The sequence below is a fragment of the Mustela nivalis genome, assembly GCF_964662115.1.
Source record: "Mustela nivalis genome assembly, chromosome: 5".
NCBI classification, from domain to species: Eukaryota; Metazoa; Chordata; class Mammalia; order Carnivora; family Mustelidae; genus Mustela; species Mustela nivalis.
In genome coordinates, this window is record NC_139024.1 from 36628432 (window position 1) to 36700520 (window position 72089).

The following is a 72089-nucleotide window of genomic DNA, read 5'->3' on the forward strand; positions in this document are numbered from 1 at the left end:
GGCTCCCCGCTGAGCAGAGAGCCCGATGTGGGGCTCGATCCCAGGACCCCGGGATCATGACCTGAGCCGAAGGCAGAAGCTTTAACCCACTGAGCCACCCAGGCGCCCTGATAATTCTCTTTTTTTTTTAACAGAGTAAAATCATTCAGAGAAAGAAAAAATATCCAAAATCGAATGAGTGAGTAAATCAATGCTAATGCAAGGAAGAATAGCTTGAGAGGTAATATAACACCAACAATAAAAAAGAAGGATATCTAAAATATATGATTGAGGAAATGAAATCACGAAATTGTTGCTGGGCCACCTTTAAAATAAAATCCCTGCACGACGAGCTAACGATAGCTAAAGGACAATCAAATTCAGTCCCTAGTGAAAGGGGAATACAGAAGAAAGCTGGTGAAAAGTTATTTATTTTCACAATTAGCACACTGAATGCCTTTTACGGAAAGGATATAATGGTAAAGAGCTCAAAAGAACCTATCTAAGAAGTAAAAGAAAGTAGAGGGCAAATCTGGAAATGAAAAGGATAAGACAAGTATGTTTGGGACAGAAGCAAAGGAATACATGCATTCAACATTAAACAAAAAGGAATTACATTAAGGTATTGGATAATACCTTTGCCATTTAATAAGAACATGATCCTGAACAGGTTACTTAACCTATTAGAGACTGTTTTCTTTTCTGTATAGTGGATATAGAAATGACATTTTCCACGTATGCTTTTCATGGAGAACAAATGAGTTTTTTATTGATCAGTACAATGCTTGACACAGGCAATATTAAATAAATATATACAAGGTTATATATATATTTTTTTCAGTTATAAAGCAATATGTATTTTTTGTATGGTAACTTAACATTTCTCATCCAAACACCATAAGAGTTACGTGTCTTGTTTTCTGGAGGCAAGACCCTACATCATCTATCTCCCTCTGTAATGTCTATGAATGATTTCCTGCTGGTCTCCATGCCATACAGCTTCTTGTTTAATACAGGGCATTCCCTCTGTAGAGTCTTTGCACTGGCTATACCCTTTCCTCTGAAAGGTTCATGTAGTCTTTCTTCCCTTATTCAGTTCTGACACCTCCTCAATAATATTTACCCAACGTTGCATAGTCAGAATTGTAGTGTGGTCCACATCCAGAACTCACAAATCTCTTATCCTGCCCCACTTTTTAAGGAAATCACTTTTTAACATAGGAATAACTTATTTGTTATGTCGATTATTCACTCACTATCTCCCCTCTTTAAAATGTAAATTCTGTAAGTAATGAAATAATTATCTATTTTGTTCCTGGTATATTCCAAGAACCCAGAAAATTACTAGGCTCTTGGTAAGCACCCAATACATTTTTTAAGTTGAATTGAATATATAAATTATCCTTAACTTATTAAAAATAAACATAAACATTATTAATTCTAAGGCCTAGATAGATTTAGAACACAAGAATTACTTGGTCAATTGTTTATATCTAGTAGGTAGCTGAGCTAAAATTTAAATCCCAATGTGTGTGAGCCTTTAGTTTTTGTTTTTTTTTTACTATATGACTTTTCTATCTAGTAAGGAAGCAAAAGAGGGGATTTTCCTTTATTGTCCGAAAGGAAATCATTCAAACAATAGATCTTATATTTTGGCATAAAACATTCCATACTGTAATCTTTTCCCCTTTGCTTCAACTGTTTACACTGTGATAATATTAGTAGTGAATAAATTAAAAAGAGGAGTTTGTGATGGAACATGGAAAAGAATAGATCAAATTGGGGGGAAAAAGGAAGGATGAGACAGGATAAAAAATGTTTACTATAGAAGAACAAATGAAGAAAAGCCAGAATGTCTATGAAAAGAAGTAATCCCCCAAAATGTGTATGTTCTAATCTTTGTAAGACTTGGGATAGTTCCCATTCATGAGTTGTCCATGTATTATTTTTTTCTTATTATGTCTATGCTATTATCAATCTTCCATTTTGTCGTGGTCCAGAAAATGTAGAGATATGATTATATAGAACTTGTTTGCTCCTTTCCCCATAAAAATTGGAGGGGAAATTCTATTGGCTTATGAATGATGGTTGACATAAATGGTACCTGGTGTACAAGGTTTACCAATATTAAACAGTTTTGTGTATCAGTAATATTCTTAATTAATAAAATCAATTTAGTCATAAAATTTTGTCATTCCAGACCACTTTAGTATCTAGGTTTGCTTTCTCTCAACCCATAAACAGAGACTTTTTTTTTAAGATTTTATTTATTCATTTGACAGACAGAGATCACAAATAGGCAGAGAGGCAGGCAGAGAAAGAGAGAGAGAGAGGAGGAAGTTTCCCACTGAGCAGAAAGCTGGATGTGGGGCTCAATCCCAGGACCCTGGGATGATGACTGGAGCCTAAGGCAGAGGCTTTAACCCACTGAGCCACCCAGGTGACCTGAGACTATTTTTCATAGTAACTAAGAAGATACATTGGTCAGAAAATAAACCAACGTTTCAGTGCTGTCTCTGTCATGTCCTGAATGTGGGACCTACGGATGATGTTCTATGTTTTCTAAGAGGTTCTGTTTCCCCAATTGAAAAATGAGTTTAATTTGTGCTTCTGCCTCAAAGAGATACTATGAAAATCAAAAAGAGATAATATTTCTAAAGTAGGTGGTGAACACTCAATAAATACTAGTGTTCATTTTTCTTATATTAAAATACTTGATGTATCTTCATGTATTCTCTTCTCTCTCTCTCTCTCTCAAGTATATCACAGCATAAGCTTAGGTCTTTACAAATGTAAGTTTAACATCATTATTGACAGTGGTGGTCCTGTCAATGTTGGGTAGTTGGGTATTTTTCCCAGATAGTCATAAAGTACTTGACAGAGTTAAAGAACTTTAAAATGGACTTTACAAAAAGAAGCAGGAAAAATAATTAGTGGACAAATATTTGCTAGGGAATTTTTTTGAAAGAGAGATATCTCATTTTTATGACTCTCAGGAGTCATCCTAAATGGATTACATCCAGGCCGACATTAATTTGTAAGATTCCTCTGCTGAAAAGGGAATATAGCAGATGGACTATTATTATTCATATCCTTTACAAACAATACCTGATAAATGCCATTGGCATTACAAGTTCTTTGGGAGTACATAAATTTATATAGTGTAAACTCAAATAAACCACTAGGGCTTCTAAGTATCCAAAGTATTACTGAGAATTGGCCCCTATTCCTCACTGATATGGTAAAAGAAAAAAAGAGATGAATGACATTGAGATAGAAGTTATCCCCATTCTAACTTTGGATAAAAGAAAACTCATCATTGAAAAATGCCATTATTTTCTTATTACTTTTTTAAAAAATTTGATGTCAGGTCTACCATTTCAGTTCATACTGATTTCCATTTATTTCTCCATTTAATATTCCACAACTAATATCTTTCTTTATTTCAAATAAATTCAGATTCTCTCTAAATACAAATAAAAGATTCTCAAGTTATTCTGACATATGTAATTAATTGATATATTACTATATAAACTCATTTTTGTTTAATTGAGTTGGATTCTATTGTTCTTACTATCTTCTTTAATTAACAGTATCTCAAAAGACATGTAAAGTAAGGATTCAAATATGATTTAGAGACACATCTACAAAGAGAAGATCCCACTCAGATTTTAGAGTAGAAGAAGAAAAGCATCAACCAGTCAGCAGTATTCACCAATGAGCACTGTGTAGAGGTCCCAAGCAGTAGAAGGATGTTAGCAAATTAAATAAAAGGTAATGACTGGGGTGTCTATGTGGCTCAGTCAGTTGAGTGTCCAACTCTTGATTTGGGATGCCTCATGATCTCTCATGAGATTGAGCCCCAAGTTGGCCTCTATGCTCAGCAGAGAGTCTGTTTCAGATTCTCTCCTTTTTTTGTTGCCTCCCCTGCTCCCCTGCTCCTATACTTTCTGTCTCTCTAAAATAAATAAATAAATCTTAAAAAAAAAAAAAAGTAATGATCATATATTTCAGGTATGAAGGATTGGTTATGAGAAATTAATTATAAAGGCTTATTTATGAAAAATTAGTTATCAAAGATTTAAGAAGCTTAATTAGAAGCAAAAAGTTTAACTATGAAGAGTTAATTTTTCAGGTAACAACCACCTTAAAAAAAACAAAGTAGTTATTCCCATTCTTTCTTCAAAACTTAAGATCAGCCTATGGAAGAATGAAGTATATTATCTTTCCACTGAATATTTAAATAAGCTGATATTATGTGCTACAAAATCAAACTCTATTCTTCTCAAGTCTTCATCTCTAGGGAAATCAGTAGGAAGTTCTTATTCTTGTTTAGTTTAAAAAGAATGTAGGGGCAGCTAGGTGGCTCAGTTGGTTAAGCATCTGATTTAGTCTCAGGTCATGATCTTGGGGTCCTGGGATTGAGCCCCACGTTTATGTTGGACTCTGCAGTCAGCTGGGAGTCTGTTTCTCCCTTTGCCCCTCCCTTCATTCCTCACTCATGTCCTCTCTGTTTCTTTCAAATAAATAAATAAAATCTCAAAAAGTTAATTGTAAATAACATTATATGTAGAATCTTGTCACTTTTGACTATCTAAAAATTATTATTGATTAAGTTTTGAGGTAAAAGTATTAATAACAACACAAGCTACACATTACTAGTTATTGTAAGTTAGGTTCCCTTGTTTTAGTTCAGGCATTATTATTATTATTATTATTATTTTTTTTAATTCTTGAGTGATACTAAAAGTGCCTTAAAACAAAATAAGTTGTAAGATCTATAAAGACTATATGCATCTTGTTTTCCGGAACTTTCCAGAGTCAATATTTAATAAATTTTATTTTTTTAATTAGAAGAAGGGCAGATACCTGGTGATTCACAGACCTGTACCCCTGGGGATAAAAATATATGTTTATAAAAAATAAAAAATTAATTTAAAAAAAAGAGTCAGATGAGAAGAAGGGCAGATAAATTAATGTTGAGTCTTTTTTAATATGGAGACATGGTTAAAAGTAATCTGGAAAGATTCTACCAATAACCTGTGATAAAGTGAAGATTCCACCAATAACCTGTGATAAAGCCAATAATAGAATCAGATGCCCCCATCTAATTGGTCTTCCATGGCACCTTGTGTTTAAATCACTTGTGCTATTCAGAAGAGAGAGTTATTCTGAGATTGAATTCAGCTTTATTGCTGAATCAGCTACTTCCTTAATGTTCTTCCTTTGTTATGTCTGCATCTTTTAAGTCATTTTTATCTCTCATGTGTATTTTCTGATCCTTGAGTTCACGGATGAGGCAGTAAGTCAACAATTGATGTAGAAATTGAATTTAATTTTTTAATAAAATATCTGCAAATATTTTGTGAAAACATTACATATGTTAAATAAAAAAATAATAAAATTGGGCTTTGCCTTGATGAAGAGAAGTTTGGTACCATTTATGTTTGAGAGAACAGTGAAGGTATTTCAACACATAGATGCAGGACAAGGCTTGTAGTTACTACCGCTCTACAGAGGAGCTAGTGAGCCAGCTGGTCATTTCATCAAGATTAGTCAGTCTCATGCCACTGCTGTTTAACATGGTAGCTTATGTTCCAATAGCATCATGGTGAAGGCTATTCTCAGAATGCAGCCTTAAAAATAAGTTTGTGGGTTGAGGAGTGGGAGGAAGGTTCACACTGTTATTACAACGCAGTCTGAGTCTGTGCTCCAAGGACATGAGGTTGTTCTAAACCTGTGGTGGAAAAACCTGTGTGTTTTCTACAACAGATGGGGAGTAGGAGGGGAAAACTTTTTTTTTTTCCTTGTGTGCTCCCTATAACCAATATTATTTAGATATGTGTAACGAACAAGTGTTTGAGAGTGGAATGGCATTGTACCACCCACATGAATGATTGAGGATGAGAATCGATGCCAAGTCTGTTTTCTATGTTGCTATTTTAGTTGAGTGAGAGAAGGTGTTGTCTTCAACCACTCCAGGGCAATATGCTTTAGGTGAGTTCTCTGCTTCTTTAGGAGATGAAGTTCAATTTGAATAGAGAGTACAAACAGGGTTAAGGAGTTTCTCACTCCAGAGCTTGCCATTACCCCTCTAAAAGTAAGACAACAGTCTGTGTCCAAACACCAGAAAGTAGTGAATGTATTGTAAAGAAATTACTAGTATTCATCATATGACTCGATATTAGTAGTAGTATTTGGGATGCAAACTCTCTCTGCTGCCTAGCTCACTGCACTCTATAATTAGAGCTTCTCATTGTTAGAGCGATAAAGTCGGATTCAAATAAACAACTCGGGATTTTGACATTTGTGGGAAATAGTACTGAAAAATCATTACAAGAAAATGAATATTAAATACCTATAAGTGCAATATGATCAACTCAGTCACCTACTGAAGAAAATAAATAATTGCATTTGTAAAAGCAAATTACAATGGTGGAGGGGCAGCCAGTTAAAATACAGATAAATCACTTTTTATCCCATTGTTGTGGCACTCAGCTTTGGGACCTGATCATTTCAGAAATTGGAGTCTCCTGAGAAGAATTTCTTGCCAAGAGAGGGTTAGCATGTTAAAGCAGACAGTGTTTTGGATTACTCTACATATCTCTACTATAAATAGGAGACTTCCAAAATGCTGTTTTGAGCTCTTCAAGTGAGCTAGTGATCAGATGTGGCAGACTTCACAATAATGATGGACTGACATATGAATAGGGGAGAGCCTCATCATTGCAGATGGACAAGTCTTCATGCATTCAAACTATAACCTGTAATCTTTAAACTAGCTACCTAGCCGATAAGGGTAATGATTTATGATGCGGCTTACTCGTTTATTGCTAATCAACAGGATTCACATATTTGAAATCCCTAGCATTCAGGAACCTGTAAGAGGATTCATGCACGTGTTCTACTTTATGCTACTGATTTGCAAAACAATGAGGCTGGTAATGATGTGAAAGATTTAACTGGCTCTCCTTGTGTCTCCTCTATCTGAACTGATTGTTATTTGTAAAGAGAAATCTTCGGAAGCCTGTGGTTCCCACAGGATGCTAAGCAGCCAGGCACTGGGTTGAGGATGACATCCTGTGTCAGGGATCAGAAATCAGCCAGTTAATAGCTTTGCACTTAAAATTGTCTAATATTTTTTCTCGTTAAAGGCCAATTTTCTAACATATAAAGTCATTTTCACACCCTTGATATATTATAGACTGAAAGATTATTTGAAAATAGCACTACTTTAGATGATTTCTTTCCAAAGCACAATAACTTGCTAAATATTTTATGCATCAAATCATTTTATAATTTAGATTTATGTAATCCAGACCCAAGAAACAAAATAATTTTTTGCCAGAATTTATATTAGAGATTCAGGCTTTGCTGTTATTTTGCCAACGGTATGTTGTAACACGATTTTGCTTTAGTAAAATAAGGGTGGAGCAATTTCTCTCCCATTGTTAAAAAGCTAAATTTGTGCTATTTCCACTGAATTCAAGTTATTTTAATTATTCCAAGAAAGAGTTGATGTAGTCACTATTTTCATTTTTTTCTAGTTCTATATAAGAACATTTGAATTAAATATCAAGTACTAAGATAAAAATGTATTATAAGCTGATGTGGTCTCATAAGTTTTGAGAATTTAAATTATTTTATCTAAGTAAAGAAAAACATACATTTCTGACAAAAAAAAAAAAACAGGGAAAGGTTTAAAATATGCAAAGACACAGTTTAGCACATGTTACTTTAATGGCACCCTTACACACACACACACACACACACACACACGAACATATATTCACACTGAAACATTCTCTTCCTTTCAGAAATATTTAGCTAAAAGTTGTTTCAGTGATTATAAACTTTGAAAAAGGAAGGAAGGAGTAGGAGATGGAGGGAAAGAAAATGGGAGGGACAGAGTGGGGAAAAAAGAAAAAAAGACAAATAGGTGGAAAATGATGACACTTTCCTTATTTCAGAATTTAAAGTAGTATCTTTCTACCTTCTAGTCAGAGATGGGTCTTTAAACATCATCTTTTAAAAAGCATGGCTAAGATGCTCGAATCATTAGTCTTTTATCAGGACCCAGTACCGCTAAGGAAAAACAAAACAAAACAAATTTACATCTGCCACTTTCTCCTACTTCTCATTTCTTTTTCCTCCCCTTCCTACACAGCTTCTGTGTTCGTGTTTCAATTTCACAATCTGTCCATTGTGAACTAAGAACATGTTGTTGGCAGTTCTCCTTACCTACAGGGGGCATGATACATTGGCCTCTGTGACATTGAGTCCGACCGGCTCTGTTACTATGATTGCTAGTAAAGACCATCACTCTCCTGGCAAGCGGGAGTGCAAAATCAGGAACTACATATAGCAGGTGCTGCATCTGTCGGTAGAGAACAAAGTTAAGAAGTGTCGATGACTCAGTGACAGTTCTATTGATCTTATTATTTTTTCCCCCCTTTTGGTGAGGATATGATGCAAAATAAATGCCTCAGCAGTGGAGGCCTTATGGCAATGAAATTTACACATTGCTATTATTTTTAGCTTGTTTTGTGAAATGTGATGCTACAATTACTAATAATGTTACAGAATTCATTTATAGTCTGTTAGCTGAGAGCCCAGTAGCTGCCACCTGATTAAATGTGGGAGCCAGGCCTTGCAATTATTTTCCAATTTGGTTTGTAGTGTATTTCTCAAATGACTTGAGCAAAAACAAAATAATGTTTTTGAATATGCTTATATTTATTTCAGCAAAACATGTACTATTCTCTAAAGCTGTTAGCCCATTTTAGCCAGGTAAGTGTCTTTGATTATGCCAAGTAAATGCCTAAAACAAGTAACAGTATTTTTTACTTGGAGGTGATCAGAGTATTACACCGTATTGACTCTTAATTTAAAAAAATAAATTTACAAGGTTACAGTTGTCTGTTTTGATCTGAAATGTCCCTATCTCTGGTGTAATTAATAGGAAATTCACTAGACAAATCTTGCTTTCTCTCAGGGATTTTTTTGTTTGTTCCTTTGACTGCTTGGTTGTCTTAAAGGAAATACCTGAGCCAAAAAACGCCTCCATGGTAACTTCCCCAACAATATTTTGCCATGACAAGAAGGTAGTTTTTAGCAAATTAACAAAGCCAACATATTTCATTAATAAGAAAAAAAAAAACCCTTCCTTTTAAAGAATCACATTTCTAAAAAAAGTAAGCTATTTTTATAATTTTGATCACCTCCGTTGCGGAGTTCTGTCATATTTTCTGAGTTTGTTTTCACTTCTTTCATGGTTCTCACTATCACCTGACCAAGTGAGTAGGTGACCAACTAGAAAATCATTCATGTACACTTTACCAAGATTACTGCTTTGTGTTTCCCATTGAATTAGCAAACACTTTTCTCTTCTCCTAGAGGTAAAGATATCTGGAAAGAGAAAACAGTGTATATTTTTGGAAATACGTCCATTTTATGTATGTCTCCCAAAAAGATATTTTAAAAAGTTGTTCCAAATTTCCATTATGGTGAATTTATATTCACACCGTCAACAAATATTTATTGAACAATGGCTAGATACCTGGTGCTCTATCATATTACCGGGGACAAAAGGATTTCAATTTATTTACCCTTAAACACTATTCAGTGCAGTTAGAGAAATATCACATAAACAGAAAGCCTAGAAGAAGAATTCACGTATCTCAGGCCCTTCACCTGAGCTGGACACACTCTTCCAGGGGCTTTACACATGTCATCTAAACAACACTCTTGTGAATTCACACTTAATGGTCCCATTTTAAGGATGAAGAGCTTGGGGTTCAGATAGCATAATTTAGCTCCTTCAGATCATAGCTAATAAGGAAGGGGATTGAGAATCAAATTCGTGTGTTACCGATGTGGACACCAGGATTTTCTTATGGTCAAAGTGCCTTGGAAGTTTTGAGACATCATGTGTGTTCTGGACTATCAAGGATGGCTTTAACAGTATCTTGACAGATAGATCATAGTGAGTAGGTCATCATAACCAAGGCAAAAGAGCAATATTGCCAAACCAAGAAAGAGAAATTTGTTTTTTGTTTGTTTGCTTGCTTTTTTGTTTTGTTTTGTTCTTTGTTTTTTGTTTTTTGAGAGAGAGAGAGAACACGCACAGTAGGGAGGAATAGAGGGCGAGGAAGAAAGTGAATCCCAAGCAGTCTCCATACAGAGCCTGAGATGATGATCCCAGATCTCAGGAGTCAGATGTTTAACCAACTGAGCTATCTAGGTGTCCTGAGAAATCTGTATTTAAGTACAAGTTCTTCTTAATTGGAATCAATAGGCAAATTTAGATGGATATATACATAGATACACACTGATGAGAGAAAGAATCTTAAAAATGTATATTCAAAGCAAAGAAACCATGGAATGCCATAAAAGTCATATTGCATATTATAAAAGGATTCAGAAAAACAAATGCAGAAATATGTTTTTTTTAATATATGGATTATATAAGAAAACCCTTTCATAACTTATTTTTTCTTCAGTAATTTAGTTTGGCCACTTTCTCCACATCAGAAATCATTCACACACTTTATAGATTAACTAATTTAACCTATAAGTCTGTTTTAGCTATTTGGTTTCTTCCATTTTCTGTCTCTTTCTTTTATCTTTAAAACCAATACTAAAATGAGTTTCTATAATCATGTACTCTTTTTGTTGTTGTTGTTGTTGTTTTTTAAAGCAAGCAAGTTCTATGCCCAACATGGGGCTTCAACCCATGACCAAGAGTCACATGGTCTACTGACTGAGCCAGACAGGCACCTCTATACTCACATACATTTTTTGTTTTTAAGATTTTATTTATTTATTTGGAAGAGAGAGAGAGAGAACATGTGCGCACAAGCAGGGGGAGTAGCAGGCAGAGGGAGAGAGAAAAGCAGGCTCCCCACAGAGCAGAGGGAGCCTGATGTGCATCTCCATCCCAGGACCCCAGGATCATGAACTAACCCGAAGGTAGTTGCTTAACCAACTGAGTCACCCAGGCACCCCTCATACACTCATATATCTTCAGTTATCTCAAGATAAATTTTTAAATATGGATGACCAGATAAATACTAAACATTCACATAAAGGGGTTTTAATATGTTTTATCAGGTCATTTGGTACAAAGTTTCTACTAATTTGTATTCCTACTTTGCCAAATTAATCTTCCCTGAAAAGCACTTTCAATATATTACTTACATAATTTTTGAAAAATGTTCCCCTCTTTTTCAAACCTCAGTAGCTAAAGATGCCTTCCGTACTCTCAGCTCCACATGCTGAATGTTAATATAGCACCCTGCTCTTCCTATCTATTTTTCAGATTTCCTTCATTCAAGGACCAGATGTGATTTTTCGTGAAATCCAGAAACCTTTCTTGAACTATTCCTATATGTATGTATGTATTTATTCATTCATTCATTGACTCATTCACTCACCCATTCATTCAACAATATCAAATAGGGGGACCTAGAGTGTATTGGAATTATATATATAATTGGAATTATATATTATATATATATATATATATATATATATATATATTCATTGGCCATAATGTTTAAACCACTCTTTGATTATTTTTGTTGAAAAGGTTATGTGAAAATTATCCAAAGAAATTTTTAAAGACACAAGTTCCAATGTCTTTCATAACTTTTTTCATTTTATCTTTCACACCTTATCTATGTGTGTATCTGACAATATTGAATTTGCATTACAAAAACATTCATGTGTTTGAAATTTTTTAATTTAATATCTTAATCCAACACTTGATTTCCACTCATATTGTAAGTTATGTTTTACTACATGTTAAATCTTCACTTTCCAGTTTTAAACTCTTGATATTGAATAGAATTAAATAGATGTGAATAAAATGTGTAAGATACAAAGAAATGAATAGATGTATGAAATCTCTTTTTTCTCTCTCTTTCAAACTGAAAATATATCTGGACATGTGGGTAAGAGTTACACTATAAATGACCTAGTAATCTTGGGGATAACGAGAGTCAAAACATGAAGAATAAAAAACTGTATATGTTCAGAGATGGAATGATCTAGAATTAAGTAAAAAATAACATATGTATTTCTCTTGAGTGCTTTGTCCAACTTAAATGCTAAAAAAGAGTGATTCAGTTATCACGTATTTTGGAAAGTAATATTTGCATTCTAGCTGACTCTGGGTTTTGCATTTCCAAAAGCTACCTGGGAGGGTTGCTCCCAACCCCCGATCGAGCATACTACCTGCTGCAGATGGGAAAAGTAATTAAAAGGCTATGAACTTGGGCCAAATGTTAGAGAAGATAAGAATCTCAAAGATAACAAAAATGTGAAGACATTCCATTGGTGAAAATTATCCTACAAGGCTTTGGTTTAATGATTTCTGGGGACCACATATCTTCACACAATGTCAAACAATCAAAGACGTGTTTTCACATCTTTGAGGGAGGAACGAACAAAATCTTTCCCTGAATTCCCACAACACTGCTTGTCCAGTTTAGAAGCATGATCTTCCTGGCTTCCTCTACGATTAGGCCCGGCTCCAATCTGAAGAGGGTTTTTGCAGGTGGTGTGGCTCCTGACCCAAAAGTCCTTTAAAAGCTGCCTTCCTCCTTTGGAGTTACATCAAGGTTCAGATTCAGTTTGGAAGTGAAACAGTCACGATAGTACATCAATAAATATAGTACATCTGTAAACAAAGAACATTTTTAAGGCAGCCCTGTATTCACATGACAATCTATAGAGGTCCGTCCTAGGGTCTCTGCAAATACCATCTGATGAGGAGTTGCAGTCCACGGTTTGCTCTGCACAGCCAACAACTCACTTGTAAGGATGTGGGTAATTCCTGATAAGTGTCCAATTGTCATCTTGAAATAGGGGACATTTGGAGCTGTACGGGCTCCTATAGTAAATGATTAATGTGTGTTTTTCTGATCCTGACAGATTCCCAAAGAAGAGCAGATTGCTACCCATAAAACCAAGCAACGTCAACGTGGAATTACTGGAAGAATCCGAAAGTCTTTGCAGAAATGCTGTGCTTACTCCAATGTTTCTCAAAAACCAGCTACTTTAAAGGGACCAGGGTCAATATAAATGAAATAAATGGAGGCTAAGATAAAATATGTCAGAAAATTCGCCGAAAGGTTATTTTAAGGTGGCATGTTAAAAACAATAATGGGCCATTAGTCTGTCTTGTTAAAGGCATTAAAGTCACAGGCACAGTGCATGAGTCACATGGGCAAGATTTTCCACTTTATATATAAGAACTTCAATATTAAATTTCTGATAAAAGTAAAATGTTACCATTTCTGCATATATTATTATAAATACTTAAATTAAATTGTAGGCAGCAGAATAAGCAAAGCATTCATGCCTCTAGAAATATCCTATCAAAATGCTACACATTATAATTAACATCACAATACAGAGTTTAATGTAATTTTTCTTTATAATTAAGTATGCATTAAAAAAAAATCTTCTGGCTGATCATTTTCCATGCAGGCCTACTTCTTTTTACAAGCAAGCATCCCATTCTCAAAGGCAATAGTAGTTAATTTACTTTTAAAACAAAATTTGAGCAGTTCCAATGACTAAGGTAATGTTCTAGGTAATTTAGTGATCTATAAGAAATGGTTACATCACCTTTTAATGTAGAATTGGAAACAGATGCTTGATATGAAGTATGTGCCCTATGAGCATGGCTTCATCTATTTTGTGCACTGCTCAAGCTCCAGAACCCACAGTAAATTCTATCACATAGAAGAAACTCAAGCAGTATTTGTTAAAAGAAGGAATTATTAATACATTCTTACTATTTGAAAAATTATTTGAATAATAAATTCTTACCACCCTTTTCTGACTGTTAGGCATGATTTTGAAGGCTATGCCTTAACTTACTAATTAACTTGTTTTATTTAACTGGGCAATAATTAACCTTGACGAAACCTTACTCCTATTAACTGTTCATGGGCAGTTGATAATAAAGAACAAGTGCTTTTAAGGGACATGGAACACTTTGTGGTGAATGTGTTGCCCAAATTTGCCTTTGCATTTTTGAATGTATTTATTTGCTTTGTTTATCTGTTTGTTTACTTATTTTGAGTTTTAGATTATTAAGGGCAGAGCATCAACAATAACAAAGACTCCATGGAGATAAAGATACAGATACGGATAACTTCCATTTAGGTCTGGTTGTCATGATATCTGGTTAAACCATGTACTTCTTCCTCATGGAAGCTCGGGATCTTTAAGTTGGTTTTGGTCATTTTAGTTAAATATCTTACATCAGATACGCCATATGGGAATTTTTTTGCTTACAATTTTTATACTGTCACACAATATGTAATTACTTTCTGAATGTCGTGCATTGTCATATTTATAAAACTTAAAAGTTAATCGGAAAAAAAAAAAATCTTCATTTTCCATCCAGCAGCGCTCAGTTGTTCAGGAGGAGCGGACTCGTGAGTCCTGTGCAGGGATGAGGCAGAGTCCCAGCGGGCAAGCCGTCCGGTGCGTGCTTTGGAGGTCCATGACACAAATTCATGTCTTGGATGGGGTGAGGGGAGGGAGCGTTTGGAGAGTAAAAGGAAAGAAACAGAGTATGGCAGAAGAGGGAGCGTTTGGAGAGTAGAAAGAAAGAAACAGAGTATTGCAGAAGACTCCAGATGCTGGAGCTTACAGATGCTTCCATTACAGGAAACTCCTATAAATGATGACGGTTCACAGAATAGACGTGGAAAGCAGAAAAGGATACCAATCATGAGATATGCATCTGTACTCAGAACATCACGGGTGAGATTACCGAAAACAACTGTTGGGAGTTTTGTGATTTAATCCCATTGACTGGGTCAGTGAGCAGGACATTTTTCACTTCCAGTTTTCATGTTTTGGCTGACCTAGGAAATCTCATGGTTTTGCTTTGTGACACATGCTTTTCGGAAAAGCTGTTATTTCTGCTGCTCTGCACGGCCCTGTTTCTACTGAACTCTGTTTCGGCAGGATTTAGAGTTTCAGCGCAGCCAGCAAACACGGGGAAATAATCCAGCGCTGGAGAGCAGGAGCACTGGGGATGACAGTCTGTTCTGGTGTTGGTGGCTGGAAGGGAGAGGGACTGCCACCCAGTGTTTCCACAGTGCCTATTTCAGACAGCCTCTAAACCAGCAAAGGCGAGTGAGAGTGGGACAGGGAAGAAACAAGAAAAAAAAAAAAAAAAAAAAAGGATTCTATTTCCTTGAGGGGGTAAAAATAATTCAAAAGTATCTGAGAAAGCTTAGGTATGGTAATTGCCTATTCCAAACATACATAAGTCACAGGCAACCTTATTCTTTGGTTTCTAGGCACTTTTTTGAGTTTAGCACAATAGGGAGAAGAAAACTGGAGGTTAGTGAATCCAGTGGGGCAAAAGGTGAAGAGTACTAAATTTCAGTCAAGACAACAAGGAAAGTACAAAGAATGCAGTTTCTCTTTCATGTGCTTTGATCGTCTCTCCTGTTTTACCCTTAATGAATACTTTCTCAAAACTAAAAATAAAACACTGCATTCTATTAAGTTATGCTCTTCCTCCTAGGGAATTCTGAATGAGTAAGTGTGTGTTTCTCATCTACGAATTCGACTATATATTTTCATATATAGAGCTCATGCACACATGCTTGCTCCTGTGTATTTTCTTTTGCTGAGGATCAGGCAATGGTCAGGAGTCCATACTGAAGACCAAAAGCAAATGTTAGTTTCCTCAGATGGCGCTTGTAAGTCTAGTGGCTGGCCCCAACTGAACTCAGTCCGGTGTTTCAGAAGATGGACCGTCGTCGCATAAGACCACACATGGGCTGCGTGAAGCCAGGAAGAGTAGGGCAGGTAGACCTTCCCAATTATCCACCTGAAACTCCAGGGAAAGCTCTTTTGCCGCCCCACGTAGCAGCTCCTCGCAGGTAATGGGCTGAGAAAGACACTTATTGGACAAGAGAGACACATTTTTTGTCAGCAATTAAGGTGCACCATGTGTGAACATGCAGGGTGTGATTTGCTGTTTTATATTAGATAACGTGCCCAAAGCTCTCATATTATTCTAATTGGGGAGTAATGAAATAAGAGATGTTATCCCAGATGCCTTTGATTTGATTTTACCGGTTTGCTTGTGCCTTACACAAAGGCCACACTTGTATGCTCTCTTAGTGCAGGAGCACACATTCCTCAGAGCTCTATTACCAATCCTTGATGCTAGTCACAGCTTGCTTACTTGCGGATAGGACCTTTGCCATTGTGGAAAGATGCTAATAAATACATGGTCAGCAACTGTCCTCATTACAAATAAGATCTCTCCAACTTAATGATTTAAATAATCATATTAATAAATACATGATACCCGTACGTACAAGTCACCTTTTCTCCCCTACTGATGGCTTTGATTACTTTGACAGACTAAGATACGCTAATGATACAAATTAGGAGCAAGAAGAATTAAAAGGGTGTTTAACTCTGATGCCAGGCTGTCAATTTCCTATAGTGCTACCAACTTACAGATAGATGATTAAAATTGTTTCGTTTAGGAATTTTGAATATTTTAAAAATTGAATGGGTTTCTGGGGGAGGAAAAAGAAAGAAAAATCTATGCTTAGCTAATTAGACGTCCTATTTGATTTAACAATAGAACAGGATTATTCTTTGAGCATTAAGCTCATCCTGCATCACTATAAGAGCCTACATTCTGCTAATACAGAATGTATTTGCAAATTTTACTCCGTGTATTTGGCTCATTCTGTATATTTGATATTATTCATATACTTTCTTTAATCACAAATTTAGGCAAAGAAAAGGTCCTATACTCCTTAATTTGTTTCTAAAGTAATTTTTTTCCAAAACATGATCATAGATAATGTGGATAAGTCCCAGATACATGAAATATAGTTTCTTTCTCTGAGGGGCTAAAAATCTAGCAGGAAAAATGGCACAGGCACACAAACAAGCATATAGTGTAGAATCTTCTGAGTGACATAGTAGTATCCACAAAGTACTTGGATTGCAAGGAAGTAGTATGGAACTTGAATTTTTCAGTCAGACAGTGTAGTTTTAAGCCCTCATTTTGTCACTCTGTAATTATCACCACCTTAAGAAATTTACTTAATTTATTTGGGCCCCTATTGTATTGTCTGTATGATGAAGTAAATATTACCTCTCAAATATCTGTGAATATTAATTGAGCCAATACCTGTGAACTATTTAGAACAGAGACCAGTATGTAGTACACCCAATGGTTATGCCTAAGATCAAATGTATCCTTGTGTTTTTATCATGTCCTTCTTGGCACTATACACTAGACTATAAACCTCTTGAGGTCAAAGACTTTATCTTATTCATTGTTATATCCCTACTGATCCCATAGGAGTTGAATAAACATTTATTAAATGAATAAACAAATAAAGAGATGGATGGATGTTTGATAAGCTGTTGGTTAAATAATATTTGGTTATTTAGAGGGTCTAGCAAGGTCTGTATCCTCATCTCTATGGAATGGTCATCTTTGTCTGAGGATACAATATTAGAAAGGATCGTAGGAGTATAAGAGAAAGCAGAACCCCTATTTATATTGTCAAAGAAGTTGAACCAGTTCTGAGGGTCACTGGAGTGACACACTACTCTCATATTCTATATGTAGGTTATAATAAATGTTCAGAAAATAAAAACACTGGGATAAAAGTTAGTAAAACAAAACAAAATACAACAGCAACAACAAACAGAGGTTGCCTAAAAAAATTAGCACTCTTCAGTGGGTATAGGTAAGTGAGGATAGAGTAATGCAAAGAGCTCCATGCAGGAAGTCAGTCTTCATAGTCAATCCCATCTGAGAGTTTCATGACCCTGGACAAGTTACTTTATGCTTCTGAGCTTTATTTCCATCATGTGTAGATAGAAAATGGAGGGCTAGTCATCTCTGATTTTTCTTCTAAGTGTAAAATTCCAAGTAATTTTACTTACTTTTCTTATTTATTTGAGTTTTAGAGGAATGGGTTTGCTCAAAAGATTGTTAACGTCTGTGTGATAGACTTGAAGACAGAAAGAGTTGCTGACATTTGCAGCCCAAGTGCAATTTTTGTTTTTTCGTGATTTTCTTTTTTTTATTAACTATAAGGCTAGTTCATTCAGCAATTAAGAAAAAATAGTTGAGATATTCTGAACCACCATATTTCCCTAGAAAATGTAATAGAATTAGAACTAAAATTTTGTTCTTTACCTGGACAAGTTATAGAGCTGTGTTTTTTAACACAAAGAATTATTCTGTGATTCAATTAACTAACAATTATTTAATAAACCCTTAAATTACATAAAATAAAGAATATTTTTATCCTTTTCCATTTACCAGGCACATGTATGCACATAATTTTATTATTTCTCACAAGTATATAGAAAGATCAGCGTGTTTTCAATACCTTTGTTGTACCTCCAGATCTGCCTTGCACCCCTCCCACTCCCCTGCTCTACTCCTCCAGACCAGCCTCTACAGACCATAAAAATAGAATGCTCTTCCATGTCAAAAGATTGGTGGAAGAAAGGAAGGAGAGTGGAGTCAGATTCCTTCTTTCCATAATTCCCCCTTATAAGGTTGCCTCCAGTGGGCTGGGGCTCTACTCTACAGACTTTTTCTCCTTCCAGGTTCTTCAAGCCTAAGGATGGAGACAACCCCCAGATTTCTACACTATTCCCTGCTGTTCTTATTCACCGCACACATTTTTGTGATCACTGTGTTTTAAAATAAACTGGGACCAAGTTATTCAACTTTGATTTGCACATTTTTACTGGTTTATGAACTAAGAAAGTGCATTTCAACCTTGCTTAAAGCTATTACTTGAAAGCATCCACAGAAGATAGGACTAGATCATTCCAACATATAGCCTCTGTACATGCTTCTGCTTTCCCATCTTATCAGTTAAGCATAATTTTTTATAGTCACTTTGTGTATTCTGAGAAATACATTGGACATTCTGAAAAGTATAAAGAAATCAAGAAAAAGTACCTGCTTTCATATATCTGCCAATCTAGTACAAGAATATACACATGCAGCAACAATATTTATATTAGAGATGAGCCCAAAATACCAGATTTGAAATGTAAAGACCTATCTGAGTGGAAATCTGGGGTCTGTCACTTACTAGACGAGTGACCTTGAATAAGTGACTTAATGCTCTGAAATTTAGACTTTTCTCAATGGCAAAATAAAATGACTTGCTCTAACTATGTTATAAGAGGTTGGTATTATAAAAGAATTCCCAAGTACTCTGTGTGTATGTATGTGTATACATATTAATTATATTGTGAGTTTTTTGGGTTAGAAGATGCTGTCACCATGAGAATATGTTGTGATCAAAAACTTTAACAAAAGCAAGTCTAACACACATTAAACAACAACTAATACTGTCAGATTCTATGTGATAAATAGCTACAAATGTCAGGTGTGAGCATTAACATTTCAGTGGGTAAAAAATGATTAAAAACAGTTTTCTAAAGTAGAGGTGAATTTAAGATCAGTCTTACAGAGTAGGAATAAAATTTAATTAAGTCTTCAGAACCAAATGTATTTTACAGAATTCCTAAATTCTACCTTTCCAGAAACTGAAAAATTGGGTAATTTATTTCAGCTACCTGAGTCTACCAAGTCAGAATTAAAAATATTCTGTTTCAATATCAAAGGCATCCTTTAAGTTCTTTGTGTTGCTACTGGCAAAGCCCTCATTAGATAGAATTTTAAATGACTTCTGATGAGGACAGTCTCTAGAGAGTTTCTGATTTAGGACAAATAAGTCCAAATATTCTTCTCAGACATACTTATCCAATTGAAACAGATTTTTTGATGTGATTAAGGACCATCTTACACTGTAAAACAGATTATAAAGATGGCAACCCTCAGGATATATATAAATAAGCCACTTTGAGACCTGATGATGATGGTGATGAAGATGAGGAGGAGGAGGATGTTGAATTAGGAGAAGAGGGTAATAGTAATAAAAATACTATTTAATAGCCAGTGAGTGCTTATTTTTAGCAGAAAGCATGATGACTCTCTTAATATGTAACTTTTATCTAATCATCTTAGTAACACACAATAAAACAATGTTATGTATATTGTAAATTACCATAATTCTTAAAATGAGGAAACAGAGGCACAGAAAATTATATTTAAGTTATGTAACCTAATAGAAATTGGTGCCAGATTTCAAATCCAGAGTTTTTTCTCAAGGATTATCCATAGACATTTTAGACATCATAGTTATTTTAGTTTCCTATGGTAAATTCTATCCCTTCAAGTCTTATAGAGAAATGAACTTCAGGATTGCCCCAAAACCAATCATTAAATATCATTTTTTTTTCTAGTCAGAGATGTATAATCAGTCCTTTATTCAACAATGTTTAAAGGTTAACTAACCATTTACTAAAAGTCAGGCTTGATTTTAGGGGCTGAAGATATGGTAGTGAATGAAGTAGGAAAAAAAAAAAAAAATCCCTGCCTTAGGACATTCTCACATAGTAAGAGATTGACCTGTAAACCAAAAAAAAAAAAAAAAAAAAAAAAAGGTATAACAATAATGTAGTGGTTATGATCATGAACTTTAAAATTCAAAGAAAAAAATTGAAATGCCATATGATCCAATAATTCCACTACTAGATATTTATAAAAAAATGAAAACACTAATTCATAAAGATATATGCACCCCTATGTTTATTGCAGCATTATTTACAACAGCCAAACTATGGAAACAACCTAAATACCCACCAATAGATGAGTGGATAAGGAAGATGTGGTATATGTATATATGTATATACACAGACAACTTTTGTGCATGCATGCACAATGAAATATTACTCAGCCACAAGAAAGGATGAGCTCTTGCCATTTGCAGCAACATGGATGGACTTGAATGGTATTATGCTAAGTGAAATAAGTCAGACTGAGAAAGATAATACCATTTGATTTCACTCAAAGTTGGAATTTAAAAACAAAACAAATGAATACACAAAGAAACAAAAAATAGTCAGACCTATAAATATAGAGCTCAAGCTGATGGTCGCTAGGGGGGAGCAGGTGGAATATGGGTAAATGGGTGAAGGGGAGTGGGAGATACAGGTTCCCAGTTATGGGATGAAGTCATAGGAATAAAAAGTACAACATAAGGACTAGAGGTCAATGGTATTGCAATAGCATTTTATGCTAACAGATGGTAGCTACACTTGTGGTGAACATTGCATAATGTAGAGAGATGCTGAATCACTATTTCCTACATCTGAAACTAATGTAACATTATGTGTCAACTATACTCAAAAAAAAAAAATTTAAGGAAGATATGAATTCAAATGATCCTCCATCACTTTTTATCAATGATCTTGGAAAAGTTATTTAATCTCTCTGAAACCCAGTCTCTTCATCTGCAAAATAAAGATAATAATATTTAATTCTAAGTAGGGTGACTATATGGTATGAATAATATTTATAAAGAGCTTAGCATACTGCTTACAATAATGCTTGATAGGGAAGCTGTTTTTAAGTGCATCACACATGCTTACACACAGGTATTGAAGTAGTGAGTAAACACACACTCCTCTCCCAATTCATCACACTTATTTCCTGTATTTCTGGTCTCTCTTAAAATTATAATTTCTTTCAGGTAAACTTTTCAACTTCCACAAAAATTTCCTCACCACATTCATCAACACATTAATCTTTAACTCATGAGCCTTAAAATTCTCTTCATTTTGTTTTGTGTTTGGTATTTGGATTATCCCACCAAGCTTTTTATATTGGCTGAGGAAAGAACCTCTGACTAGACTCGGACAATTGAGCTCTCTGCGGATTCTAGGAAGTTAGCCTGGTTTCTCACTCCTGATTGCGAGGCGGATGAGCGCCAGACGTAAATCCTTGGCAATCATTTTGCCGCTTGGAGAGAAGCTGGTCCGAAGATGTGGCTGCCCCTGAACAAGGCGCGCAGAGTGGCAATGCCCTGAGCAGCTAAATCGAGTCAATCCTGACTGATGCCCAACCCTGGATCCTCTAGTGATAAAAGTCAGAACAAACAAGCAAAACCCACCCCCTATTACGTATCCTTTAAGCCAGTTTGAGTTACTTTCTTTTTAACCAAAACATTAAAAGCCCTAACACACACACAAACTGCTCCATTATAATAGCGAAGAGAAATCTAGGGGAGAATAATCAAGAGGAGAATTTATTTTGCATGCATTTTATGCAGCCAGGTGGCACAATAAAAGACCAAGTAGAAGCCAATACGTGTGCTCCAACCTGCACCCTGAGCCAACCTCAGGCTTATGGCACGAACACCAACCCACAGAAGCTCATGGAATGAGAATGCGAAGTCCTCAATTACAAGGCTGCTGGAGTCTCTAAACAGTGTTTGCTAATATTTAGACAATCAGATACTGTAATTTAAAGTCTCAATCTTGAGGGTATTTTTTTTACCATTTGCAAAAAAAAAAAAAAAAAAAAAAAAAAAATGCAATGAAAAAGCAGCAAGGTAGCCAAGAAATTGTTTGCAACAACTGCAGGAAGTTTAGCCACGTCTGATTTCTTTACAACTTTTTCTTTTTGTATGAGATTCTTTGTTCCTCCTTTCTTCAACAGGAATCTATTCGTAACGTTATGGAACTGACATCCTAGTCCTTATCTCTGAGAAACGTGTGTTTGCGGAAGGGTCTTTGCTGCAGTTTGCGAATCACAATGAAATGGAATTCTGGTGCAGGTTGTAAAAGTTCTCGTATGAATTTTTGTTCTAGTTAAATACATCAGGAAAGAAATATGCAACAAATAATAAAATGGATGCAAACACTCATCAATCAAGAGCTTCCTGCCACTCAGTGCTCCTAGAAGTGTCCTCGGAGTGACAGCCCAAATGCATGTTGGCAGGCCAATCAAAGCTTTAGAAATAAAACAAAATGTTTCATACTGGCCTCTCGACACTCTAAGGCTCTGACAGTCGGGTTGCAATTTCATTTTTTGTGTGTTAGTTTAGAATTTCTTTATTAAATCATGTTCATTCTGCCCCCTTTGCTGTCACATACCTGCCAATACTGTCGATGGCTATAAAAAGAGTGTAGCCGTAATCTCTGGAGAACGGTGTTCTTTAGATATATTTGTGATTTATTTTAAAGCTCGATGATAATATCGGCATTTTTTTATTCTTTCAGATGGAAAGTTATGTAATCACAACCTAAAAAAAGTACTTTAACACCGAAGAAAGGGATAAGAAAAAAAGAATTTTTGATTAATTTCACCCCTATTCTTTTGCCTATAAGCTGCAATTCTTTTTTTAAAGTATATAAATATAAAGAGGTATAATGGAACAGAAATGCTACAAATAACATCCACACTGCTCTTAATGTGCCTTAGTTTTGGCTTAAGAAGCTAAAATGTTCATGCCGTATTTATTTACAATGGGGTTACTTTCTTTTATTGGTTCAGTCATAGATTGTCATTTTAATAACAAAGGCTTCAGCATGATTTGTAAAGTTTTAGATGTGCCATTGGTCTAGTTTAGGACATATGAAGCATGGCAGTGAAAGGAAGGGATCTTGTTAATGCATAAGGATGAATAGAAATTTCCATTTCGATTTTCATTTCAAGCTGGGAAAGCAGATGTATTCTAAGAGACAGTGCTGCTGAACTAAATTCTTCCTTGCACCCAGCATTTCTCTCTTGAGGCAAATACCCTTTTCCTTTTTTTCCTAAATAATTCACAAATTGCTTCTGCACAGAGGCCAAAGAGGGTCAGAACAAAATTCAATTACCTCATATCACTATATTCGCCTCTTACAGGGGAATGCTGTGGTATGAGGTTTGCTATCTTAATCACATATGAAGGTTAAATGCCAAACAGATGATTATAAAATTTGGGGGTCAGGGGAAGACCATCTAATATTCTGCATGTTTTATTTTATTAAAAAAAAAGGTATGCTCATTCTTACCTTTTATTTATCTGTCATACGATTCTTCATTAAATCCTTCTCAAACTACTCGTTTCCAGGATTTTCCTAATTATCTATGCCAACACAGACCACAAACCATGCTCTGTGTCACGATGGGTCTCATCAACATGTCACATCGTGTCCTGTCACTTTATAGAGCACAGTGTGACAGATGAGTTTCCAGAGCGAGGATTGCATTATCTCTTGGCAAAATGAAACATGAAAAGAAATAGATTTCTCATCTGATTTTTTTCTTTCTATTTGCACTTATACATACCATATGGATTTTTCCATAGGATTTTCAAAGCTCATTAGAGTTAAATAGTACTAAATACATGTTCTTCTAAATGTTGACTTTTCTTATTTCCTTTTTTTTTTTTTCTTTTTACACCAAGGGCAGTGGTCCTACTGATGGTCTAGTCTCAATGATGAGAATAAGAAATAGGCATTAAATTCTTAAAATACTATGTTTAATATGAATTAATTCTTTTGATGCTTACATCAGTTCAGCAGGTTAGGTATGGTAATATGTATTATTCCTGTTTTAAGATAAAAATACAGATGCACAGAGAAGTTAATGACGGATCTGAAGTGATAGACTGTCTAAGCAAAGACGACAAGAGGCTCTTCTGCTTCTGTAAGTGGTCAGATAACAAGTGCAGGGCATGCTTCTTGTGCATGAATGTTGAAAATGTTGAAACTAACTAGCTCTATGTTAATCTGTGTCATCTTTAAAATTGTTACATTGCATATATGTGCGATAGGCAGATCTTTGACCCCCATGGTTTTGTCCCCTTATGTAACACCTGTGAATTTTTTGTGTTACATGAGAAAGAGACATTATAAATATAATTAAAGTGACAGATCTGTTGACCTCAAGATAGTGAGATTATTCTGAATTATCTGGAGGGCCCAGTGCAATCACCTGGGCCCTTTAAAGCACAGGAGGACATCAGAGAGATTTGACAGAGTGAGAGAGATTTAAAGGACTAGAAATACTTGAAGCAGTGTTTCTGCCTTGAAGATGGTGGGGGCATCATGTCAAAGAAAGGAGACATCAGTACCATAACCACAAAGAACCAAATTATACCATAAAACCTAAATAAACTTGTAAATGGATCTTAGAGTCATTAGCTAAGCACTCAGCAGACTTTCACCTTGGTTTATGCCCTGTTCGATCCCATGCTGAGTACCTAGCTGGGCCTACCTGGATTTCCAACCTGGAGAAACTATAAGATAGTAAATGATAACAATTAAAAAAGAAAATAGGTACCGTTTTTAAAACACTAAATATGGAGTAATTTGTAAAGACAGTAAGAGAAAATTAATGAAATAGGATGCTTGTCTATCATTGCCATAATGTCAGTGAGTTCCGTATGTAAAGTTTGAGTTTTGTCACGTGGAAAAATGGGGCAAATACAATCTTTTGTTGATGTTTCTGCTGACTCTAATTAAGCCCATGGTCGAATTCCTCATGGCCTAATCTGTTCTACTCTCCAGGCATTTCAGCTGTAGAAGGCAACCATTGACTTCAGAAAAGCTGGAAGTCTGTGGCCTTGGAGCTCTGTCTGGGTTGACCAGACTTCAGCCTTGTGGTCAGTCTTTTGCTTCTCTTGGATCCTCTTGTACAGGCAATGACCCAGGAAGGTGGGTCGACTCCACAAGAGAGAGGAGAGTAAGCTATAAAAAACTGACAGAATAACCTTTTGTGATATCAGATCATGCACTTGTATTCTTTTTTTTTACTGTAATTCCCTTATTAATCTGTGGACTCTCTCCTTAAATTAGATGTGAGCAGATTCATCTGGGGCTGTAGGAAAAGGTGGTCATATTAGAAAAGAAAACAAAAAATTCCCAGCCTTGAAATTAAAGTTAGGTCTTTGGACCTCTTGGTCCCAACAATAAATTGAAGATGATATTCATGAGTCTTAAAAGCTAAAGCTCATCATGTTGGAGGACTCTTCACATTTATGTTATAAACCAAAGACTAACAAGAATGGTAAATGACAGGGGTGTCTGTGAGGCTCAGTCAGTTAAGCATCTGCCTTCAGCTCAGGTCGTGATTCTAGGGTCTTGGGATAGAGTCCTGCATGGGGCTCCCTGCTCAGCGTGGAGTCTGCTTCTTCCTCTTCTTCTACTTGTGTGCTCAGTCTCTCTCTCTTTCTCTTTCTCTCTCAAATGAATAAATAAAATCTTGGGACCCCTGGGTGGCTCAGTCATGATCTTGGGGTTCTGGAATCGAGCCCCGCATCAGACTCTCTGCTCAACTGGAGCCTGTCTCCCCCACCTTTCTCCCTGCCTGCCTCTCTGTCTACTTGTGATCTCTGTCTGTCAAATAAATAAATAAAATCTTAAAAAAAAAAAAATCCGTCCTTTTAAAAAAATGAATAAATAGAATCTTTAAAAAACGTTAAATGACAAAAAACAAAACAAAACAAAACAAAAACAACAACAACAAAAAAAAAACAGAAACAAAAGCCAGTTCAAAGATATATGGGCCTCTGATAAGATTGGGGGAGGGTGACAATTCCTGGAAGTGGAGGCATTTCTTGTCCTCCTCACATTCCTCCACTCTTCTCCTTACTTTCACTCTTGGGAGCTACACAGCATATTAGCATGGGGTAAGAGTATGGGAGAAAAAATGAAGGCATGGACTTCTGAACTGATCGAAGCAGCTACACAGATTCTCTCTAACCCAGCCCTTAACAGTTTGCCTGGGACTGAACTATGGATCTGGTATATATACACACCACATTTTTTTTAAAAGTAGGCTGTATATGGGGCTTGAACTCACAACCTTGATACCAAAACCTGAGAGACCAGGAGTCAGACATGTAACTGACTGAGCCAACCAGGCATTCCAGGATATATATATATATATATATATATATATATATATATATATATATATAGCATTTTGCACCTGTAAGCAGTCCTACATGGCTCTAGCAGCCAGGAAAGGCAGGCAGGGAATTCAGGTCAAAATGGAGTTTCAGAGAGCCATCCTCATCTGATAACTTTATCAGATATTTATTTTTTTGCCTTTCACTCCAATTTTAGAAATTTCAGATTTCATTTCCATTTTTTAGGATCTCAGATGTGCATTCAAGATATCTTGATTAATTATTTTGTTTCAAAGATTTTTAGCTATTTATGGCAGAAGGATTTTATATGTTGTTCCTCTGTCATCTTAATAAAACTGAATGTTATATTCAAAATTCATAGACATCACATAAGTGATCACCTAAAACAAAGTCTCCAAACCTCTGTTATGACCCACTTAGAAAGTAATAATAGAAGTAGACTGCACAAGTCTTCTTTTGGCTTGTGGAAACCAACCTAGGCACCTGGCCACCCCAGCCTCCACTCAGCTCCAAGGAAAACTAAGATCATAAATCAGTACCTCTCTAGCCTATTTTTAAGGATACTATTTTCCTCAGCACACAGTAAACTGAGAAATAAGAATAATGTTTGCTATCTCCATTTTTTATCATTTTAACAATATAATCTTAGCACACTTGTTACAACTAGTCTTTGTCTCTAATTGCTTTTATTGTAAAAAAAAAAAAAATTACATTCTCCCTTCTACACTTCCTATATTTTCTTTAAAATTACCAGTTCATTTTATAACATTATGAAAAAAAAAAAAAAAAAAAACAAGAAATAAATTTAAGAGTAATCCAAGCATCAAAAGACAAAAATTATTTGTAACCCCAGGACCTAAAAGACATGGCTAATAGAGAGTATGTGCTCGATAATATTTTTAAGTGAATGAATTAAAGAATTCTATTTTTGTACATTTAAAAATATTGTATTATTTTAGGTTGTTGTTATCCTTTTACATATAAATTCAGTTCTATTTCCAGTTTTTTAATCCTAACACTCTAATGTGATTATATCAAGACATATTTCTATCCAATTGATAGAAAAGCAATTCAAACTGGGTTGGGGGAGAAAGCTATTGTTGAAAAGATAGTAGCTTACATTAAAAAAAAAAAAAATTGAAGGGAATTTTAACCTTCCAGTTCTGAAAGGAGGGGTGTTCTTGCTCAGCCTCAAAAACTACTAGGTACTCAAAATCATTCCAGGAAACTTTCTGCCATTTTTACTAACTCTTCCCTGTATATTGGCTTTTCTCCCCATCCATTGCATTCCTCCAGATGGTGGGAAATACATTGAAGACCCCAAACATCCCATATTATAGATTAGGAAGAAAGAACTAAAACTGTCTTTGTTTGCAGATGACATAATCACCTATTTAGGAAATTCGAAAGATTAGACAAAAATTCCTGGATACAAGGTTAATATGTAAAAAGTTAATTGTTTTCCTACAAATTAGCAATAAAGCAGTAGAATTTAAAATTATGTATAACTATAACTATATCTAGATCACAATACCATTTACAGTTGCACTCAAAACCCTGAAATATACTGAGATATAAATCTCAGAAAATGTGTACAAGACCTACTATATGAGGGAAGCTACAAAACCTTAATAAATGAAATCAAAGAAGAATTAAATATATGAAGAGATATTCCATATTCGTGGACAAAAGACTCAATATTATAAAAATAACAGTTCTTCCTAATGATCTATAGATTCAACACAATCCTAATCAAAATCCCAGTTAAGTTATTTTGTGAATATAAACAACCTGATTTTAAAGTATGTATGGATAAGCCAAAAACTCAGAATAGTCATCTCAATAGTGAAGAACAGAGTACTGATACTATACAACTTCAAGATTTACCATAAAGTAGTAATAGACATTGTGGTTTTGGTGAAAGAACAGACAAATACATCAATGGAACAGAACTGAGAGGCCAGAAATTGATCCCCATTAATATGACTTTTGAGAGGAACAGACAATGAGACAGAGAAAAGATAGTCTTTTTAACAAAATGATGTGGGAACAATTTAACATCCACATGAAAAAAGTTAATCTCTTTACAAAAATTAACTCAAAATGGATTATAAACCTAACTGTAGAATGCAAAGCTACAAAACTCCTAGTACATAACATAGAAGAAACCATAAACTATCTTGGCTATGGTGATGTCTTTTTGGTTTCAACACCAAAGACATGATCAGTGTAAGAAATAATTGATAATCTGGACTCATAAAAATTAAAAACTTCTGCACTGAGAAAGACTCTTCCAATAAAATTAGAAGAAAAGCCTCTTACCAGGAAAAAATATTTGTAAAAGACATCTGATGAAAGACGGTTACCCAAAATATGCAAAGAATTCTTAAAACTCAGCAACAACAACAAAACCCCAGTTTAAAAATGAACCAAAGATCTTAACAGACACCTCAGCAAAGAATATAAACAGATGGTAAATAACCATATGAAAAAATGTTCAACATCATATATCATTAGGGAATTGCAAATTAAGACAACAATGAGATACCATTACACACCTATCAGAATAGCCAAAATCCAAAATACTAAAAAAAGGCTGGGTGGAATGTGCAGCAACAGCAACAGGAATTCCCATTCATTACTGGTGGGAATGCAAAATGGGGCAGCCAGTTCAGAAGGCAGTTTGTCAGTTCTTAGAAACTAAAAGTACTTTTACCATATGATCCTGCTATCTTACTCTTTGGCAATTACCCAAATGAACTGAAAACATACCCACACAAAAACTGCAAGTTTATTTATAATTGAAAAAACTTGGAAGTAACCAAGTTACTTTTCCTTCTTTCTCAGTAGGTGAATGGATAACTAAACTGTAGTATATCCAGACAATAGAATATTATACACTGCTAAAAAGAAATGGGCTATCAAGCTTTGAAAGGACAAGGGGTAGGGAATACTTAAATGCATATTACTAAGGCAATCTGAAGCAGCGATAGACTACAGGAATAATCAGTGGTTGCCACAGGTTGGGGAGAAGGAGAGATGAATAGAAGTACAGAGATTTTCAGGCAGTGAAACTGTTTTGTATGATACTATAATGGTGAATGAATACCATTATACATTTGTCCAAATCAAAAAATGTATAACACCAGGTCTGAACCTTAATGCTCTAGACTGAAAGTTTATGTCCCCTCAAAATTCATATGTTGAACTTCCTAATGTAGTAACATTTGGAGATAGGCCCTATAGAGGTTGATTAAATCATAACTGTGGTACCCTCATGAATGGAATTAGCTCCTTTATAAAAAGGGCCTAGAGAGATCCTTCATCCCTTCCACTTTATGAGAATACAACAAGAAGACAGCCATCTATGAACCAGGAAGCTGGCTCTCACCAGCCACTGAATTTTCCAGAACTTTTTCTTGGATTTTGCAAACTACAGAAGTAGGAGAAATGAATTTCTGTTGTTTATAAGCCCCTCAGTTTATGCCATTCTATTATAGAAGCCTAAAGGGACCATGTCACCTAATGTAAACTATGAGTGATAATCATGTGTCAATGTAGGTCCATCAGTTGTAACAAATGTGCTACTGTGGGAATATTGATAGTGGGGAAGGTTGTGCATGTGTTGGAAGTGAGGGTAGATGGGAACTCTCTGTACTTCGCACTCAATTTTGCTGTGAACCTAAAACTGCTCTAAAAATACAATTTAAGAAATTTGTAAAAAGGAAGAAAAGAAAAACTAAAAGCATGGTAAATAGAAAGTATAAAATATAATAGCAGAAATAAATCCAAATATATCAGTAATCACAATAAATTGACATGTCGATATCCTTAGTTGACAGAAATTCTTAAAATGTATTTAAAAAGAAATCTCTTATGTTATGTGCACAAGTAGCACACATAAAACAAAATAACAGAAAAAGATGGCATATGAAAAGATATGAAATGACATAGGCAAATACTAAGGAGAGCTAAGCTGATATAATGATATTAATCAGATAGGTTTGAATTTAAGGCAGAATGCTTATTGGAGATAAAGTCATTACTCTACACAATGATTGAAGTAATAATTTGACAAGAAGCTATAATTCAAAATGGGTATGAGCTTAAAAAATTAAATTAAATTAAATTAAAAATTAAAAAATATTTTCAAAATAAATATTCAAAATATGTCCATATTGTGAGAAAAACTGGACATATCTTCAGTTAATGTGGTGTACAATAATACCTCCTCCCTCCCACCCAGAAACTAATCAATCAATCAGGACAAGTGTAAGAATATAAATGATTTAAACAAAACAAGTATTAATCTCTATACATTGATATGTACCTTAAACTCTTTAACCCTTACAATTAATCATTATATTCTTTTTTTTTAAGATTTTATTTTTATTTATTTGACAGAGAGAGGGAACACAAGCTGGGAGAGTGGGAGAGTGAGAAGTAGGCTCCCCACTGAGCAAGGAGCCTGATGTGGGGCTCTATCCCAAGACTCTGAGATCGCGACCCGAGTGGAAGGCAGACGTTTAAGGACTGAACCACCCAGGCGTCCCTAATCATTATATTCTTTTCAAGCAAAAATTAAGCATGTATTAAACAATAAAACAACAAATACCAAAGATCATATAATGTAGACTGCACCTAGCATATTCAGCATTTTATTTTTATTTTTTAAAGACATTTATTTGTTTGAGAAAAAGAGAATGACAGAGAGAGCACAAGTGAGGTGGAGGGGACTGAGGGAGAGGGAAAACCAGACTTTCTGCTGAGCAGGGAGCCTGCTGTGGGGCTCCATCTCAGAAGAGACATTTAACCAACTGAGCCACCCAGGAACCCTGCATAGTCAATATTTTACAGAGTGAACTGAAGACACAGCCACACCAGACAATAATAGTAATGACAACAACAGTAATAAGTTAGAGTATCTATAGTATCTATAGAATAGATATATACACTTACCTGTTATTCTTTTAAAAATTATGAAGAGTTGGTACTTGAAATTTTGTTACTGTGTTCTAATACAGTAAATTATTTTATTTTTTACTTTTATTGGTCATTAAATTATATAAAATATGCTGTGTTTAAAATTTATAAATGTAATACCTTTTAAATAAAGAGGACTAATTAACATATCTTACTTATATGACATAATAATGACATGTTTCCTTCAGTAGTGTGTTTTTAATCCTTCAGTTTATTTTTCCAATAATTCTTCCCTGAACTGCCTTTAGGACTTTATCCTTTTCTTTTATTTAGAGGTAAAACTGAATAAATGCAAGTTGGTACAGCCACTTGGGAAAACAGTGTGGAAGTTCTTAAAAAAATTAAAAATAGAGCTACGCTATGACCTAGCAATTACACTTGAGTATTTTCCCAAAGATAGAGATGTAGTGAAAAGAAGGACTACATGCACCCCAATGTTCATTGGGTGCAATGTCTACAATACCCAAACTGTGGAAAAAGCAGAGATGCCCTTCAACAGATGATGAATATATAAGATGTGGTCCATATATACAATGGAATATTACACCTCCACCAGAAAGGATGAATACCCAGCTTTTGCATCAACATGGAAGACATTGGAGAAGATTATGCTAAATAAATCAAGCAGAGAAAGTCAATTACCAGACATTTTCACTTATTTGTGGAACGTAAGGAATAGCGTAGAGGACATTAGGAGAAGGGAGGGAAAAATGAAGGAATAATGAAGGGAAAAATGAATTTTTAACATATATTATATATATCTCACATCTTCTTTATCCATTCATCTGTTGATGGACAACTTGGGTCTTTCCAAAATTTGGTTATTGTGGACATTGCTGCTATAAACATTCAGGTGCATGTGCCCGTTCTGATCATTACATTTGTATCTTTAGGGTAAATACCAAGTAGTGCAATTTCTGAGTCATAGGGTAACTCAACTTTTTGAGGAACCTCCATACTGTTTTCCAAAGTGGCTGCACCAGCTTGCATTCCCACCAACAGTGAAGGAGGGTTCTTCTTTCTCCACATCCTTGCCAACAACTGCCATTTCCTGACTTGTTAATTTTGTCATCCTGACTAGTAAGAGGTGGTATCTCACTGTGGTTTTGATTTGTATTTCCCTGATGCCTCAATGTGAAACAGGAATCCATGAAAATCCTTGAGGAGAACACAGGCAGAAACCACACACCCCCCAACCCCATTCCGACCTCAGCCCTCAGCCACAGCAACTTCTTCCTAGCAACATTGCCAAACGAAAGAAGCAAGGGCAAAAACGAACTAATGGGTTTTCATCAAGATCAAAAGCTTTTGCACAGCAAAGGAAACAGTTAACAAAACCAAAGACAACCAACAGAATGGAGAAGATAATTGCAAATGACCTATCAGATAAAGGACTAGTGTCCAAAATCTATAAAGAACTTATCAAACTCAACACCCAATGAACAAATAATCCAATCAAGAAATGGGCAGAAGACATGAAAGGACATCTCTACAAAGATGACATCCAAATGGCCAACAGACACATGAAGAAGTGCTCAACATCACTCGGCATCAGGAAAATAAAAATTTTTGGGGGGGGGAGGCAATAATGATATATATTTTATTTTATTTTATGTATTTTTTAAAAGATTTTATTTATTTATTTGACAAACAGAGATCATAAGTAGGCAGAGAGGCAGGCAGAGAGAGAGGGGGAAGCAGGCTCCCTGCTGAGCAGAGAGTCTGATGCGAGGCTGGACCCCAGGACCCTGGGATCATGACCTGAGCTCAAGGTAAAGGCTTTAACCCACTCAGCCACCCAGGCACCCCTATTTTATAAAGGCTTCTACAAGTCAGAGATTTCATTATATTATGTACTTTTGATGAAATGAAAAGTGACAAAATCTCATTATAACAGCATCAATATCTTAGGTAAACAAATTATACCTCTTTTTAGTATACAAGATATGCAGGATATTTTAGAAAATTAGAGTTGTTCATTTTCTTGACAAGAAATTTATAAAAGAATAGAATTTGCCAAATTTTATATTTACACTTTCTGCTGAATATGGAGATAGGTGAGTATGAACTGGTTTGTATTTAGACGATATATCAGCAATTTATTCTTTTGTAGTTCCTATGATTTTATTACAATTTTCATAAAATTAACTATAGTATTTGAATCTCATTTCAGAAATTAAAGAATGTAGAAGCTAAGGGGAACACGTTTTGTCGTTATTGTTTTTGTTGCGGTGATTTGACCTATTCACTTGATACATTATAAAAAATCATGATAATTAGTAAGATCTGACAGAAGCAGCTCTACAGGATAAGGAAAAAGCAGTAGACATTTTATTATTTGTTTTAAACACAACATGGTTTAGTTATAATCTTTATATCAGGAAATGTAACATTACTCATTGTCATTGAGCAGTTAAGGGATAGATATGGTCATAATGTTTATGCATGTGATCTGTTCAAACTAATTTGGCAACCATAATTTTTGACTGAGTAGTGATATTTTGGGAAATGAAAAAGAAAGTCATGATTGACTTAGAAGTGTGTAGCTGGTTTTGACTTATGGATTCAGTTTTCATATGGACTTACTCCCCCATGCCCACCCTCAAATTATTTTCTTCATATCTTATGGTCTGATTTGTTTGGTTACATAGCTCCTGAGTCTTTTTTTATTGTCATTAAAATTATACAGTTGTTTAATCTTCTTTTCCATTGAGTTCTAGATAATGCTGATGTTAATATTGTATTTTTTTCATTTTCATCATCTATACCCTTGGAAAAGCTGGTCACAATATTCACAATGCTTGAAACTAAACTAGTGGTATCTTGATAAAAGGACAATAGTTAATGCACAGGCAAAAGGTAAATTGTTAACATTCACAAACACAGCACATTTAAGTTACACAATTACCTTGTGTCAATGAAGTGATGGCAACATTGAATGATCCATTATCAGGAAATACAAATCATGACTGCCAACATCAGCGGTCAGGGAAAACTAGCAACACAGTCGATGGAAGGCAACCCATCCTTGCTGTGTCCATTTAATACTAAAAATGATTTGCTTCCAGTACATATTTTTGGTTGCTACATGACTTTTGTACTTTTCTCCCAAACTTCCACATGCATCAGTGAAAAACGGGACTGCATGAGTTCCAGAGAGTAGTTTCCAAGGATGGAGGACTTTTGGTACTAAATTAAGATAGCCCCAGGAAAACTGGGATGGTGTTTAAGCTGCCCATGATGAAAAACTGTGCCCAGCAGTAGAAACAAAGAAAAACTAGCTTCTGATTTCCATGCATTTGGAAGATTTAAGAATTATTTCCAGACTTCCAGATTTATCTCCTCAATTTAGGTATTGAATATTAGATAATCTATTAATATGAGTCACCATATTAACAGATTAAAGGAGAAAACCAGAGATAATTTCACTAAATTTAGAAAAAACGTAACATCCATTTGTAAAGAAAACTCACAGCAAACTACTAGAATAAACTTTTTAACCTGGCATTTGTAACTAAAAATAAAATATAGAAAATATTCTTACTGTTTTTCTGGAGGCATTAACTTTAAAATCAGAAGAAAGGAAAGAAGGTTCATGATCTTTGTATCTATACACATTGCACTAGAGATCCTATTCAGTGCAAGACAAGAATAAAAAAACTGAAAGTGAATGAGAAAAAAAGCTATAATTATTCATAATTGATAGACTATATAGTTAATTATGCTTGATGGATCCGAGAACAATTTCTGAAATCAATAGCAGTACTTTGCCACAATAAAATAATTAAGAAATGCAGCTTAATAAATATAACATTCATGAAATCAACCCAAATCATAAGATTTCTGGGAAATAATCCAACCAAAGATTAGTGCAAATTCTCTATGGAAAAAAATATAAAACTTTATTAGAGGGCATAAAAGAGGGCAAATAAATGGAGAGATTATAACATATTCAGGATCAGAAGACTCAAAATTATAAAGATGTCATATGCCCAAGTTAAATATGAAATTAAATATGAAGCAATTTCAATTAAAATCCCAACATGATATTTTATGAACTTGTAAAGCTGTGCTAAAATGTCTATGTGAGACTTATGGTCCAAGAACAACCCAGTTAACTTTGAAGAGTTATCCAACTACATATAAAACTCATAATAAAATTAGACTAACTTTAAGAATGTTATTAAAAAAAACTGAGGCAATGTAACAAATGAGAGAATCTGGAAACAGACAAATATATGTATTTATATGGGAAATGACATAGCAAACCCTGGAGAAAGAATAGAATAACTGGCAATCTATATGGAAACATTGAAATTGGATCCTAGTTCATACCTATACATTATATTCCAAATGTGTTAAAGATGTAAATATGAATATTATTAAAATATAATGAAGATATCTTTATGACATCAGATACAGTCACTAAATTTGAAAACATTGACATTTAAATTTTTAATTTAATAAACAATCTTAAAAAAAAAACAACCATCAACCAAATGAAAAACAAGGAAAAGTCTTGCAGAAAATATTTGCAACACACCTAAATAATGAAAGTTCAAAATTTAGGAAATAAGAAACTCTCATATATCTATTAAGTGAGAAAGAAAAACACTCCCCATCAAAAAAAATTAGCAAAGTTATAAAAAGGAAATTTAGGAAACAGGAAAATTAAATTGACAATACTAAGCATATCGTCAATTTAATTTCACTAAAAACCAGAAAAAGTAAATGAAAATTATAAGATGTTATTAAATCATATGATCACAAATAGGAAATTGAAAACACTAAGTGTTGATGAAACTATGGGGAAATAGAATTTCTCTTGCTTAACTATCAGAAGGACAATGAGATACAATTCATTTGGAAAACAATCTGAAAATATGTAATAGAATTATAAATTTTTATATCCTTTATTATTTAATAATTTACACTCATAGGTTCATAGGTAACATTGCACAAGAAGACATATTCAAGCATGTTAATTGCACAACTGCATGTCATAAGGCAAAGGTGGAAGCAACATAACTATTCCCGACACATTCCAAGGAAATGTACAAATGAAATGATTTTAATATACACATTTAACAAAAAGCTGAATAATAAAAGCTAATTAAGATAGATGAACAAATCCTGCACTATTCAGCATGGATAAATCTTTAACAAAAGGAAATTATGAGGTTCTATATACATTACACTATTCTGTATTTTTAAACCATAGAAAACAATAACACAATGGTTATAAATGCATTTGTATCTGCCAAGTGACCAAAACATATATTGGAATGAAATATACCGATTTTAGGTGAGTCTTTCCCTGAGTAGATTGAGAAAGTGAGTAGGGGTGGTGAAGATGGACTTTAATAAACCTGTCAATTTTATTTCTTTTTATGAAGCAATAATGACCAATGTTAACATCTATTTTATTATGGTTTGGAGTATTTTGGTAAAAAAGTTTCCTGGACCTGATTTCAGTGTGTGTGTGCTTGTAATCTTCCCACACCAACAGACAATTTTCAAACACCAGCAGGGTGTCTGAGAATTCAACTTAATTCCGGCACTGTTTCCCAGAGATAGCATCAGATTCCACTGGTTAAAGGTTCAGTCCCACAAGATTCACACACACACATTCAGATGCCAGTCACAAACTCAGGTGTTACCTGTACTTCTGACGAAGTGGCTATAGATCGGAGGTTCCCAGGACCTCCTCTTTGACATTCTGATGCCACTTACAAGTCCAGGATGTTAACCTGGACTTCTAACCAACTATCTATAAATCAAATTTCCTCCTTGGGTTCAATTATTTTGCTCAAGTGGTTCACAGAACTCAGGGAAACATTTTACTTACTAGATCATACTGGTTTATTATAAAAGAATATAACTCAGAAACAGCTAGGTGGAAGATACAAATAGGGCAAGTTATGGGGAAAGGGCACAGAGCTTTCATGCTCCATGGGTATACCACTCTCCCGGGCCCTCCACTGTGTTCACCAACCTGGAAGTTCTCTGAACGCCATGTTTTTGGTTTTTGATGGAGGTTTCATGACTGATTAAATCATCGACAGTGGGTGATTAAACTTAATTTCCAGCATCCTCCCATACCTAAAGTCCAAGGAGTCGGACTAAAATTCCAAACTTCTTTTTTTTTTTTTAATATAATTTTTTATTTTTTATAAACATATATTTTTATCCCCAGGGGTACAGGTCTGTGAATCACCAGGTTTACACACTTCACAGCACTCACCAAAACACATACCCTCCCCAATGTCCATAATCCCACCCCCTTCTCCCAAACCCCCTCCCCCCAGCAACCCTCAGTTTGTTTTGTGAGATTAAGAGTCACTTATGGTTTGTCTCCCTCCCAATCCCATCTTCTTTCATTTATTCTTCTCGTACCCACTTAAGCCCCCATGTTGCATCACCACTTCCTCATATCAGGGAGATCATATGATAGTTGTCTTTCTCCGCTTGACTTATTTCGCTAAGCATGATACGCTCTAGTTCCATCCATGTTGTCGCAAATGGCAAGATTTCATTTCTTTTGATGGCTGCATAGTATTCCATTGTGTATATATACCACATCTTCTTGATCCATTCATCTGTGGATGGACATCTAGGTTCTTTCCATAGTTTGGCTATTGTGGACATTGCTGCTATAAACATTCGAGTACACGTGCCCCTTTGGATCACTACGTTTGTATCTTTAGGGTAAATACACAATAGTGCAATTGCTGGGTCATAGGGCAGTTCTATTTTCAACATTTTGAGGAACCTCCATGCTGTTTTCCAGAGAGGTTGCACCAGCTTGCATTCCTACCAACAGTGTAGGAGGGTTCCCCTTTCTCCGCATCCTCGCCAGCATCTGTCATTTCCTGACTTGTTGATTTTAGCCATTCTGACTGGTGTGAGGTGATATCTCATTGTGGTTTTGATTTGTATTTCCCTGATGCCGAGTGATATGGAGCACTTTTTCATGTGTCTGTTGGCCATCTGGATGTCTTCTTTGCAGAAATGTCTGTTCATGTCCTCTGCCCATTTCTTGATTGGATTATTTGTTCTTTGGGTGTTGAGTTTGCTAAGTTCTTTATAGATTCTGGACACTAGTCCTTTATCTGATATGTCGTTTGCAAATATCTTCTCCCATTCTGTCAGTTGTCTTTTGATTTTGTTAACTGTTTCCTTTGCTGTGCAAAAGCTTTTGATCTTGATGAAATCCCAATAGTTCATTTTTTCCCTTGCTTCCCTTGCCTTTTGCGTTGTTCCTAGGAAGATGTTGCTGCGGCTGAGGTCGAAGAGGTTGCTGCCTGTGTTCTCCTCAAGGATATTGATGGATTCCTTTCGCACATTGAGGTCCTTCATCCATTTTGAGTCTATTTTTGTGTGTGGTGTAAGGAAATGGTCCAATTTCATTTTTCTGCATGTGGCTGTCCAATTTTCCCAGCACCATTTATTGAAGAGGCTGTCTTTTTTCCATTGGACATTCTTTCCTGCTTTGTCGAAGATGAGTTGACCATAGATTTGAGGGGCTATTTCTGGGCTCTCTATTCTGTTCCATTGATCTATGGGTCTGTTTTTGTGCCAGTACCATGCTGTCTTGATGATGACAGCTTTGTAATAGAGCTTGAAGTCCGGGATTGTGATGCCACCAACGTTGGCTTTCTTTTTCAATATCCCTTTAGCTATTCGAGGTCTTTTCTGGTTCCATATAAATTTTAGAATTATTTGTTCCATTTCTTTGAAAAAGATGGATGGTACTTTGATAGCAATTGCATTAAATGTGTAGATTGCTTTAGGTAACATAGACATTTTCACAATATTTATTCTTCCAATCCAGGAGCATGGAACATTTTTCCATTTCTTTGTGTCTTCCTCAATTTCTTTCATGAGTACTTTATAGTTTTCTGAGTATAGATTCTGTGTCTCTTTGGTTAGGTTTATTCCTAGGTATCTTATGGTTTTGGGTGCAATTGTAAATGGGATTGACTCCTTAATTTCCCTTTCTTCTGTCTTGCTGTTGGTGTAGAGAAATGCAACTGATTTCTGTGCATTGATTTTATATCCTGACACTTTACTGAATTCCTGTATAAGTTCTAGCAGTTTTGGAGTGGAGTCTTTTGGGTTTTCCACATATAGTATCATATCATCTGCGAAGAGTGATAATTTGACTTCTTCTTTGCCGATTTGGATGCCTTTAATTTCCTTTTGTTGTCTGATTGCTGAGGCTAGGACCTCTAGTACTATGTTGAATAGCAGTGGTGATAATGGACATCCCTGCCGTGTTCCTGACCTTAGCGGAAAAGCTTTCAGTTTTTCTCCATTGAGAATGATATTTGCAGTGGGTTTTTCATAGATGGCTTTGATGATATTGAGGTATGTGCCCTCTATCCCTACACTTTGAAGAGTTTTGATCAGGAAGGGATGCTGTACTTTGTCAAATGCTTTTTCAGCATCTATTGAGAGTATCATATGGTTCTTGTTCTTACTTTTATTGATGTGTTGTATCACATTGACTGAGTTGCGGATGTTGAACCAACCTTGCAGCCCTGGAATAAATCCCACTTGGTCGTGGTGAATAATCTTTTTAATGTACTGTTGAATCCTATTGGCTAGTATTTTGTTGAGTATTTTCGCATCTGTGTTCATCAAGGATATCGGTCTATAGCTCTCTTTTTGGGTGGGATCCTTGCCTGGTTTTGGGATCAAGGTGATGCTGGCCTCATAAAATGAGTTTGGAAGTTTTCCTTCCATTTCTATTTTTTGGAACAGTTTCAGGAGAATAGGAATTAGTTCTTCTTTAAATGTTTGGTAGAATTCCCCCGGGAAGCCGTCTGGCCCTGGGCTTTTGTTTGTTTGGAGATTTTTAATGACTGTTTCAATCTCCTTACTGGTTATGGGTCTGTTCAGGCTTTCTATTTCTTCCTGGTTCAGTTGTGGTAGTTTATATGTTTCTAGGAATGCATCCATTTCTTCCAGATTGTCAAATTTATTGCCGTAGAGTTGCTCATAGTATGTTCTGATAATTGTTTGTATTTCTTTGGTGTTAGTTGTGATCTCTCCTCTTTCATTCATGATTTTATTTATTTGGGTCCTTTCTCTTTTCTTTTTGATAAGTCGGGCCAGGGGTTTATCAATTTTATTAATTCTTTCAAAGAACCAGCTCCTACTTTCGTTGATTTGTTCTATTGTTTTTTTGGTTTCTATTTCATTGATTTCTGCTCTGATCTTTATGATTTCTCTTCTCCTGCTAGGCTTAGGGTTTCTTTCTTGTTCTTTTTCCAGCTCCTTTAGGTGTAGGGTTAGATTGTGTACCTGAGACCTTTCTTATTTCTTGAGAAAGGCTTGTACTGCTATATATTTTCCTCTCAGGACTGCCTTTGTTGTGTCCCACAGATTTTGAACCGTTGTATTTTCATTATCATTTGTTTCCATGATTTTTTTCAATTCTTCTTTAATTTCCTGGTTGACCCATTCATTCTTTAGAAGGATGCTGTTTAGTCTCCATGTATTTTGGTTCTTTTCAAACTTCCTTTTGTGGTTGAGTTCTAGCTTTAGAGCATTGTGGTCTGAAAATATGCAGGGAATGATCCCAATCTTTTGATACCGGTTGAGTCCTGATTTAGGACCGAGGATGTGATCTATTCTGGAGAATGTTCCATGTGCACTAGAGAAGAATGTGTATTCTGTTGCTTTGGGATGAAATGTTCTGAATATATCTGTGATGTCCATCTGGTCCAGTGTGTCGTTTAAGGCCTTTATTTCCTTGCTGATCTTTTGCTTGGATGATCTGTCCATTTCAGTGAGGGGAGTGTTAAAGTCCCCTACTATTATTGTATTATTGTTGATGTGTTTCTTTGATTTTGTTATTAATTGGTTTATATAGTTGGCTGCTCCCACGTTGGGGGCATAGATATTTAAAATTGTTAAATCTTCTTGTTGGACAGACCCTTTGAGTATGATATAGTGTCCTTCCTCATCTCTTATTATAGTTTTTGGCTTACAATCTAATTGATCTGATATAAGGATTGCCACTCCTGCTTTCTTCTGATGTCCATTAGCATGGTAAATTCTTTTCCACCCCCTCACTTTAAATCTGGAGGTGTCTTCGGGCTTAAAATGTGTTTCTTGGAGGCAACATATAGATGGGTTTTGTTTTTTTATCCATTCTGATACCCTGTGTCTTTTGACAGGGGCATTTAGCCCATTAACATTCAGGGTAACTATTGAGAGATATGAATTTAGGGCCATTGTATTGCCTGTAAGGTGGCTGTTACTGTATATGGTCTCTGTTCCTTTCTGATCTAACACTTGTAGGATCTCTCTTTGTTTAGAGGACCCCTTTCAAGATTTCCTGTAGAGCTGGTTTGGTGTTTGCAAATTCTTTCAGTTGTTGTTTGTCCTGGAAGCTTTTAATCTCTCCTTCTATTTTCAATGATAGCCTAGCTGGATATAGTATTCTGGGCTGCATGTTTTTCTCATTTAGTGCTCTGAAAATATCATGCCAGCTCTTTCTGGCCTGCCAGGTCTCTGTGGATAAGTTAGCTGCCAATCTAATATTTTTACCATTGTAAGTTACAGACTTCTTTTCCCGGGCTGCTTTCAGGATTTTCTCTTTGTCACTGAGACTTGTAAATTTTACTATTAGGTGACGGGGTGTGGGCCTATTCTTATTGATTTTGAGGGGCGTTCTCTGAACCTCCTGAATTTTGATGCTTGTTCCCTTTGCCATATTGGGGAAATTCTCCCCAATAATTCTCTCTAGTATACCTTCTGCTCCCCTCTCTCTTTCTTCTTCTTCTGGAATCCCAATTATTCTAATGTTGTTTCGTCTTATGGTGTCACTTAATTCTCGAATTCTCCCCTCGTGGTCCAGTAGCTGTTTGTCCCTCTTTTGCTCAGCTTCTTTATTCTCTGTCATTTGGTCTTCTATATCACTAATTCTTTCTTCTGCCTCATTTATCCTAGCAGTTAGAGCCTCCATTTTTGATTGCACCTCATTAATAGCTTTTTGTATTTCAACTTGGTTAGATTTTAGTTCTTTTATTTCTCCAGAAAGGGCTTTTATATCTCTCGAGAGGGTTTCTCTAATATCTTCCATGCCTTTTTCGAGCCCAGCTAGAACCTTGAGAATTGTCATTCTGAACTCTAGGTCTGACATATTACCAATGTCTGTATTGATTAGGTCCCTAGCCTTCGGTACTGCCTCTTGTTCTTTTTTTTGTGTTGAATTTTTCTGTCTTGTCATTTTGGCCAGATAAGAGTATATGAAGGGGCAAGTAAAATACTAAAAGGGTGGCAACAACCCCAGGAAAATATGCTTTAACCAAATTAGAAGAGATCCAAAATCGTGAGGGGGGAAAAAGGGGATAAAAAGTGGTTCAAAAAGGAAACAATAAAAAAAAAGAAAAAAGAGAAAAAAAAAAGAATTTTTTTAAAAAAGAAAACACCTAAGAAAAATATAAAAAAGAAAAAATATATATGTATTAGATAAACTAGTAAAAAATCTTTAAAAAAGAAAAAGGTAACAGTTAAAAAAAAATTTTACCCGAAGGCAAAAAAAAAAAAAAAAGAAAAAAAAGAAAAAGAAAAAAATTAAATTAAATTAACCGCAAGACTAAAAAAAATCACAGGGAAAAAGCCATGAGTCCGTGCTTTGCTTTCTCCTCCTCTAGAATTCTGCTGCTCTCCTTGGTATTGAAACCGCACTCTTTGGTAGGTGAACTTGGTCTCGGCTGGATTTCTTGTTGATCTTCTGGGGGAGGGGCCTGTTGTAGTGATTCTCAAGTGTCTTTGCCCCAGGCGGAATTGCACCGCTTTTACCCGGGGCCGGGGTGAGTAATCCGCTTGGGTTTGCTTTCAGGAGCTTTTGTTCCCTGAGCGCTTTCCGTAGAGTTCCGGAGGACGGGAATACAAATGGCGGCCTCCTGATCTCCGGCCCGGAGGAGCCGAGAGCCCAGGGCCGCACTCCTCAGTGCGCGCCTAGAGAACCGCGCTCAGTTACTCCTGTCTGCCTGACCTCCGGCCGCGCTCCGAGCTCACCGAGCCTGCGACCGGTTCAAGGTCACCCCGAGCTGCGAGCTTACTGTCGGCTCTGTCTCTGTAGCCGGCTTTCCCGTTCCAATACCCGCAAGCTCTGCGACACTCAGATACCCCCGATCCTTCTGTGACCCTGCGGGACCTGAGGCCACGCTGACCCCGTGTGGGTTTTGCCCCGGGTAGCCTCTGGAGCGATGTCCCTCAGCGGAACAGACTTTTAAAAGTCCTGATTTTGTGCGCGGTTGCTCCGCCGCTTGCCGGGAGCCGGCCTCTCCCCCCAGGGTCTATCTTCCCGTCGCTTTGGATTCACTTCTCCGCCGGTCCTACCTTTCAGAAAGTGGTTGTTTTTCTGTTTCCAGAATTGCTGTTCTTCTTCTCTTTGATCTGCTGATGGATTTGCAGATGTTTGCAATCTTTAGATAAGCTATCTAGCTGATCTCCGGCTAGCTGAAGTAGTCTCGGCCTGCTACTTCTCCGCCATCTTGACTCCTCCCCCCCTATAATTCCAAACTTCTAATCACAGTTTGTCTCCATTGACAACCAGCTTCCATCCTTAGGTGCTTTCCAAAAGTTACTTTACTGACATAACAAAAGACACCTTTATCACTTTCAACACTTAGGAAAATTCCAAGGGTTTGGGAGCTAATGAGCCAGGAGCCATGGATAAAAACGAATGTATATAAGAAATATATTTTGGTCATTTGGTTGACCAAATATGTATATTTTTTTAGAAATCACAATCTTGCAATTGGTACCAATAATGTTATTTTATGATCAGTTGAAATACTTTGTAATCAAAAATTTGTGTATATATATTCCAGATAATGGGAAATATGAATTAATTATGTACTAACTTGTCCACATGTTGTTTAGTATGTTAATAATTACACTGATTTTCATGCAATATTTTAAGAGATATGTTGACCATTTACAAAAAGGATGATCTCTACATGTGCATGGACAGGAAGGTGATGGTGAACCGAATAATGTAACTAAAAGTATTTTAGTACCTACAGTATGCCAAATTTCTGATGTAAGTGTGCCGTTAATGTGTGCAGATGTTTACATCAAAGAAGTCAGTTAATATGTACAAAATCAAATAATTGAGAAGGTTGAAACTAGCACTGTACCTATTTATCTTCATTAAATTAGGCATGGTCTTTCTTCTCATCCATTTTTTCTTCCTAAGAGGATATGAGACAATATAGTATAGTGGAAGGAAGCTGAGGGTAAACAATATACAAAACTATCTACATGTATCCTTAACAAGAAAATCCGTGAGAGTTATTCTGAAAAACTTGTAGAAAACCAAGGAGAAAGAAAAGCAGATGCACCATTTTTGGTTGTTGAGACATCCAGCCAGGATTCATCAAAGAACAATTACAATGAGACAAATATCATTCAGCTGGGAATTGTTTAAGCTTCCTGTGGCTGCTGGGATAATTGCCATAAACTTGGTGAAAACACACACACACAATACTATTATCACACAGTTCTGGAGGCCAGATCCTAAATCAGTATCCCTGGCCCCAAATCAAGGTGTACAGGCTTGAGGACCTAGGGTAGAATCCACTCCCTGCCTCTGCCAAGTTCTAGTGCTGTCGGTGTTCCCTGGCTTGTGGTCACATCACTTTAATCTCTACCTTCGTGGTGAAAATACTTTTCTGTCATGTGTCAAATTGCTCTCTGGCGTCCTCATATAAGAATACGTGAGATTGGGGGTACCTGTGTGGCTCAGTGGGTTAAGCATCTGCCTCCATTTCAGGTTGTGATCCCAGACTCCTGGGATGGAGCCTTGCATCTGGCTTCCTGCTCATCAGGGAGTCTGCTTCTCCCACTCTTTCTGCCTGCTACCCTCCCTGCTTGTGCTTGCTCCCTTTCTGTCAAATACATAAAATCTTCATATATATATATATATATATATATATATATATATGATTTTATTTAGAGCCCACCAAGATAATCTCCCTTTGTCAAAATTATCAACTTAATCATATCTGCGAAGTCCTACTTTTGTCACATAAGGTAACACTCATACATTCCAAGGATTAGGAATGTATGGCTAGCTTTTAGGGACATTACAAAGAGACATTTGGATACCTACTGCTTCTATTTGACCATCATTTTTTCATTTCTACTTGTTATGGTCACCCTCATTTCATAAAGTACTTCTCCCCTGCTGCATATAGATTTGATGGAGGGAGTCTAATCACAGCTCTCTACTTCTCCTTGAACACAGGATTACACACATGGGCTTTGGCTTGTATTGATGTGAAAGGTCATTTCATTAGGCTAGTCTGACTATTTGGACTTCACTGCCTGGCATTTTATATATGGAGACAGAAAAACCCTCTTTATCTGGAATCTGGAGCTAAATGGTTTAAACATTAAAGCTGGCAGTAATACAGAGAGGGAGCATATTTAGAGGAGAATCTGAACAGAAAAAGAATGTTTTTGATGTCTGCTGTTGGATCAGCCTAGCTCTATTGCCAGCTTTCTTCTGTGAGCTGAGTAAAACCCCTGTGTTGGCCTCAGCTAACTTGAACTGAATATCTCCCTAACATCTCTCATGGACAATACTGATAATCCTGCAGTAGAAAGAATTCCACTCCCATCTCCCCCCAAAAGGAATTCCCAATGAATAAACATTTAGACAGGAAGATCTGTGTTCCCTCCTTCTACAGTGTCTTTCTTCCAAATACAATAAAATAATAAATAATAAATAAATAAATCTGGAAAAATAAAAAATAGATTGTTAAGGATTGGCAATGACAGCTCTAACACTGTACTTTAAGGTCATATACATTATCTGAAACAATTTAGATATAATATAATTATATTACCCGGTCATAAAGAAATAGATACAATGTCAAATACAGAGGACTCAAAGCTTATTTTTTGCTATAAAGAATATTACACGGGCACCTGGGTGGCTCAGTGGGTTAAGCCACTGCCTTCGGCTCAGGTCATGATCTCAGGGTCCTGGGATCGAGTCCCGCATCAGGCTCTCTGCTCCACAGGGAGCCTGCTTCCTCCTCTCTCTCTCTGCCTGCCTCTCTGCCTACTTGTAATCTCTCTCTGTCAAATAAAAAAATAAAATCTTTAAAAAAAAAAGAATATTACAACAATCATTAGAAATTATCAAAATAAGCATTCATGAGCCAACTTCCAAACAACAACAAAAAATAGACAACTAAATAAATATTCAAACAAAATCCAGCAGTCATTCTCTGTATCCCTAAAAATAACCTAAATTTTCCACTAAAATTGTTTCAAGGGAGCCACTTATGTTCTATGTTCCTGACTCGTGCTTTCTTTTTTTTTTTTTTTAAGGTCTTATTTTTTAATTTGTGTGAGAGAGAGAGAGAGAGGGAGAGGGAGAGTGTGATAAGGGGGAGGGTCATAGGGAGAAGCAGGACTCTCTGACCAGCAGGGAGTCTGATGCAGGACTCCATCCAGGACTCCAGGATCATGACATGAGCTGAAGGCAGCCACTTAACCAACTGAGCCACCCAGGTGCCCCCTGACTCATGCTTTTTATACCTCTAATTTCTTAAAGTAAAGAAAAATTATTCTAGAATTCTATCAGAATTCATAACATTTTATGTTCTTGAGCACCATGTTGCCCAATTCAATAAAACCACTGAAAAACATACTATTTGTGTTACAAATATATTTTTTATATTTAATTTAAGAGTTGATAAAGCAGTTTATTTGTAAGTAACCATTTCTAAAACAAAACTAAACTAAACTAAAAATGCATCAATCTCTTGGTCTGTAACATAGCTTTCCATTATAAAATTGTTTCTACGGAAACATTGGATCTGATATTCCTAATTTTAACATACACTGATTTTTACAGGAATGCAAACCTCAGGATATTTGAAGGATGATTATAAAATGCTACTTTTAAAACAAAGTTTTAGCAAGTATGAGTAGATGGCACATTCTGATTGAAATGATTAGAAACACCATCACTGTGAATAAATTAGACAAATAATCAATAGATCTTAGTAATGTAAATGTTGTCCTTAATCATGTAATGGATCACCTTTGAGATAAATAGCCCAAGGGTTTAAATGGGATGTTAAGGATCATGATATTTAACTGAATATGTACTTGTACAATTTATAAAGGGGAAAAAATTCTCTATACCAACACATAGCAACTCTTATCCTTTGCACAATGTGGAATAAAACTGCTTTTGATCATGAAAAAAGGACACTGGACAAAAGGTTCTGTTTCAAAGGAGGATCATTATAGTGAGCAGGTTGATCATTTACACGGCTTCTTTCTATTTAGTAATACAAAATCCTAATCTGGTTAAGATACCCAAGTTTTAGCCATAGCTGGGCCTTGGGTATAACCAATTATATCCCTAATTCCTAAGTTTGGATTAAATTAATCAGTGTATTCTATTTCCATGACAAACATCAGGATACATATATGAGCTAAACATTCCAGTTATAGTGGATCTTAGAATTTTCCTGGCAATATTAGGACAAAAGCATTCATCTCTTTCTTTGCATGTTGACGTATGCTGCTGTGAAAACTGGGGTCACCTTGAGAAATGCTGCCTGAAGTATAATCCAATATGCACAATTAAGATGTATTTTTTTTTAAGATTTTATTTATTTATTTTGAGAGAGAGAGAGGAAGAGAGAGAGTGTGAGGACAGGCAGAGACAGAGGGAGAAGCAGCAGAGGGAAAAGCAGACTCATCCTGAGGTGGGACTAGATCTCTACATGACCTGAGCCAAAGACGAACACTTAACTGACTGAGCCACCCCAGCCCCCATACAATTAAGATACACACACACGCGCGCACACACACACAAAAGTGGAACTGGGAAACTTGTTGTTGTCAAGTTTCATTCGGAAGAGACCACCAAGGAGCCAGCACCCATGCAATCACACGAGGGTTTATTCAGCAAGCTTAAGCTTGGGTCCAAGTATACCCGATGCAGTGGAGGAGGGACTTGGACCCTGAGTCTGGTTACAGCAGGGTATTTATGTGTTAATTTAGGGGATTTCCAACAAAGGGCGTGGACCGGGTGTCTCAAGGCCCAGTTCCTGGTGTCCTACTAGGCTGTTGACTCTGAAGTTTTTTTCCGTAACTGACACTGTAACTGACGCTTGGGCCATTATGTGGTTGGGCCTGCCACACACAGGTGGCCAATGAGATTGTAACACACAGAGAGAGTTGCACAGTCATGCTAGGTCCCACGCAGGTGGCCAACTGAATTACAGTTCATCCCACAGTAGCTATTTGAACTAGCCTATCACCTTGGTCAGAATTGGCACCCAAAAGGCAGGGCCCACACACCTTGGTAGCTAGGGAGACAGTATGCACGCTCCACTGATTGGACATCTCCACCTGACCCGACTCATCCCTGCATTCGGGCTCTGTTGTCTCCACCTGACATGACCTACCCTTGTATTTGGGCTTTGTTACCTGGGACTGGTTTCCCTGACTTGTTTTTAAGTAAGTTCCCTGGGGTGGGGTCGGGGGCAGGTCAATTTAAGTTTTACTGCATAAACAACAAAAGGGCTGTTCAATTGAGGTGGGGCCACTCTGGCTAAAGAGGCCCTTACAAAACTGAAATCAATTGGCCCTGAAAATTATCTTATCTTTGGACAACCATTTATGAGACAACAAATTTCTTGATTTTTGAAGTCACTTTGGATCAGTTTCCATGACATGTAGCCGAAGTCATTTTATCAGATATAATCATCAACAGTAAATTAAGTACGTTATGCTGTCAGGAGCTATATCTTCAGTGTATAAAGAATAAAACCTAAATGGATGATGAGTGATTGATATCTAAAGAAAAAAAAATGTTTAAGTCATATTAACTAGAAAGTAGGAGAATGGAATAGAGAAGGAATTTATTTTGTGAAATATTAGCTTTGTGAATGTATTCACAGAGGTTTCAAATAATTATAGGCCTATTCCTTAATAAAACCTCTGTGCTAAAAGGCCCAAAAATTTGAATAAAAAGAATAGCTTTGTTTAACTAATCATGAAGGTGTTCTGATTTAAGGACTACTCGGTAAGATCTGAGGACATTCACAACAAGTTTTGCTGTAATGGGACTCCTTAGATTAGTCTCAAGGAAAGAATTGTCAGGTCTTGGAATAAAAGAACAAATTTATGCATTCCCTTAAAACAGGAGTCTCTTAGCATTTCAGAAACATCAATCTATTAAAATATATAGAGATTGAAATTTGGCTGAAAATATTAATATTAGCATGAGACAGAAAGTCAGAGCAGAATTATCACAAGTAGGTATGGGAATCATGCATTTTGAAACCTCAGAGGAATATCTGTTAACATCTCCTTTAGTATAAATATTCTCTTGATCACTGAGAAACTGCATATAGTCCCAACTCTGAATAGGTAGCATGGTAGAAGGACATGTCTTTTTGATTTCTGATTTTTTTCCTTGGTCCATGAAAAAGAAATTTCTTTCAATAGTCTCAGCTGTTGCAGGGGAATATGGATAAAACATTCCCACTTTTCCTCCAGCTCTTGAGCTTTAACCTTCCTCATGGTAGCAGGAGTGATTTATCTCTCCTCCAATCCAAAAAATAAGTTAATATTTTGGGCCATTTCTGAAGCTGCATTTACTCCTCAATTTGTTCAGAATTCTTTTATTTCTTTAGGATTTTATTTATTTATTTATTTGAAAGAGTGAAAGAGCAGAGCAAGTGAGTACTTGAGTGGGGAGGAAGGGCAGAAGGAGAAGGAGAAGCCCAATCCCAGGAACCTAGGATCATGGCCTGAGCCAAAGGTAGACACTTAACTGACTGAGCCACCCAGGTGCCCCTGTTCAGAATTCTTCAAGACCAGTTCACACCTTTAAGTCACAACAGACAATCCAGGTATATTATGAATTTAAATGCTCACATCCTAAATGTCAAAGGAGTGTTTCTTGATGAATAATAGTTTGGCTGGTAGAAAAAGGGATATTTCAAGGAAAAGTATTAATATTGGTTAAGAAATAAAGGATAATGTTGAAACAATGTTGCAACAAGGAGTAAAAAGGTAGCGTGTTTACAGTGTAGTGATACTACATGCTGCTAGGTTTGACATGATTTTAATTGTGTTAAAAATGGGTCTTTATGGATATACTTTGTTGTTAGATTATTGCTTAGATTATTTTAGCTGCTCCTAGTCAGGTTTGTACATTTAAATCTACTCAAGTATCTCATTTAATTCCCACTGTAACCCTACAGAGAGATATCACTAACTATAAATGATAAATAAAAATGCAGAAGACAGTTTTTTCCAAATGTGCAAGTTCTAAAGAACTAGTGGGAGAAAAAGATAAGAAATATTTTTCAGTGATAAGCTGTAACAATAAATAACACATTTTATTACTTAACATGAACTTTTAATCTACATGAAAAAGAACTTTCAGGATTTTGAGATATCTCAGGAAAAATAGTCTGAAATATTCTTGGTACTTCAAATTAAAGGACCCCTAAAAATGTGTATCTTTAATGAAAAAAATTAATAGAATTTTTGTCAGACTTTCATTACAATATTTGAAAAACAGCATATTATTTAGTAAAACCGTTTACTGTACTACTGCCAAGAAGCAGGAGACAATCCATGGTTTGTCTTTGTGTTTGTTTCAGTATTTGGAAGGTGTTTGTGAAAATAGGTACTATTGAATCACAAAAATGACACTTGCATCTTCCTGAATCATTAAATATTGAGTTAGATTAACAAAGAAATGAAACATCTTTTTCAAATTCACCAGACTTGTTCAGCATAATTTTCCAGTCCTAAATCCACAAAGCACAACTCCCTCCATAAAATCATAGTGGAGAGGGTATATTCCCGTTGCCTTTCTCATAAAATTTCTCATAGAATTATAAATGGTTTAAGCCTATGGTCCTTAGTACCCTGATTTTAATTCATTACACTCTATTTATAATATTCCTCCATTCTGCTTGTGTCTCCCTTTTCATCTCCATTTATCCAGAATTTACCCATTTGTCAAGGTCATTACACACCATGCCTGAAAATGTCTTAACTCTTGCTCCAGATTACTCTTTCAAATAGTTTATAATAGATACATTAACACTTTATCATATATTAACAGTATTGCTCACAAACTAATATGTATTTGATAATCATATTAAGTTCTATAAGGATATTGACTTTGTATTAATTTCCCCATGGAACTTAGTATTCTTAAGTTATAATAGATATATGTTTGCCAAGTTGAATTAAATACCTCTATGAGACAGGTGGGTCCTACCAGAGGGCATCCATTGGAAATCTCTTTAAAATGCATGACATTCCTTTCATTCACATTTCTCTAGGAAAACAGATGTAAATGTAAATCTCTTCTCCCCTCTTTTGCATAGATTCAAGGAGCTTCTTGTGGCAGACCCATGTATCAGATAACAGAGCAGATTCTATCAGTGCTGTAATTACAAGTTGGCTATTTTATCTTTTTTTTTAAGATTTTATTTATTTATTTGACACAGAGAAAGAGATCACAAGTAGTCAGAGAGGCAGGCAGAGAGAGAGGAGAAGTAGGCTCCCCGCTGAGCAAAGAACCTGATGCGGGGCTAGATCCCAAGACCCTGAGATCATGACCTGAGCAGAAGGCAGAGGCTTAACCCACTGAGCCACCCAGGTGCCCCAACAAGTGGGCTATTTTACCTAAATATTGTGTTACACGTTGATGAAGGTCTAAGCCAAGTAGTATAATACTAAGGAAGTAATGTATTCAGGGCAGTCTTTTCTTCCAGAAAGCTGATCATGACACATATAAGATTCTTAAAATATTCTTCTCATTTATTATAAAATATTAGCTGAATTCATGCACATGCTGACCTAATACTTTTACTTTTCCAAGTTAGAATCATTACTGAAAACTGGCTCAGTTTGCTAATGACCTTGACAATGCTTGAGTTGACAAAATGTCTTGAAGATGTTGATCACTATTTCCCAGTCCACAATCTCTTCCGAAAGAATCTTTCTGGCCAACACCTATGGTTTTCCCATTTAGAATATGATATACAAGCTCCCTCCCACCTAACTGCATCCGAATGGAATGGAAAGACTCTTCCTTCAAAGAACAATTCATCATTCGGACTGATTGAATCAGATAATCTCTCCTGATGAAGCTGAGACACAGATATTGAGGATATAAGAAGATAAAAAACTAAGACAGATAAGGAGCTAAAAGCAGTGTCTTATTAACAAATTATGACAGCTCAAATTTCCTCTCTTTCTGAGGCTTTGATCAGCATTCGCTTTTTCATTAATAGCTGTATAATAAATCTCCTTTTACTTGATCAATCTTAAGTAGGCTTATGTCTCCTGCAATTAAACAAGGCTCAGTACTGGTATTTATTCCTTGAGTGGAATTGCAAACAATGAGACCCTTAGAGAAAATGTGGAGTACATAGAATTGCTATTGGATAAAACTGGAACTAATTGTAATGCCCTAAATTGGAAAATCAGCATTCTATGAAACATAGATCTTTGTCTGAAGTCACTCAACACATGTTCACTAGGGGTGTGATATCAAGAACCAGGTATTTTCTGTCATAGAATATTCTAAATGCATTGGTAATACAGAGACAAATGTTTTAGGTGATTACTTCTGAATATATTAGGCAAGATTTTGAGAAAAAGACGAACATATGCACTGAAGAGCTGGCACTTAACACACAAAAAGAAAATACACCCATCCTACTGTAAGAATTCTTTTTTCTCTCTATTCAGTGGGAGACATCTAAAAAACAACTTCAGAACACTGAATATTTATCTAATATTTTTAATTATAAGAATTTTAAACATATAGAAACATTGAAATAATTATAACACTATATACTATATACTAAAACACACATATACCTAACATCTAGCATCAGTAATTATCAATTTTTGCTACACAATTATACATGTGTATAAAAAGCAAAATTTATTTTCTAAAATACTGATGATAGCTTTCAGTGTCAGATGTCTTTTTCCCTAAGTTATTCATTATGCATCTTCTAAAAACAATATCAGCCAACATAAATATGCCATTGTCATACCTAAAAATATCAGGTAATATCCAGTTCTTATTAATAATCTCCTAAAATCACCTAATAACCAGTTCTTATTCAAAATTGCTTACACCAAACAACTTAAAAGAAAATGGAAAGAATTAAAAAAGGAAATAAGTGAATGCACAATCATGGTAGAAACCGTGGCATAGTTTTTCCAGAAGAAAAAAGGCAGACAACATCAGTATGAGTATAGAATATTTGAGTAGCAAGATGAACGAACCTGACCTAATGCTACACGTAAGAAACTGGAGCCAACAATGATCACTACAAATGCTTTTCAAATACTCATGAAACAAACAAAAAAATTAATCAGATGCTGGGCAAAAAAAAAAAACAAACAAAAAAATCTCAATATTAAAAACGTGTAGTTTGTTACTGATAAGAATAAAACTAAGAAATGCTAAAAACTTATTGATAACAAGTCCCAAATATTTTGAAATAAACTCACATAAGTAGCTTTTTCTTTCCAAATAAGAGATCACTTTGCAAAGTAGAAAATATTTGAAATGCAAATATATTAGAGAAATTTAAGTCAATTATTTAAGAACATTTAAAAGTCAGTTATTTAAAATTTCTGTAAAAAGTTGCAACAGGTAATCAAGGCTTAAAAAGCTGAATGAAGGAAATGAGAAGAAATTGATGAAATAAAAAAAAAAAGAAAAAAGCAGCAAAGTCAAATTTTGCTTTTTTGCAAGGATCAATAACTAAGAAACCCATAAAAATTTATCAATAAACAGAAAAAAAGGGCACAATTAATCAATATCAAAAAGGAAAAAAGTGAAAACACTACAGTGATAAAGGCAATGAAAATAAGAGTGTAGTTGATTGATTGCAAAAATGGCTTCTATCTCCATTTTTCCCTCTGCCTTTGCTTTCTTCAGTATGACTTTTTAGCTCCCCCTATGGAAAGGTTGAATCTATTTCAAAATCCTTTGAATTGGGTCTTACAATTAGCTTCATTAATGAACTGTGGTGGAAAATGATGCCATGTAACTTCTAAACCCAGATCTTAGGATAACTTCTATGATTCAACTCTCTTTCTATTGGATCCCCACCTTCTCTGGGTTTTTGGTTTTGTTTTGTTTTGTTTTGTTTTGTTTTGTTTTGTTTTGAGAGAGAGAAAGAGAGTGAGAAGGAAGAGGTCAGAGGGAGAAGCAGACTCCCTACTCAGCAGGGAGTCAAGTGTGGGAACTCTAGGATCATGACCTTAGCCCCTGGTAGTTGCTAAACCAACTGAGCCACCCACCTTCTCCTTATAAATAAGCCCAAGCTAGTCTGAACAGATGAGAGAAGATGTGGAGCAAAGGTGAATAAGACCAAAAGATAGAGCTGAGGCTCAAGATATGCAGAAAGGAATCCAGCCCAAATTATCAAAACTGCCCCAGTTGGCCCATGAAGCATGTGACCCCCTCAAGAACAGCTTAGATTTAAGAACTATGTCAAGCTGACGAAGTAGAAAGAGCAAAGCCAACACAGATGAGATAGATAGGTAGATAAATAGATAGATTATAGATGATAGATAGATAGTAGAGAGATGATAGATAGATGATAGATGTGTAAGATTGGAGAAGCAGAAACAAAATTCTTCTTATTTGAAGATGATTTATTTCTACATAGATAATTAAAAATCTACATTTAAACTTCTAAAACTAATGAATATATGTCATTCACTGAATACATATTCAATGCACAAAAAGCAATGTATATTTTAAGCCAATAATCTTTAAGGTAGTTTGTTTTATGGAGTTATCATGGGGCCAAAAATAATAAAAAAAAAGATAAGTTGCTTTTATGCCAATAAATATGAAAACTTAAACAAAATTCCTGGAAAAATATAGTTTTCTCAAAATTGGTAGAGGATATAAAAATCTAATGAGTCTTTTTATAGTTGAATTTAATTAAAATAACATTTCAGATAAAACTCCAAGTGAAAATCTTTAAGCAAAAAAATAAATAAAAAATACCAATCTTAGAAAACTGCCTACTTAAATTCAAGAGTAGGACTATTTCAATCTCTTTTTATGACCCCAGCACAGCTTGATACCCCAAACCTTAAAAGACCAGTATCTCTCCTGAATAGATATAAAAATCCTGGAAAGTATTATCAAAAGGAGTTCATCAATTAATTAAAAAGGCAGTATGTCAGTAAGCATCTGACTCTTGGTTTCAGTTCAGGTCATAATCTCAGGGTTGTAAGATCAAGCCCTTTGTTAGGCTCTGCACTGGGCACAGAGCCTGCTTAAGATACTCTCTCTCCCTCTCTCTCTGCCCTTTCCATGCCCCCTCAAAAAGACATTATGTTGTACAAAGTTATATTTATTCCATGACTTCAAGGGTCGATTAAAATGTTAAAGCAAATCAATGTGATTTTCAAATTTAACACAAAATAATGAAAAAAATTATAATAATTATCTCAAAACCCTTTCACAGTTTTAAATAATAGAAAACTAGAAATAAAATGGAATTTTGTCATTCTGGTATAAAGCATCTATTTTTTAAAAATAGCAAACAAATTTAGTGGTAAAATGAAGGATTCCGAGTTCTAGAGTGAAACAAGGATGGCTCCTATGACCTGTTTACACATTTTCCTGCAAGTCCTACCCCGTGCAATAAACCAAATAGTAATAACAGGATGATAATGATGATATCCAGAATAAAAATCTTCCTATGTTCAGACAACACGATTTTCCCATAGAAAGTTCAAAAGAATACACACTCACACTACTAAAATTAGTAAATTGAGTTATATCACTGAACTGGGCATGAAGTTACTATAAAAATCAATTGTTACATATACTAGCAACTAACAAGAAATTATTTTTTAAATAATGCCATTTTACAATCATATCAGTCTAATGCAGGTTATGTGGAAACCATATGTAGAAAACAACAAAACATTGAGAGGTATGAGGAAAGATTATAAATAACCGGCTATACTATGTCCAATGAATTAGAAGACAATTCTCAAACTTTACAGAGATGTAGTATGATCTCAGTAAAAATCCTAGTGGTTTTTTGTTTGTTTGTTTGTTTGTTTTGGAGGGCCTAGAAAATAACAAACTAATTCTAAGTGCTATTTGGAAATGTAAAGGAGCAGGAATAGTTAAGAGAAACTTGAGTAAGTACAAATTGGAAATCTTAAACTACTAAAGAAAATATCTTCCAGGAACAAGGACTGACAGAATAGGCCAATGAAATAACAGGGGATTTAGAAATGAAACCACACCAATAGAATTTATGACAAAGGAGACACTGTAGAGCAAGGGAAAGAGTGCAGTCTCTTTAATAAATGAAGCCACCTAAATGGTATGGTGTACGTATATTACAAAATCACGAACTGACATTTCTAGCAGACCATATGCAAAATCTTATCCTATATGAATTGCAGTACTAAATATGGAAAGTTTTAATATAAAGATTTTATTAGAAGAAATCAAGGGAGAATATATTTATGATTGCAGATAATTGTGATAATGTCCCATCCTTATTCCTCAGCCCACCTCTGAATACACATGTACCTGTTACTGACTTTTCCTGACTGATTCTATACATGCTGAGAACTTTCTGCCTTAAGCGCCGAGGATCTTCTCTTCTTTGAGACAGGATTTTCTCTGGCAACGTTAGACCAGGTAACAATTCTAGTCTGCTCTTCTTGACTAAGAAAAATCATAAATGAACCATCACACATTTTATATTCCATTGACCTTACTCCCTAATTTACCAATTAAGTATAAGTTAATTTGCCTTATGAAGATACATGTTGTAGCAGAAAAATTATACTTTATAGGCCATATGCATTTTTATTGTGTTATGCAGAAGGCACATATTGCTAGGTTGTCCCACCAATAATGATGCCAGATCAGATCACTTCATTGTGGTAGTGTGATATTTAGTTTTGAGTGTTGACTTCATTGGCATGGGGGTGGCTGGATTAAACCCTATTTCCACTGTGAGGAAGGATATTCTAGATGAGATTAGCATTTGAATCTGTAGATTTAAGGCAACTAGAGACATCACCCAATCTCTTAAGGGCCTAAGTAGAAGAAAAGTAGAGAAAGAATTCAGCCATTTTACTTCCTGCCTCCTGTTGAGCTGGGACATCAGTCTTCTGGGCTTCACCTGGATTTACACCATTGGCTCCTCTGGCTCTCAGGCCTTCAGAATCAGTGTGGAATTAACACCACCAGCTTCCCTGCTTGTTCAGTTTGAGGATGGCAGATTATGGGGGTTCTCAGCTTCCATAACCATGTAGGCTGATTTCTCATAATAAATCTATCTACCTACCTACCTATTTACCTATCTATCTACTTATTCTTACACATTTGTAGACTCAGACAACATTTATTAAATGGCTGAAAAATTACATTATCATATCACTGTTGACAGTAAACTACTAAGTTAAGTTTGAAATTATTTTAGAGATTGTTAAAAATACTATATTTCTATTGGTAGAATTAGAGAGTGATGTAAATCCATGTTGTATAAATGAGGCAGAGCAAAAGAGCTACAGAAAGAACGAAGAGCTAGACAGAAGTGCAAGTGTAAGCCCCTGTATCCTCACATAACACTGGCCATATCCTTGGTGCATCACTAATATCTTTCTAAGTTCTTGTTTCTCAATAGTCCTGAGACTCTTGCTTTATTCATCCTTGGGTATTATGATATGCCTATTTTAATATTCCTATACCACCATACTTTCTTTGTTTTTACTCATTGCACGATTTTTTTTTTTAAGATTGTATTTATTTATTTGGCAGAGGGAGAGAAAGTGAGAGTGGGAATACAGGCAGGGGAAGCAGGCGAGAGAGAAGTTGGCTTCCCTCTGAGTGGGGAGCCCGATGTGGGACTCTATCCCAAGACACTGGGATTGTGCGTGACCTGAGCTGAAGGCAGACGCTTAACGACTGAGCCACTAAGGTGCCCCGCATGATGTTTTTTATATTGAAATTAATCAATTCCTTTCTAAATTAATAAACTCATTTTAATGTTGAGAAAACGAAGAATTTGGGCTACTATGAAACTATTGAAAGCCCTACCACTAGCACAGCTGGAACTAATTGTCGAACTGTCAAGCCCAAATCCTTAGAATTACAAATCCTGATAAAAAATCTTTTAAAAATTCAGATACTGTCTCTTTGCCCACATGATCTCAAGAACTTGTTTCTACATGCTGGATTATCTTGACTCTCGTATTGAGCTGAAGTCGGTACCGAGATTTTCTTCCCAAAAAACATTACATGACCAGTTCTGAATGTGTCTTATGAGCAGAGGTAGCTATGTTGGAAATTTTAGAATTGTGAGAAACCATAGCTCAAATACATTTGGCCTTTTATAGTTGATTAATTCATAAAATTTAAGAATTTAAAATGCAGGAATTACTACAGGAGTGACCTTCAAAATGGGTCTGTTCCTGATGATATCACCCTAATGACAGGAATTACTAGAAAATGACAAGACTTTGTGCTCCTTAAAGCTGAATTCTCTTAGCAGCCCGTTTTTCACAACAGAGAGAGTGAGGAGGAAGAAACAAAGTTTTCCTATATTTGCTTGACTTTATCCTGATCTCATGTGGGAATTTTAGCAAATTTTGTCTCTGGATTATAAAATCAGAAATCTGGTCATGGTGGATAAGTGAGAATCTATATAAGAATGCATATAATTATAACAAACCTTAATTAGTTTCTGACTTAAATCTAATTCTAATACATAGTTGATCTAAAACTTTTATAGCAATCATGAAATTAATTAGTATTTTGGGAATCAAATATTCCATATGAAATAAATCTATTTCAATATCTTCTAATATCTTAAATGTCAACTTTCAATTGTTAATTTTACTTTAGTGCCTACTAGGTCAATTTACTCATTTTAATACAATCTTATGAAGTTATTGGAACATGCAGTATTTGAAACGTATTTTTCTAATATCTTAAAATTTTCATTTGCCTTAGCTGAAAAGAAAATTTAAAAGTACATGCCCACAAATGTTACCTTTAAATAAGTTTTGACTTTGATAGAAGTAAGTCATTACCGGCTCCCAATCAATCAATCAATCAATCAGCAGAAAAAGTAAGCTTTTCTTTTTAAGGTAATTACAAAATTACACGTAAAGCCATGGCCAACAAGAGTAGCTGTTACTTGCACAAAGTATGTGTGTTCTCATTTCTCAGGTTCATTTACTTTTTTTTACGAATCAGTCCTAACTTCATTCAATAGAGTTTTCCTTCCTTTGAAATTACCTACCCTACTTTATTCTCTAGCAAACTGTGACAATGTTCAACCTCAAGGCAGACAGATTTAGAAATAGAATATGTTCAAAATGTAATATTTTGCTATTAAATATTAGCAGTAAATATAAAATATTGACTTTAAATAATTAGAAAGGCGAACTTTTTAATATATTGTAACTGTAAAAATTGCATAAGATATAATCATGATTAATATGAAATTGATGACTTTTGAAAAAGAATGACTACCTCATTGGTAGTAAGAACTAAATTTTGTAGAGTCCTTTCAGGATTAAACACCTGCATCATATTCTGATATCCGAGAGCAGAACTAGGCTGAAGCTAAAATGAGGCCTTGTGTGATCATTTTCAGCATTATAATTTCCTACAAAATTTGAGTGATTTGCAGAACTGTGATAGATTTCCCATGAATAGGATAGTGGCAAAAGCTTTGTAGATTCAAAAATAGTTTTGCTGAAGCAATGAGAAGTAATACACTATCAGAATAGCTGTTCATATTTTACCAAGCTGTTTGTATTTTAGAAGTTGATAAAAGAATTAGTCTCTAAACACTGCAAAATCTTGCTTCCCTTATTTTATTTTTTGTATTTTGCTTACATTATCTTTCAATTCTCTTAATATCTCTCAACTGATGAAAAATAACTGTATTCACAATTTAATAATTAAGTGTTCTGTATTATACAACAATAGTTTTATAATTATCAAAATTTTGTAACTTTGTATTTCTGAGATGATTTAAAAAAAGGTTTCTACCCAAAAATAAAGAAAAATTAGGAAGAAAAATTCATAGAATCCTAGAGAGTTATCAAGTCTGGGCAGGTGGAGGCTTGAACTGACTGAACGATGAAGGTCATTTTGCTTAAGGACTATGGAAGAGTTTTCAAGTGTGTTTCATAGGTTTAATGTAACAGGGCCATTGACTGGAACTCTACATCAATTGATTTCACACAGTATTGTTTGTATTCATGAACTCTGATTCATATCAATATCACATTAAGGCACTATCTTTCTGGGATACCAGACTCACTTAATCAGTAGCAATTTGCTGATACACAAATGTTCACTGATAGACAAATGCTTACTTAACAAAATTGTTGAACTGTGATAAAAATGTTAAAGCAAAATGTGAAAAATATAGAATATTCTTAATGTACAGGTATATTTATGTCATATTTATCCTTCATGAATGATTGCATTTCCTATGATCTCAAGTATATCCATCCAGCATATCACCTATTGTTCATAATAATATAGCATACTTACACAATAAATTGAACATGGCAGTTAAACATGAGAATAGAAACTAGACTTTAAAATCTGTCTCTTTTCAGGGCACCTGGGTGGCTTAGAAAGAAAGTTGAGTGACCGACTCTTGGTTTCAGCTCAGGTAATGATCTCATGGGTCATGATCTCATGGGGTGGGCGATCAAGCCCCATGTCTGGTCCCTGATGGTAGCCACAGATGAAGCCCCAAATTGGGCAGGATGGAATCTGCTTGGGGATTCTCTCCAGCACTACCCTTCAAATAAATAAATAAATCTTTTAAAAATCCATTTTTTCTTTAATTTTTAAGAATTATTTGTAGCTGCTGGACTTTTGAATATTAAATACACAGTTATGCTTTAGAAGTATGTTTTGCACTTATGTCAGATGTTCTTAAGTATTGCTTAATGTAATTTTTGATGAAAAAGGTTTAGCACTACTGATTTTCCTTTCTATTTGTGCCAAGGGTATTTTTGTTATTTTATTTCTCTATTATTATCTTCTTTTTGTGTGAATCAAGAATTTTACACTAATCCATTTTATACCTTCTGCTAGTTTTTCTTACTAATTACACTAAAATTACTACATACATTCTTACCTTATTGTCTACTGTATATAGTTATTCTTGCCATATTCCAAACAATGTAAAATCCTTCAAAAGAGTTTACTTTATTTTTTAAAATTTTATTTGAATTTCAGGTAGTTAACACATAGTGTAATACTAATTTCAGGTATATAATATAGTCATTCAACACTTTCATACAACACCCAGTGTTTAATTTCATCTATAATGCATATCTTTATTCTATTTTTCTCATATGTTTTATTCCTTCATATGTTATAAACTCCATAAAACATTAAAATTCATGGTGTTTTAAACAATTTTCCCGCACATTTTCACATATATTCGTTCTATGCTGCTAATTCATTCTTGCACTTTCATGCTTCCATATGAGATAATTTTTTAGGCTAAAGAACTTTAAGATTTCTTGTAGTGCAAGTCTTTTGGTGACAGATACTCAGCTTAAAAAAAAAAAACTTTATATATAATCCTTACTTTAAAGATATATTCTATCTTTAAAATATAGACCGGTGGCTCAGTCAATTAACATCTGCCTTCAGCTCAGGTCATGATCCCAGCCATGGTCCTGGGAATGAGCCCCCATGGGGCTCCCTGCTCATCGAGGAGCCTGCCTCTCCTACTCCCTCTGCACCTCTCCCTACATTTGTGCTATCTCTTGCTCTTGCTCTCAAATAAGTAAATAAATTTTTTTTAAAAAGTATTTTAAATAAATATAGAATTCTAAGTGAGCTTTTTTTTTTTCCTTTTTTGCCATTTTAAAGATACCTATTCACTGTCTTTTGGCTTCCACCGTGTTGTAGAAAACTCAAGACTTATTTCTCCTGTTCCACTGAAGGTAATGTGTCTTTTAGCCTCTTGATGTTTTTAACAATCTATTTTACAGTTTTTAGCAGTTTTTGACCATAATATGTGTTAATTATTTTTCTTTATTTTTTTTTCCTGGTTAGAAAAAGTTCACTGTCATTTTTTAGACTGTGGATTAATTTCTTTGTTTTAAAAAATTCTTGGCTTATTATTTCCTCAAGTATCACTTATGTCCCATTCTCTCTCAACTCTCCTCCTGAGACTCCAATTAAGCATATATTAGATCATCTGATGATGCCCCACATGTGTTCACTTTGTTTTTCCATTTTTTTTTCTTTTTGTGGTTAAATTAGATACTTTCTTATTCGCTAGTATTTGAAGTCACAATCAATTGTTTTGAAGTTTCTGGGTAACTGTTACAGCTATAGGATAAATTTTTAAAGTTGAAATATAACTGACATATAATTGACCTATAAATGTACAAATCTTAAGTATATAGGTCAATGAATTTTGTATATGCATATACTCATGTAACTGTTTTCAGATCAAGATAAGGTTATTTCCATTACCTAAAATGTTTCCTTGTGTCAATTATCTCCCTTTCCTTTGCTCCTCAGAGAGGTAATCATTTTTTATAGTTTCTATTTCCATAAATATATTTTTTTCTTCTCCCCTTATTTACCTAAAATAAACTGAGTCTCACAATGTTTTTGTTGCCTGGCTTCAATTACTTCAATAAACAACGTTTTTTAAAGGTTATCCATGTTGTTATGTGTACCAATATCTTAATCTTTTTTTTTTTTAAATTCTGTGTAGTATTCCACTGAGTGAATGTACTATGATTTATTTATCCATTCTTCTGTTTTTTTAGTTTGGGCCTGGTTATTTCTAGCAGTGGCCTATTCTGAAGAAACTGGTCATGAATTAGTAAAATGTACTTTTTCTTCCCCCTGGGGTATATAACTAGTCATGGAATTACTGTGTCAATTTATAAAATACTATCAAACATTTTACAAATTACTTATGCTTTTCAAGCTACTACCAGTGATATATGGCTCTCTATCATTGCCAACTTTTGATGTTGCCAGTCTGCTTAGTTGACCAAATCTGGAAAGTATGTTTTAGTTTATACTTTAACTCTAACTTATAAATTTAAGTTTCATTTTCTGATGATGAATGATGTTGCGGAACAATGTGGTTGACCATTCATATTCTTTTTGTTTCTGATTTTTTGTGTGTATGCTTATTCAAGTGTTGTGTGTGTTAAAAAAGAAAAACTTGTCTTTTTCAAACTTATGGTAAGAGTTATTTATGTACTTTGGATAAAAGTCTTTGTCAGACATATGTATTAGAGATATTTTCTACCAGTATTTGCCTTGAATTTACAATTTTAATAGTATCTTGAATGAGCAAAATTTCAAATTTTGATAAAGCCAAATTTATACTTTTCCTTTTATTGTCAGGACCTTTTGTATATTATTAAAATCTTTGCATTCTCCAAAGTATGAAGATGTTTTCATATGTTTGCTTATAGAAGTTTATTATTCTAACTTTCACATTTGGGTTTTTCATTCATTTCAGATTTGTTTCTTGTTAATTAAATGCAATGAGTCAAGGTCTATGTTTTTGCCATGCAGCTATCCACTTGTTATAGCTCCTTTTATTTAAAGAAATTTCCTTTCCCCCACTGAATTGCAGTAATTACAATGCTGGTTAAAACCAAGAACTGTCAGGGGCAGCTGGGTGGCTCAGTGGGTTAAGCCTCTGCCTTCAGTTCAGGTCATGATCTCAGGATCCTGAGATTGAGTCCCGCATCGGGCTTTCTGCTTGGCAGGAAGCCTGCTTCCTCCTCTCTCTCTTTGCCTGACTCTTTGCCTACTTGTGATCTCTGTCAAATAAATAAATAAAATCTTTAAACAACAACAACAACAAAAAAAAAAAGCTATCAAAGAGTTATTTCAGATACTGTATTTTTTTAATTCTAAATTGTCTTTTGATCATTTTTTAATGGTCTTATTCTCTTTTTAATTACTTCATCTGTTAGTCCTTTGGGTTCACCTTTTTCTGTATATTCCTTAATATAAAGCTTAACATTTAATCATATTTGAAGTTTTGCTGTTAACATTGACATCTAATTCCTCCTTGGGTCTGTGACTACAGACTATTTTATCTCTTGAATATCTGTCACTTGTTTCTTATATACCTAGTGAGTCTGTATTGGATGCTGGCTATTGCTGAGGTTCTAGATTATGTTACATTCTTCTGAAGTAAGTTATTTTATTTTCCAGTAGGCAATTTAGTCACTTCAAGGCTTGGCTTTAATCTCTTCTGGAGCACGTCCATCTTAAATTTGTCCTTACTTCTTACTTCTTAGGTATAGCCCTGACTACAAGAGTTTGGCCCTTTGAAGTCTTGACTTAATGGCTGAATGGTTCATCAGGTTCATTCCATTCTGACCAGGCTTGGACTCTAATGCATCCAAAGTAGTTTGTGACTTCTGATATCTCTATGCAGCTCTGCTATGCCTCCTGAAGTCTTGCCTTGTGTATGCATAACTTATGAGTTAGCCAAGGATCTGTTGGGAGTTTTAAAGCAGAATTTTGAGATTTAATCTTTGTGGTTCCCTCCTCCTCCTCCTCCTCCTCCTCTTCTTCTTCTTTTTCTAACTACACTGGTAAAGTTTTATTTCTTAAATAGGATTGTAAAATTATGACTGTTCATTGTTTTATTCCTTTTACCTTTTTTAAAATTAACATATAATGTATTAGTTGTTTCAAGGGTACGGGACTGTGATTTGTCAGTCTTATATGATACCCACTGCCCATTATAACACATACCCGTCCCAGTGTCCATCACCCAGTTATCTCATCCTCCCACCTCTCTTCCCTTCAACAACCCTCAGTTTGTTTCCTAAGATTAAGAGTCTCTCATGGTTCCTTTTTTTTCTATCCACTGCCACCCAAACTCAGCCTCATTTACCAAGCCTGAATAGCAAACTCTGCTTCCCCATTCAAGTTGCTCTCAGCGTAACCTCTAATTTATTATACAACTTGGAAAATGATTTATGAGAGAAAGTCAAGGTGAATGTGTGGCTCACTTCATGTGTTGTCCTTTTCTTAAAAATTGTGGTACCCGGGATGCCTGGGTGGCTCAGTTGGTTGAGCAGCTGCCTTCAGCTCAGGTCATGATCCCAGCGTCCTGGGATCCAGTCCCACATCGGGCTCCTTGCTCAGCAGGGAGCCTGCTTTTCCCTCTGCCTCTGCCTGCCATTCTGTCAGCTTGTGCTCGCTCTCTCTCCCCCTCTCTCTCTCTGATAAATAAATAAAATCTTTAAAATTTGAAATGTTTAAAAAAAAAAACAATTGTGGTACCCTACTATATAATGTCTCAAAAAGTTGTTTTATATGTATTTCCAGTATTTATAGTTGTTTATGACAAAAAGAAGAAGCTCCTATAATAGCAATAATACAAGCTACTTCATCATGGCCAGAATCAGAAGTCCTAAATATTTTTGTTTTTTAATATAGGTAAAACATAGTTTACTATAAAATTTCATAATTTAGTCAATTTCTGACTTTTTTATAATTATGATATATTAATAGAAAAATTTTGAGTTATAATATTTTGTCTCTTTTTAAAGTTCTTAGAAAATAAAGAAGAGAGCAAAAACTTCCTAAATGAACTAGAATATTCACACACAACTAAAACTCAGAGAGCTGTTTATTTCTTGATAAATCATTTAATTGTAGACCCAGATAAGACTTAGCAAGGCATGGTTTTAGTTTGAAAGAATAAATACAGCATATTCACTAGAAATTAAATTGAGGCAACTAAATCTTTCAAAGCAGCTCTAGAATGGTCATGAGATGCAAGGATACTTACTTGGCTACTCACAATGGACACTGGATTTGTAATGTAAAACTTAGTTGTGAAAGGTTACATATTTCCTGATGTTTTCCCTCAGCCAGAAAATGGAGCCTTTCTACGAATTGAAATATAAAAATTTCAAGCTTATTTTAAAAAGCCAAAGTGTAACAGTCTAATGAAATGTGACCAGTTTGGAGGAAAAAGTCACCTTTTACCAATAGTGAAGGACTTAAACAATTCTTTAACATTTATTAATATAGGAAACATTAACAAGGATCCTATAATAAATATTCAGTAGATTAAACTACTGCTTACAGCTGAATGCCAGTAAAGGATTATTTTGGATGTGACAGGAAGTTATTGTTGTAAACTATGTACTGGACAGAGAAGTCACAAAAGTATAATTATTTTTCCAGCTTAAGAGACCATAGGTTTTTCTTGTGTGCATGAGAAATTCAAGGATTCAGTAATTTGGCTGTGGTTTGGGTGCTTCATTTCCTGCCAAACTTCATGTTGTTCAGAACAGGCAAAAATACATCTATTTTGACTGTAATTATGCCAAGCATTTTTAACAGCCTATACATGACACATAAAGAAAAAGTGAAAGAAAATGCTTACTTAATTCAGTTGAAGACTTAATTAAGAGCTCAATTCTATCAGACATTTAATATTATATTTTATTCTCATTTACTTTTTTTTTCTAATAGAAAATAATGGCATGCCAATTGTATATGATTATGGATAGCTATTTATGGAACTAGGTCTTGCCTCTACACTTAATTACATTCTGTTTGGAGGTTAATATTATATTATAACTGTAGCTTTTATTTGAATCTATTCTTATAGTTTTCCTTTCTCATTAGGACTTAGATTGCTGGTTTATAGATTCACTTGTTTGTGTTTTTCTCTACTTCTCTTTTCTATTTCTAGGCCTATTCTCTGATGCTGCATTATTCTTTTTCTGATGACTTTAAAGACATTTGAGAGTACAGGAAAAGAATTCATTTTGGTCATATGCTGAAGGCTTTGATAAACACTGTATTTATAAGCTAAATAAAAACATGCCATACATTTTGTGCTTCCTAATGAATACATTTGATTTTTATTTAACTTTTCTCTTTGTTCTTTATACTCTACCCTGCTGTAGGATCACTATGATCACTATAACCTACTCATCTCAAATCGTACAAATATGCATTGAAACTGGTCATGATTATCTACTATATGAATTGTTTAATAAACTTCATAATTTCTTGTTTCTTCCTATTCTGCAAAAGAAGTTATAGTGACTTTTTTGTTTACAAATATCATAGAACTAATACATTTTATGTAGCCCATAATAAGGCTCAAGTAAGACGTGACTAGATCCATGTTTCCATTCACACTCTTACTTAAAATAAGCAGCATGTTTTCTTGAAAGTTTAATATTATTCCTGGCCTAACTTTTTGCATTATTTAGTAATAACTTACTAAGTATTTTATAAAATTAATTTGAATTATATTGGATAAGTCCACGTAAAGTAAGAAATCTCTTAGTTACATGTTTATTATTATTCCATATTACCTAGGAATGTAGTCAAGACTATACTTCATAAATTGAAAGCATGACTTCCTAACATGTTCTGATATGCCAACCAATAAATAGATTCTTATTTTTATTCATGGGATTCTGTGACCAATAACCAGCTAGTAAAGAATGTGTTGAAATCAATCATGTTGTAGATACATGCTCAGTAGATGGATAGAGAGAGTCACTAAGTCTAAGTTATAAAATTGTACTTTCTAACAGCAGAAGCTTTTTTTTCATTAGAGTTCCAAATATCTCAGTGTTTGGTGAAGTCTCCAGGTAATATATGCAGTGAAGAACATTACCAGGCACAGAGAAACAATAGGCTTCTATCAATCAACATATATTTGAATATGAACAGCTTTTAGGAAAGCTTTGGATATTTTTTTTCTTTCACTGACATTGATGTTAATTAAGTATCATAATTTAATGAGCCCCCCAAAAGATTGACACTTATACAATTAGTCTTCACATGGTACTCTAATTTGATCCTCTAATCTGAATTTCAGACAACTGGTACTGCCATTGTGTGCATAAAACCATGACACCAGCTTCCAGGTCTCCCATTACATTCCTAAGCATGGGAGCATAAAGTAAATGAAATGAGACAAGGCTTCAGCCACAATATTGCCTTACTCAATTGATTAGAATATATAGAAAGAATAGCAACACCATCAACACTAAAAATGCTTACTAAAAACCCAGGACAGTCATAGTGGAATAACAAAATATTAATTAGTAATGTGTCTTCCATTTATACTTGTAAAAAATTCTGCATGTGTTCTCATTTATTCCAGATTCTTTGCTTTTAAATGCCCCAATTTCCCTACTAATTATCCTGCTGGTAAACTCATTCCTTCTGAATTTTTAGTCCCTCCTCTTTTAGGTGTTAAATGCTTAGCTTTCTTAAAACAGTCACTGACAAGGAAATAGAACTACAATGATTGTCCTAGTCCAGTGTTTCTTTACTTCCTTTACAAATCTTTTACATTAAATGGTTTGTGATCTCAATTTGCTGAAGAAAGTACAACTAACATTTAACTGTGTAGTGGAATAGGTTAAACTGGACTAGAAAATAGCAGAGTGAATTATACATCATAATCCTAGATGTTTTGATTTATACCTACATATATATGTGTGTATCTGCATTAGATTGCAATACGTCATGGCTATGCATTCATCAATTGCATTAAAAATGTTTAAAAACAGTTGCTTATTCTAATCAGGGCTTAGTCCAGGAGATCACGAGATGACAGCTGTAATATCTATCAACTATGATGAAACTATAACATGACCCCATTTTATAATCCTTCCACTTAGGTTGTGGGTGGGTAAGATTTACAAATATACTGACAGCACTCATGTGATTAGGTTACTGTATATGGAAAAGATCAAGGGAATTTGAAGATATAATTAAGGTCTCTATTCAATTGAGTTTGTGTTAGTTAATCAAAAATCTTACCTTGGGTGGGTCTCTCCTAATCAGGTGAATCATATAAAAGAGGATCTAGTTAAAAGATACAGAGAGCAGTAGATGCGCTCATGTTGACCTTAAAGAAATTAAATTTCCATGTTGTGGAGAGGGTTATATGGCAGAGAACAATAAATGATCTCAAGGAACCAAGTTCCTCTATCTTATATCTATAAGAAAATAAATTGTGCTTGAAAGTGGATTTTGAGCTTTAGACAAGTTTACAGCCCCAGGAGACACCTTTATTTCAACTGTGTGAGACCTGGAGCAGGGATTCAGTTATGCCATGGCCGAATTTCTGGCCTAAAGAAACTGTGAGATAATATATGGTGTTGCTTTAAGTCACTAAATATGTATAAAAGTGTTACACAGCAGTAGAAAAAAATTTGGTAATCTATCTGAATTCCAGGTGTGTGGAACCCCTTTTCTTTGTCATGGAACCCTCACTGATCACTCCTATGAGGGACAACATTAGCTTTTACTCTCTAGCTGAGTTTCTGCAGCCCAAATTGATCATTAGTACAGTTGTTTCCTTGCCTGCACAGCATGGCAGATGGATGTCTTCCCCCTTTGGCTTCTCATTTTATGCCCCAATCCATTTAAAAAGCACAGGGAAAGGGGCATCTGGGTGGCTCAGTTGGTTAAGCACCTTCTTTTGGCTCAGGAATAATCCTGGGGATCCTGGGATCGAGCCCTGCATCAGGCTCCCTGCTCAGTGAGAAGTCTGCTTCTCCTTCTCCCTCTGCCCCTGCTTAGGTTCTCTTGCTCACTTTCTCTCAAATAAAAAATAAAATCTTTAAAAAAACTTAAAAAGCACAGGCAAAAATACACCTGGGTAAAACAGGACTTTCAGAATATAATCCTCACACCTTTGTAAAGTAGACAATACTAACCAGCTTTGCAAAAGAGAAAGCCAGTGGCTAGAGGTTCAGGATTTTTTTTTTTTCCTTTTTAAAGAAACACATAACTTCTATACAACTAAGTCTTCTACTTAGAGTATAAGGGTCTGTCTCTAGTTGTCATTTTCTCACTAAATTTTTCAAAGCAAGGAGAAATCCAATTTGTTTTACTATCAAAGAGAATTTAAAGGAAATTAGTTTTGTGAATTTTAGCATTGTTACTTAACCTATGTGAATCTATTTCCACATTTTCTCATTTGGGGTGTGTATGTGAGAGATAAAGAGAGAGAGAGACTATAAATTAAAATTGTGAAAATTATAAAATCACTACTGAATATATATTTATTTTAATATTACTTAATTATTGTCCCAATTCTATTAGCTCTATCATGTAACAAAACAGTTTATAATTTAATTTCAAAATTAAAAGGGACCAATGCTCTCAGCAATTCAGTCAAAGCTTTGCAATAAAATTTTCACTAATTGAGAATTTATGATGATTTAAATGGAATGAGACTTGAAACTAAAGAGGAGAAAAAGAATACATTAAGAATACTAATAGAGCAATGAAGAGATCTGGAAGAAATTTAATAAATTTTAAAATGTATTTTGGTGTGATAATGCATTATTTATGATAAGCTAATCTTATATAGATTAAAAAAGACCTTTACCTAGCAATTTTTCATTGAATATTGTCATGAGTATTTGTGTTATCCTTATATTAAGATAACGTTTTAAATCTAATTGAAATTTCCTCCCTATAATTGATTTGCCATATTAATGAATTTTTATCCAAAGTAAATCAAAAGTATTTGAACATATCAAAACATCACAATGTCTATGAAATTTTTGTAAAAATAAAATCTATCTCTAAATAATTTTTTGCCAAATTAAAAAAAATTCAGAAAAGTTGAACTTATAGAAACAGTAGTAGATTAGTGGTTTTAAGAGGCCCAGAAGTGAGGGGGATGGGAAGGTTTTATCAAAGGCTATAAACTTTCCTTTATAAGATGAGTAAGTGTGAGAGACGTACCATACAGCACGGTGACTGTGTTAAAGTACTGTACTGTATACTTGAAAGTTGCTATGAGAGTAGAGTTTTAATGTTCTCATTACACAAAAAATGAAAACTATGTGAAGTCATAGAAGTGTTAACTAACTTTATTGTGGTAAACATTTCACAAGTCCTCATACTGTACACCTTATACTTACATAATATTAAGTCAATTATATCTCAATAAAGCTGGGGGAAAAAATCAGTTCTCTTGGCTTATAGCTGCCTGTGAAAAGCCTCTTCTGATAAACAGTCTAAATTTAAAACTAGAAACAATCCCTGATTATGGATCTCAGTAGAAGTTAATTGTGCACTCACAGCACACATCTGCAGTGGATGAGATCTAACACTCCCATTAGTACAATGGGACAGGAAGCTGCCTGTTTCTGCTAATCTGAATCAGTCACGCGTTTTGGGGGCTGTGAATGTATCTTCATGCT